This window comes from Notolepis coatsorum (genome assembly GCF_963971535.1).
Source record: "Notolepis coatsorum genome assembly, chromosome: 4".
In the NCBI taxonomy this organism is placed as follows: domain Eukaryota; kingdom Metazoa; phylum Chordata; class Actinopteri; order Aulopiformes; family Paralepididae; genus Notolepis; species Notolepis coatsorum.
The window spans coordinates 123194801-123260419 of NC_140168.1; the positions used below are offsets into that span (position 1 = coordinate 123194801).

At 41.7% G+C, this 65619-nt stretch overlaps 2 protein-coding genes across 2 annotated transcripts; one reads left to right on the forward strand and one right to left on the reverse strand.

The window, feature by feature from the left end:
* Window positions 1-1835: 1835 nt before the first annotated feature.
* Window positions 1836-8693, reverse strand: LOC311227021 (ribonuclease kappa-like). Its single transcript, XM_084312523.1, has 4 exons — window positions 8453-8693; window positions 8027-8112; window positions 5734-5863; window positions 1836-3325 (listed from the first exon to the last, which is right to left on the reverse strand). The coding sequence occupies exons 1-4, from the start codon at window positions 8522-8524 to the stop codon at window positions 3308-3310; spliced, it is 306 nt and encodes a 101-aa protein (XP_084168649.1). The 5' UTR covers window positions 8525-8693; the 3' UTR covers window positions 1836-3307.
* A 14150-nt stretch (window positions 8694-22843) lies between these two features.
* On the forward strand, window positions 22844-60554 carry LOC311226677 (BPTF-associated chromatin complex component 1-like; the record flags this gene model as incomplete). Its single annotated transcript, XM_084312092.1, has 6 exons — window positions 22844-22855; window positions 31870-31964; window positions 34309-34410; window positions 50906-51120; window positions 52217-52324; window positions 57486-60554. The coding sequence occupies 6 exons, from the start codon at window positions 22844-22846 to the stop codon at window positions 57548-57550; spliced, it is 597 nt and encodes a 198-aa protein (XP_084168218.1). The 3' UTR covers window positions 57551-60554.
* Between the last annotated feature and the right edge of the window lie 5065 nt (window positions 60555-65619).

Sequence of the window (65619 nt, forward strand, 5' to 3'; positions counted from 1 at the left end):
AGCTAGATACTACATACCCTACCACACGGCCCCTAATGTGTAGCTAGATACTACATACCCTACCACACGACCCCTAATGTGTAGATAGATACTACATACCCTACCACACGGCCCCTAATGTGTAGCTAGATACTACATACCCTACCACATGACCCCTAATGTGTAGCTAGATGCTACATACCCTACCACACGGCCCCTAATGTGTAGATGCTACATACCCTACCACACGGCCCCTAATGTGTAGCTAGATACTACATACCCTACCACATGACCCCTAATGTGTAGCTAGATGCTACATACCCTACCACACGGCCCCTAATGTGTAGATGCTACATACCCTACCACACGGCCCCTAATGTGTAGATGCTACATACCCTACCACACGGCCCCTAATGTGTAGATGCTACATACCCTACCACACGGCCCCTAATGTGTAGATGCTACATACCCTACCACACGGCCCCTAATGTGTAGCTAGATGCTACATACCCTACCACACGGCCCCTAATGTGTAGATGCTACATACCCTACCACACGGCCCCTAATGTGTAGATGCTACATACCCTACCACACGGCCCCTAATGTGTAGATGCTACATACCCTACCACACGGCCCCTAATGTAGATGCTACATACCCTACCACACGGCCCCTAATGTAGATGCTACATACCCTACCACACGGCCCCTAATGTGTAGCTAGATGCTACATACCCTACCACACGGCCCCTAATGTGTAGATGCTACATACCCTACCACATGGCCCCTAATGTGTAGATACTACATACCCTACCACACGGCCCCTAATGTGTAGATACTACATACCCTACCACACGGCCCCTAATGTGTAGATGCTACATACCCTACCACACGGCCCCTAATGTGTAGATGCTACATACCCTACCACATGACCCCTAATGTGTAGATAGATGCTACATACCCTACCACACGGCCCCTAATGTGTAGCTAGATGCTACATACCCTACCACACGGCCCCTAATGTGTAGATGCTACATACCCTACCACACGGTCCCTAATGTGTAGATGCTACATACCCTACCACACGGCCCCTAATGTGTAGATGCTACATACCCTACCACACGGCCCCTAATGTGTAGATACTACATACCCTACCACACGGCTCCTAATGTGTAGCTAGATGCTACATACCCTACCACACGGCCCCTAATGTGTAGATGCTACATACCCTACCACACGGCCCCTAATGTGTAGATGCTACATACCCTACCACACGGCCCCTAATGTGTAGATGCTACATACCCTACCACACGGCCCCTAATGTGTAGATGCTACATACCCTACCACACGGCCCCTAATGTGTAGATGCTACATACCCTACCACACGGCCCCTAATGTGTAGATACTACATACCCTACCACACGGCCCCTAATGTGTAGATACTACATACCCTACCACACGGTCCCTAATGTGTAGCTAGATGCTACATACCCTACCACACGGCCCCTAATGTGTAGATGCTACATACCCTACCACACGACCCCTAATGTGTAGATGCTACATACCCTACCACATGGCCCCAACATGTAGATAGATGCTTATACTGTAAACAATATTTTATGTTAGCGACAGTGTATTGTATACCAATACTTGTACTGTGACCAATATTTTGTTTTTTTGTATACTGCTATGTCAATGATTATACTCGTCTTTGTATATTTCAGAGTGATGGTATATATTGTTAATAAAATGGATACACGTTATGTTGCATCATGGGTTGTTTGTATATATGTGAAGCATATATAATGTATAAATATGTATTTTTACTCATTAAAAAAAGACATACAAACTTCTTACTCAGAATAAATTTTTAAGGCACTATGTAAGTATAGACAAGAGAAAGCTATGAAGTAGTGAACATTATTTACCCGTTTACTGCAGCAGATTGTAAAAAGGCACTGTGATTGGCATTGATTTCTTTGCTCCTTTTTTTGTGCTAGTTTAGTCCATTGAAAGATAGAGAAACACCAAGTGTTCAATGGGCGCACTTGATCAGAATCATAAACATTTTCAAACTTTGTACACAATATAATAGAGGCCTTGCACAGAATGTCTGTGTAGTTGTCGTTCTTCCAACAACTAACTATTGGTAACCACTTTTGAAAGAAAATACCTCATTTCTGTGCAGTAACACTGGGAAAACATGACAGTACTGTTCCACTGTGGCTTGTTTACAAGATACAGTATTATTATTAAATTTCTGTTGCTATATTTCTCATAAATCAACACATAGCACATGTCATCTCTTACATGGAGGACAATGCATTCTAAACATTCTGTGAAAAACCTCTATAGATTAAAGGTTTTGGCAAAACAAGACAATACTGTTTTTCTGTCGTCATTTCTCTCTTCCAATTCTGACAAGACAGGAATGTGAAGGAGCACAATTCATAACAATTCATTCAGAATCTGGAGCAAGAGGTAAAGATAACATGGAGCTCACTTTGCTCTCGCCATTGAATGGGAAGGGTAAGGCATTCGTGGCTGAGAAAGATCTCTGCCATCTCGATCTTAAATACACAAATAGTTGACAAAAATGTGCCACAATTCATTTAGACGAGCGTGACTGTTGGTTTCTGAGGAAGATGGTTTATTGGCATCGGAGGAAGATGGTTTATTGGCATCGGAGGAAGATGGTTTATTGGCATCGGAGGAAGATGGTTTATTGGCATCGGAGGAAGATGGTTTATTGGCACTCTTCTCATTGGCTTCTTCCAGACTGTCTAGCGTCCTCATTTCCTGTTCACTTTTCGATGAGGAGGGTGTGTGTGTGTCTGTTTTAGGGATGCACCGATACTGGTATATTCTAGGCCAAAATAAGGTCATTGGTATCAAGAGAATTTCCCTAATACTAAAACCCTATAATGAAGCATATATATATATATATATATATATATATATATATATATATATATATATATATATATCAAAGCAAAGTGACTTGATATTCTGCATATTTTAACACGTTATATCCATCTAATGTAGAAAATAACGGATTAGGTCTATATCGCCATCCTTTTTGTCCAGTGACCCCAAACCGATGGTTCGAGTCTATACTGTTGAGCACAAAACGGATCGGATCGGTACTCCATCGACAGGCCTCGTTATCAGCATGGAAAAGGTGGCATCGGTTCATCCCTAGTGTGTGTAAGATCTTTGAGGGTAAGGACATTTTTTTTTTTTAAAGGAACATGAAAGAACTTTCTAGACAATCTGAACAGAGCCTCCAGTGTGAGGTGTTGCTGTGTCCCCTTGAGTCCAGCAGGGGGCCCTAGTGCACCAAATACTCCTAGATGAGACAGACAAGACCACAAGCATGGGGGGGAATATATAATTATTTACTTAATCTTAATTACAGTATAATAATAAATCACTTTCATGGATGTTCTTAGAAAAGTAAATGCACTATTGATCCCTGAGTGCATTGTCACATAATAAGATGATAGGTAGGCTACTCTATGTATAATAATAATAAAACTTTATTTGTATAGCACTTTTCATACAGAAATTGCACTTCAAAGTGCTTCACAGCAGTAGAAAATACAGGCATAAGCGAGCATAAAAAAGATAGAGGTAGCACAGTGTTTCACATTATGATCTAGCATCCCAATAGGCCTCTCGGTTTATGGTTTCATTCAGTAATAAAAATAACAAAATATGCATTATGTAAATAAATACACTATGGAACAAACATTTAGAGGTACACCGACTATCTAATCATAATGGGAGCTGATCTGCAGATAGTTTCACGCCATGTGCGTAATAAAATGTTGCTGGTGGCGGTGGGGAAAAGCAATATTTGAGGTCAGTGAAAATTATACTGAAACTGCAAACTGGAATTTCTTTTTATTTAATTTTTTTTAATCCTCTTTTTCTCCGCCTGATTTTCCATGCTTTTTCTCCCCATCCCAATTTAGTCGTTATGCCAATTCCCCCCCTCCCCTACCTGGTCGTTGTGTGCATGTTCCCCCTACCGGTCGGTACAAGGGAACCCTGAAGTCTACCACATGCTTCCTCCGACACATGCGGAGACAGCCAGCGGCTCTCTTCTCACCTGGCAGCGAGGACTCTCATTGGTGAAGTGTAACGCGTGGGAGCTCACGCTGCCTTCACCATTTCCTGCCTTTCGCTGAGCAGGCGCCCAGACCTGACCACAACGCCAGATTACCACCCACGACTTCCCTCCCGCTAACTCAGCCAAACAAGTTAGTATGACGATCGGCCCAAGCCGCAGTGGAAGGTGGAACTTTGACAAAGAAAATAACCTAATATTGTTCCTGTAACAGACCCAGTCGGCTGGACGACCATAAACTGAGAGGTATAGACTCTTTCTCTTAAGGCATTAACTGGGTTAATTAATATAAATGTTATATTGTAACTGTCTAGTTACACATTGGTTCCGAAACATGTATGTTCCAGGCTGCAATTTTGAATCTGAGAGAGCTCTGGTCAGCGAAGCCGGCGCCGTTCGCGAATCGCGACCTCCATGTTTTGGGGCTATTCATCAGAAAACTCGGATCCCGATTCGGCTCCCATCCGTCGGTCAAGAACTGGCGATTTTCAGCCTCTCTCTCTGGAGCTTAACGGAGTTTCGAGTTTGGGATTCACCGTGTTGAATGGGGCGTCTGAACTAAGCGAGGACCTCATGCGCATGCGCGGCGAAGAATGCGGAAGCGCCCTTGCACTCTTCCGCTGTCATTAAGCAACACGCAACATGCTCATCGGGAGCAGTTAGTGTTAAGTGTCTTGCTCAAGGACACTTCGACACGCTGCCGTGAGGAGCCGGAGTCTAACGGGGAACAGTCTGGTAGACGGCCGCTCTAGCTCCTGAGCCACTGTCGCCCCCCAGTGGCTACAGAGTATATATTAGTACTATGCAGCTTGATTTGGCGGATTTTTTATTTAAAAAATGTATTCATGGTCGTAAACAATGAAAATGTGCTTTTAAACATTAAAAGAACAAGCCAACGTTATGGCAAATGCGCTTACCGTCTTCTCCAGAGTCAGACAAGAATATACAGACAAATTTCCTTTCTGTGCGTTCAGTAGAAAGCTATCCGGCTGCAAGCTAGCCTAGCACAGCACAAATGAATGGAAGCTGATACGGACCGGCTAGCCTAGCTGTTGGCTATAAACACCTCTCCTGGAGTTTTAAGATAGGCTAGTGGTCCGTATCCGCTTCCATTCGTTTCATAGCATGCAGCCACTGAACCCACAGATGGGCCTTTCACACCGTGGTGCCGGAGCCGGTTCCCGAACGTCATCTCGAACCGGCCGGCACGTTCACACCGGGAATAATTGGTTCGGAACATGAAAAATCGGTGCTCAGTGTTTTCTTAGAGGGCCGAACTAAAGCCTCCGTCATGTTGTGAACCAATTATTACCCGTGTGAACGCGCCGGCCGGTTCGAGATTACGTTCGGGAACCGGCTCCGGAAACTGGTATCTATCTTCTTGTCTGACTCTGGAGAAGACAGTGAGCACATTTCCCATAATGTCGTTGTGTTCCTTTAATAGCTAATAGCAGTAGCCAGCCATACAACCAGTTAAAAAGAGAAGGACATTAGACACCTAGGGAAGAGAAACAAGAATCTTTGATAGTTATATCCATCCCTAATAAAAATGTTGGGGGAGGGGCTTCCCAGTCTCCTAATATAACAGTAAATCACCACCTCATGGTCAGAATAAAAGCACTGACCTTGCGCTTGTTGAGTTTGACTTGGCAGAAGGAGAAGAGGCCCACCACCAGGTAAGCGCCTGCTGCTATGAAGCAGTTGTAAGACACCTGGTCATACAGGCGGTAGATGTTCCCAAGTGCTTTAATATTACTGTGGAAGGAAGAAAGAGAGAGAGATTAACTGTGCAGTTAAATCAATCATATTCATCTGAAATATATCAGAAGAAACTGGGCCCCCACTCCAGCTGGAGTTAAACAAACGTGAAACAATGGAATATCGTTGAAGTAACTAGATTGTGTGCATGCTGTGATGTGACACACCTAAATGGAACATCAATTACACCTGTATTTACCCTGCAATGACATGTCAAAATGGCAGCTGTGAAAAGGGGCCTTTTTTGGTTGTAAAGCAGCTGTTCAAATCAAATCAAATCAAATTTATTTATAGGGCCCAACAACACACGTTAATGTCCCCATGGGCCGTACAGATCTTCTTTAAACAAGTCAAGAAGAAAACATAACAATAAGTCAAGAACAGAACAAGAACACCATAAGGTGCAAACATTTTTAGATGGATGCAAATAAATGAAAGAATTAGCAGTTACTTATTTATTTTTTAGGTACATTCAAGATATACCACTGTACTGTAGCCATTTGGTTTATACACTACACACCTAATCCCTATTTTACCATTAATATGATAGAATATTATAATACAAGCATGCATAAGTGCTTTGGGAATTTTCTTTAATAAAATAAATATGTGTGTGTGTGTGTGTAGTGTACACTTTAAAGAAGAGATTACAGAATAGATAATAGGGCAGGGCCTTGAAACAAATTCAAAATCAATCAACACATTAAGAGTTATGATCTAAGTATTGCTAACTTTCAAGTATAAATTCAAAATGCACCAAAACTGGAGGAAAAAGGGTTTCATGACAACAGCAGAGGATGGTTCTCCTACAAGCAGGACACTCTAGAGCAGGACTGAACAGCTATGGCTGACATCTGTCCACTCACCTACCACGTGGCATCTGTGTGTGTGTGTGTGTGTGTGTGTGTGTGTGTGTGTGTGTCATCATAGGAGTGTGACATTGCTGAGGCTATTCCTCCACTGAGTCAGATACCCAGAGACAGTCAGAAAATTACCCCTCTCTGTGTGTGTGTGTGTGTGTGTGTGTGTGTGTGTGTGTGTGTGTGTGTGTGTGTGTGTGTGTGTGTGTGTGTGTGTGTGTGTGAGTGAGTGACTGGGTGAGTGAGTGGTAACAGATTTATGGGACATCACTGGTATTACTCATACTGGTATATGTCAAGACACATTTCTTAACACCAATCCAGCAATAACATTAAAGAAAGCCCATGGCTGCTAGTACATCTCAGACCAGGGATAGATTAAAGAAAGCCTGTGGCTGCTACTAGTACATCTCAGACCAGGGCTAGATTAAAGAAAGCCTGTGGCTGCTGCTAGTACATCTCAGACCAGGGTTAGATTAAAGAAAGCCCATGGCTGCTAGTACATCTCAGACCAGGGCTAGATTAAAGAAAGCCTGTGGCTGCTAGTACATCTCAGACCAGGGCTAGATTAAAGAAAGCCTGTGGCTGCTGCTAGTACATCTCAGACCAGGGCTAGATTAAAGAAAGCCTGTGGCTGCTACTAGTACATCTCAGACCAGGGCTAGATTAAAGAAAGCCTGTGGCTGCTACTAGTACATCTCAGACCAGGGTTAGATTAAAGAAAGCCTGTGGCTGCTGCTAGTACATCTCAGACCAGGGCTAGATTAAAGAAAGCCTGTGGCTGCTGCTAGTACATCTCAGACCAGGGCTAGATTAAAGAAAGCCTGTGGCTGCTGCTAGTACATCTCAGACCAGGGCTAGATTAAAGAAAGCCTGTGGCTACTAGTACATCTCAGACCAGGGCTAGTGTGCAACGTTGTATTTTGACGAGAGGACACTGAGGTGGATTGATGCAAAAAGCCCACCTATTCCAGGGTCATGCATTTCTACAAATACTTGGTTTACCAGTTTGATTGAATTGATTGAAAAGTTTATTAACAGATTGCAGAATGGGTACAGTACAGTACAGCTCAATACATACAATTGTTAAGGGGATGCAGACCAGAGAAAGACTTTCGTCTTGTTTACATCAGGGTCCCCCATTTTCAATTCATCATAACATATATGACATACATGACATACAGATAGACAGTACTGCTACATCTATACATTTATGACATATCAGATTTGCAAATACAGTACTGTTTGTACTGTACGGATGATATTCTCAGTGTTGTTGTTGTCTATTGGGGGGACTTACTCCTCTCCCTTGAAGTCTTCTTCAGTCACAGGTACATCCTCGATCAGCACCGCTGAATGTAGTTTGAAGAATATTCCCAGCATTGCCTACACGAGAGAGAGAGAGAGAGAGAGAGAGAGAGAGAGAGAGAGAGAGAGAGAGAGAGAGAGAGAGAGAGAGAGAGGGAGAGATAAAGAAAGAGAAATGCAAGTAACGCTAATAGTTGGCAATACATTGATTAACTACAGCTAGCTATAGGAACTAATTATACTGTAACTGTATAACATTGGTCGTTAGTACACATTATTGAACTCGACTTGTTATGGACAGACATTAGGCAACATCTATTTGCATGTCATTTCGTAGGATAGTATAGGCTACAATTCATAAACAACAGCAACACAATGTTAGTAACAAGACTAAGTTAGTTCGTCGGGCTCAACTTACCAACATTATGACTCCCCACATGCTAATGACAATCCCACAAGTGGCCAATTTAGGACCGCAAATCAATACCATGTTGTTAAACGGTTAAATAACGATTTCTCTGAAGAAAAGAAAAGTCCTGTCAAGCAACTGTCTTAAAATACAGCTTACAAATGTAAAAAAACAAAAACAAAAAAACAAGGTACATTGGTTGAATAAAGCTGTTAGTGTTGGCTTGGTCCAACTTCTGTCACCAGTTGAGTCAGGTGACTGTTTGTGTGAAACCCGGAAGCTGCGGTGAAGGGTGTGTTCAAGACTAAACACGTTGCGTTTGGTTTAGTAAGGGTGTGTTCAAGACTCAACACGTTGCGTTTGGTTTAGTAAGGGTGTGTTCCAGACTCAACACGTTGCGTTTGGTTTAGTAAGGGTCTGTTCAAGACTCAACACGTTGCGTTTGGTTTAGTAAGGGTGTGTTCCAGACTCAACACGTTGCGTTTGGTTTAGTAAGGGTGTGTTCAAGACTAAACACGCTGCGTTTGGTTTAGTAAGGGTGTGTTCAAGACTAAACACGTTGCGTTTGGTTTAGTAAGGGTCTGTTCAAGACTAAACACGTTGCGTTTGGTTTAGTAAGGGTGTGTTCAAGACTAAACACGTTGCGTTTGGTTTAGTAAGGGTGTGTTCAAGACTCAACACGTTGCGTTTGGTTTAGTAAGGGTGTGTTCAAGACTAAACACGTTGCGTTTGGTTTAGTAAGGGTGTGTTCAAGACTAAACATGTTGCGTTTGGTTTAGTAAGGGTCTGTTCAAGACTAAACACGTTGCGTTTGGTTTAGTAAGGGTGTGTTCAAGACTCAACACGTTGTGTTTGGTTTAGTAAGGGTGTGTTCAAGACTAAACACGTTGTGTTTGGTTTAGTAAGGGTGTGTTCAAGACTAAACATGTTGTGTTTGGTTTAGTAAGGGTGTGTTCAAGACTAAACACGTTGCGTTTGGTTTAGTAAGGGTGTGTTCAAGACTCAACACGTTGTGTTTGGTTTAGTAAGGGTGTGTTCAAGACTAAACACGTTGTGTTTGGTTTAGTAAGGGTCTGTTCAAGACTAAACACGTTGCGTTTGGTTTAGTAAGGGTGTGTTCAAGACTAAACACGTTGCGTTTGGTTTAGTAAGGGTGTGTTCAAGACTCAACACGTTGTGTTTGGTTTAGTAAGGGTGTGTTCAAGACTCAACACGTTGCGTTTGGTTTAGTAAGGGTGTGTTCAAGACTCAACACGTTGTGTTTGGTTTAGTAAGGGTGTGTTCAAGACTAAACACATTGCGTTTGGTTTAGTAAGGGTGTGTTCAAGACTAAACACATTGCGTTTGGTTTAGTAAGGGTGTGTTCAAGACTAAACACGTTGTGTTTGGTTTAGTAAGGGTGTGTTCAAGACTAAACACGTTGCGGTTGGTTTAGTAAGGGTCTGTTCAAGACTAAACAGGTTGCGTTTGGTTTAGTAAGGGTCTGTTCAAGACTAAACACGTTGCGTTTGGTTTAGTAAGGGTGTGTTCAAGACTAAACACGTTGTGTTTGGTTTAGTAAGGGTCTGTTCAAGACTAAACACATTACGTTTGGTTTAGTAAGGGTCTGTTCAAGACTAAACACATTGCGTTTGGTTTAGTAAGGGTCTGTTCAAGACTCAACACGTTGCGTTTGGTTTAGTAAGGGTCTGTTCAAGACTAAACACGTTGCGTTTGGTTTAGTAAGGGTCTGTTCAAGACTAAACACGTTGCGTTTGGTTTAGTAAGGGTCTGTTCAAGACTCAACACGTTGCGTTTGGTTTAGTAAGGGTCTGTTCAAGACTAAACACATTGTGTTTGGTTTAGTAAGGGTGTGTTCAAGACTAAACACGTTGCGTTTGGTTTAGTAAGGGTGTGTTCAAGACTAAACATGTTGCGTTTGGTTTAGTAAGGGTGTGTTCAAGACTAAACATGTTGTGTTTGGTTTAGTAAGGGTGTGTTCAAGACTAAACACATTACGTTTGGTTTAGTAAGGGTCTGTTCAAGACTAAACACGTTGCGTTTGGTTTAGTAAGGGTGTGTTCAAGACTAAACATGTTGTGTTTGGTTTAGTAAGGGTGTGTTCAAGACTAAACACATTACGTTTGGTTTAGTAAGGGTCTGTTCAAGACTAAACACGTTGCGTTTGGTTTAGTAAGGGTCTGTTCAAGACTAAACACGTTGTGTTTGGTTTAGTAAGGGTGTGTTCAAGACTAAACACATTGCGTTTGGTTTAGTAAGGGTCTGTTCAAGACTAAACACGTTGTGTTTGGTTTAGTAAGGGTCTGTTCAAGACTAAACACATTGCGTTTGGTTTAGTAAGGGTCTGTTCAAGACTAAACACGTTGTGTTTGGTTTAGTAAGGGTGTGTTCAAGACTCAACACGTTGCGTTTGGTTTAGTAAGGGTGTGTTCAAGACTCAACACGTTGCGTTTGGTTTAGTAAGGGTGTGTTCAAGACTCAACATGTTGCGTTTGGTTTAGTAAGGGTGTGTTCAAGACTAAACACGTTGCGTTTGGTTTAGTAAGGGTGTGTTCAAGACTAAACACATTGCGTTTGGTTTAGTAAGGGTCTGTTCAAGACTAAACACGTTGCGTTTGGTTTAGTAAGGGTGTGTTCAAGACTAAACACATTGCGTTTGGTTTAGTAAGGGTCTGTTCAAGACTAAACACGTTGCGTTTGGTTTAGTAAGGGTGTGTTCAAGACTAAACATGTTGCGTTTGGTTTAGTAAGGGTGTGTTCAAGACTCAACATGTTGCGGTTGGTTTAGTAAGGGTCTGTTCAAGACTAAACACGTTGCGTTTGGTTTAGTAAGGGTGTGTTCAAGACTAAACACGTTGCGTTTGGTTTAGTAAGGGTCTGTTCAAGACTAAACACGTTGCGTTTGGTTTAGTAAGGGTGTGTTCAAGACTAAACACGTTGTGTTTGGTTTAGTAAGGGTCTGTTCAAGACTAAACACATTGCGTTTGGTTTAGTAAGGGTCTGTTCAAGACTAAACACGTTGCGTTTGGTTTAGTAAGGGTGTGTTCAAGACTCAACACGTTGCGTTTGGTTTAGTAAGGGTCTGTTCAAGACTAAACACGTTGCGTTTGGTTTAGTAAGGGTCTGTTCAAGACTCAACACGTTGTGTTTGGTTTAGTAAGGGTGTGTTCAAGACTAAACACGTTGTGTTTGGTTTAGTAAGGGTGTGTTCAAGACTAAACACGTTGCGTTTGGTTTAGTAAGGGTGTGTTCAAGACTCAACACGTTGCGTTTGGTTTAGTAAGGGTGTGTTCAAGACTAAACACATTGCGTTTGGTTTAGTAAGGGTGTGTTCAAGACTAAACACATTGCGTTTGGTTTAGTAAGGGTGTGTTCAAGACTAAACACGTTGCGTTTGGTTTAGTAAGGGTCTGTTCAAGACTAAACACGTTGTGTTTGGTTTAGTAAGGGTGTGTTCAAGACTAAACACGTTGCGTTTGGTTTAGTAAGGGTGTGTTCAAGACTAAACACGTTGCGGTTGGTTTAGTAAGGGTGTGTTCAAGACTAAACATGTTGCGTTTGGTTTAGTAAGGGTCTGTTCAAGACTAAACACATTACGTTTGGTTTAGTAAGGGTGTGTTCAAGACTAAACACGTTGCGGTTGGTTTAGTAAGGGTGTGTTCAAGACTAAACACATTGTGTTTGGTTTAGTAAGGGTCTGTTCAAGACTAAACACGTTGCGTTTGGTTTAGTAAGGGTCTGTTCAAGACTAAACACGTTGCGTTTGGTTTAGTAAGGGTGTGTTCAAGACTAAACACGTTGCGTTTGGTTTAGTAAGGGTGTGTTCAAGACTCAACACGTTGCGTTTGGTTTAGTAAGAATGTGTTCAAGACTAAACACGTTGCGTTTGGTTTAGTAAGAGTGTGTTCAAGACTCAACACGTTGCGTTTGGTTTAGTAAGGGTCTGTTTAAGACTAAACACGTTGCGTTTGGTTTAGTAAGGGTGTGTTCAAGACTCAACACGTTGCGTTTGGTTTAGTAAGGGTGTGTTCAAGACTAAACATGTTGCGTTTGGTTTAGTAAGGGTGTGTTCAAGACTAAACACGTTGCGTTTGGTTTAGTAAGGGTCTGTTCAAGACTCAACACGTTGCGTTTGGTTTAGTAAGGGTCTGTTCAAGACTAAACACGTTGCGTTTGGTTTAGTAAGGGTGTGTTCAAGACTAAACACGTTGCGTTTGGTTTAGTAAGGGTCTGTTCAAGACTAAACACGTTGCGTTTGGTTTAGTAAGGGTGTGTTCAAGACTCAACATGTTGCGTTTGGTTTAGTAAGGGTGTGTTCAAGACTCAACACGTTGCGTTTGGTTTAGTAAGGGTGTGTTCAAGACTAAACACATTGCGTTTGGTTTAGTAAGGGTCTGTTCAAGACTAAACATGTTGTGTTTGGTTTAGTAAGGGTCTGTTCAAGACTAAACACATTGCGTTTGGTTTAGTAAGGGTCTGTTCAAGACTAAACACGTTGCGTTTGGTTTAGTAAGGGTCTGTTCAAGACTAAACACGTTGCGTTTGGTTTAGTAAGGGTCTGTTCAAGACTCAACACGTTGCGTTTGGTTTAGTAAGGGTCTGTTCAAGACTAAACACGTTGCGTTTGGTTTAGTAAGGGTCTGTTCAAGACTAAACACGTTGCGTTTGGTTTAGTAAGGGTGTGTTCAAGACTAAACACATTGCGTTTGGTTTAGTAAGGGTCTGTTCAAGACTAAACATGTTGCGTTTGGTTTAGTAAGGGTGTGTTCAAGACTAAACACATTGCGTTTGGTTTAGTAAGGGTGTGTTCAAGACTCAACATGTTGCGTTTGGTTTAGTAAGGGTGTGTTCAAGACTAAACACATTGCGTTTGGTTTAGTAAGGGTCTGTTCAAGACTAAACACGTTGCGTTTGGTTTAGTAAGGGTCTGTTCAAGACTAAACACGTTGCGTTTGGTTTAGTAAGGGTGTGTTCAAGACTAAACACGTTGCGTTTGGTTTAGTAAGGGTGTGTTCAAGACTCAACATGTTGCGGTTGGTTTAATAAGGGTGTGTTCAAGACTCAACATGTTGCGGTTGGTTTAGTAAGGGTGTGTTCAAGACTCAACACGTTGCGTTTGGTTTAGTAAGGGTCTGTTCAAGACTAAACACGTTGCGTTTGGTTTAGTAAGGGTCTGTTCAAGACTAAACACGTTGCGTTTGGTTTAGTAAGGGTCTGTTCAAGACTAAACACGTTGCGTTTGGTTTAGTAAGGGTGTGTTCAAGACTCAACATGTTGCGGTTGGTTTAGTAAGGGTGTGTTCAAGACTAAACACGTTGCGTTTGGTTTAATAAGGGTGTGTTCAAGGCTAAACACGTTGCGTTTGGTTTAGTAAGGGTTATGGTGGCTATATTATTATTATATGGTTTCATCAAAATACAAATAAAGAGGTGGCGCACCAATTCGAGTTTCCATATAATGAGTTTCTTTTATTTAATTGTATAGTTTGGAGTGAGTCTGATCTGAACCATCTTAACGATGCAATTTATCAACACATGTAGAAATGTTATTGCAACCATGTACGTTGTTCTATACAATGTAGCAACAAATCAAACGCAAATAAAATAAAATGTGTTACAATTCAAAAACGACAATGAACATGCTACAAGGTGGCTCGTCCTCCGGTATTTGGACCAATCAACGTGCAGGGGATATCCGCGGCACGTCTTGACTTCCGACTTGTGTAATGATCTGGTTGTTTCTTTCTTCTCAGGGAGTTAATTCTTTCTCTTTGCCTTCATTTCTAGGCCTGGGTGAGAAGAACCATAGATATATATAGATATCTATGAGAAGAACCACCAAGAGAGAGCTAGTGCTGTTGTGCAGTTCCTGCTTGCCGCGGGGCTGTATAACAGAATATAGGGAGGGCTGGAAATCTATAGTGCTTCCTCTGTCCTGTGGAGGGCGGCAATACGCCTAGACGACGCGTAGTCCGCCGGACATTTACAAGAAGAAGAAGAAGAAAGAAGAAGAAGAAGAAGAAATTGCTGCAATGTTGTTATAATACCGGGCGAATTGTAGATCATTTTACAGCAATGTAACTTTTTTTTTTTTTAAACATTTACATTTAGTCTGCACGAACACTAATCGTGTGATACCGTCGACAGTGTGCACATATCTTTTGTGTTATCAGCGGTATTCAACAGAGCTTGCTAGCTAACTAACGCTAGCTAACATCTTTCATTTGGAAGGGCAGGGCAGTATATATATATGTGCAACAGTAAAAAAATAAAATAAAAATAGGGTGGCATAAAAAGGGCACTTTCTAATGAGAAATGAAAAAGGCAGGTGCCCGGGCACCCCTTCACCCCTATGTATGCACGTGCCTGTTATGTAGACAGTATTACTGTATTGCTGAATGCAGAGTTTTCCCTCCCTTGGTTGAATGGTAAAAATACACGAGGCTCCAAAATAAAAGCCCCTTCAAAACAGAACTTTGCCTCTGCATCATTCCAGTAGAAAATTAGGGAAACCTTTTGAATGCCAATAAGAAAACGGTGCGGTCAGAGAATAGTTGTATTGTAGGCCTAATGTTTATTACAAATGTAGTGAGCTCTAGTTAAACGGAGAGCTGCTGACTACACTAATGCCGGACTTGATTATGCTTTTACTGAGACATGTTTCGTGGGCTTGTATTTTTTTATTTATCCAGGAATGTCCCATTGAGATACAAGATCTCTTCTTCCAGGGAGTCCTGACCAACACGGCACACAACAAGATTCAACATAAAACAGGGCATTAAACAAAAAACATACAATTCAAATATAAATACAGAAGGCCACTTGTGCAGTGGCAAGGAGCATAATCAGATCAGCAATAGCATCAGGTAAAACAGTTACATGTTTCATAAAGGGCTAATCGTAGCATACCTTTAAAAGCATTCACAGTAGGAAGTGCCTCTAGACAAAGTTTTACTTGCAGCGTATTCCATAAAAAGGGAGCATAGTGGGAGAATGCAGCTTTACCAAGCTCTGACTGCATCAAAGGAACATTTAAAAGCATCCCATTTGCTGCTCGTCTGGTATTAAAAAAGCAAGTATAAAAGGACAGAAGTCTGGAGATATATAAGGGCAGCTTACCTAGCAATGACTTAAGGATAAAAATCAACATGTGTGATTGTCTTCTTTGGTACAGAGAGGACCATCCTAAGGACTGATACAAAGTGCAGTGGTGGGTGCGAGAGCCTGCACCCGTTACAAAACGTATGGCAGCATGGTACGCAGAATTCAGTTTTTTAAGCAGGGAGGAAGGAGCATGCATATAGATCACATCGCCATTGTCTAATACAGGCAGAAAGGAACTCTGCACAATTCTCTTCCTGGCTTCAGACGGGAAACATTTCTTTAACCAGAAGAAAAAGCCCAGTTTAGGTCTAAGTTTTCTCAGTAGGTTCCCAATATGAACATCAAAGGCCATCTTTTCATCAATCCATATGCCCAGATAATTATAGGATGCTACTTTGTCAAGGCATGTCCCTTCCAGTGTCAGAATCGGAGGGACAGCTGCAGGGGAGGAAACTAACTTTTTGGCTTACCAGCCAACTGGCGAGTATCTGATTTTTTTTACCAGCCAAACAGATTTTTTACCAGACAAAAAAAATCGCTAATTGTGATAATTACTTCTTTGTACGTCTTCGTCTAAATTGATTTTCAATCATAGTAAATTAATCACAGTCTCTACTCTTCAAAATATTACATCATTAAATCACATATTAACATGAAAGAGGGAACTATTCTGGACTGGGTTGGGCTGAACTGGGCAGTGAAAGATGCTGGGTTGGGCTGGTCTAGGTTATACTGAATGATGAATTGAAAATGAATTGAAAATGGGGGACCCTGGTGTAAACAAGACGAAAGTCTTTCTCTGGTCTGCATCCCCTTAACAATTGCATGCATTGAGCCGTACTGTACTGTACCCATTCTGCAATCTGTTAAATAAAGTTTTCATTCATTCATTCATCACAGCTCAACTACTAGGAATGTGTGTCTGACTCTTAAGTGCAGGAAATATTCATCAGAAAGGGGGGACATGATGGAGGGAATGGAAAGAGCAGGTTTGACAGGAGCAGGGTTGAAGGGCATTGGAGTGTGGAGGAAGTGGACAAGGCATTAAGCAAACAGGACTGAAATGGGGGACCCTGATGTAAACAAGACGAAAGTCCTTCTCTGGTCTGCATCCCCTTAACAATTGTGTGTATTGAGCTGTACTGTATTGTACCCATTCTGCAATCTGTTAATAAAGTTTTCAATCAATCAATACTGGGTTGGGCTGGTTTAGGTTGGACTGAGTTGGGCAGTGAAAGAACCAAGCATTTCACTGTAATGTAATAGCTAAATAAAACAACTTGAACTTGACTTGTTACATTTGCACTCTGGTTGTATGCCAAATGTATTCTGGTTGTACTGTACTTGTGCTGTAAGATGACAATACATTGGAACCGAATCGACAACGCTAGGGGTTCAGCAGGTGTATTCTGAATGCCAAGTATGACAACATCACCGTTGTGAAGGGCATATGGGCGAGTCACAGTGGTGATATGGGGGGAAACCCGGTAATAATAAAATGTCACTCGGCTGCATTTAAGCAAAGCCGCTCAGTATAGTCGTCCACTATGTTGAATGCGCGTTATGGTAGCTTGTTACATGCTAGGTAGCTAGCCGGCTAATGTTGTTGACTTGTCATTCTCATCCGACTCGAAGGAGACGCGTCGCATGCTGTTGTTCGCCCCCATGTCAGACCGCACTGATATCCGAAAGCGACGACTCTACATGCAATTATTTTCATCCACTGGTGTGTTTTTGTCTAAATTTGTCTACGTTGTCAAGCCGGCTGCCGGTGGCAGGAGTCTGTAGGTCCGCGCGGCGCGCGCAGTGATCTGTCCACTTCCCCTAGATGGGCGGCATCTTCTAGAAAATGAGTGTTCATTGGAGGAGCTTAGAGCGCATCTGTACAACGATGATGTTCATTGGTTATGGTCGGATTATTATGAGGCGCAAATGGGAGGAATCAAGGGGGGAGTCAGAGTTCGGCTTGTGCCAGTGAGCGAATCAGCAGATTGCAGAATGATTTTTTTGTTTTGTTTTGTAATTACTAGTACTCGCCAGACTGGCGAGTGCTCTTCATGAATTACTCGCCAAACGTAAAAAAATACTCGCAATTGGCGAGTAAAGTGGCCTAATTTCCTCCCCTGGACAGCTGTATTTGCTCTAGGGGGCGAAATAAACTTTTTGACTCACCGGCCAGTGGCGGGTAGATGATTTTTTTTTTTTTAATAAAATATATTATATAATCATACTTGTAGTTGTATTATCTGCGAGACATCGCCACCTCGCTGTCTGCAAACAGCTCCACTGTCTGTGTGTATACGCGAGTGGCCTCCAGCTCCAGCAAGGATTCTCCGGCGCTGCAGCTGTGCCCTAAACTCTACATTCAGCATGAAAGGATTCTCCTGCGCTGCAGCTGACCCTATTCAGCAGCCCTCATGCGATGTAAGCCAGGGGCTCGAATACGCATGTTGTAGGACATAGGTGTCAAACTCACGGCCCGCGGGCCAAATCCGGCCCGCCACGTCATTTGATGTGGCCCACCAAGAGCTCAGGTTAAAAAAAAAAAAAAATTTACATTAATATTGGGTTAAAAAATAGCAGTGTTAAAATAATTGTGGGTTAATGCGTTAATAAAGCTTTAACTTTGACAGCCTTAGTTATTACACATTCTTACACATACATGTATGTTGAACATCTGAGGTAACAAAGGAAAAAAGCCAAAAGCACTTACTCCTCAGACATTCTTTGACAATTTTACAGCCCAAAATACAAAAAATATCCAGGCGGAATAGGTAACAAAGGGTTGAAGAAATATTGTCTGAACTGTCAGATGCAAACTGGCTGTGTGACATAACCGAGCATCTCGCTCAATTGAATAAGAAGCTGTAGGGACGCAAACAAGTCCCACCCAAAACTTGACCAATATAGTTGTGAACTGAGACAACCCTTATTTTGTTATTTTTGAGTACAGTTACAGTTGTGTGTTCATGCAGACACATAATAGCAATTTCATTACGAATTGAAAATGGGGGACCCTGATGTAAACAAGTCGAAAGTCTTTCTCTGGTCTGCATCCCCTTAACAATTGTGTGTATTGAGCTGTACTGTACTGTACCCATTCTGCAATCTGTTAATTAAACTATCTTCCATTAGTTGGACGTATGGCCTCTGCAAGGTTGTGTGCAGCCATTTGTTTTTGTAACATCTGCTACATCTGTCCCACGTGTTCTTTGCAGCTCACAGTTGTTAGTTCTGCCCCTCTTGACTGTGACAAAAAGGTTTTGAACAAACTTAATGTCATAGCTTGTATTTGATGATATTCTTCTTTGTTATTTACTTGAATGGTTTGATCATTGATTGGTGGAGTAATATGGGGTTCTGATAAACTAAAATTATTTGTTAAAATAACATAAGCTAACATATATTTGTACATTTATGCAAATGAATATGCAATATGTATAACTTGAATAAGTAATAAATACAGAAACACCATGTTTAACAATATGTAAATGTGTAGCTACATTTATTTTACATTACATTAACATTTATACGGTCTTTGGCCCTTTGAGGGCAACCATAATGCTGATGTGGCCCTCTGTGAAAATGAGTTTGACACCCCTGTTGTAGGACATTGATGTTAGGAGCTATCTGTAGCTACTGCTGGATGGCGTTGGGACAACGCCTCTGAACTATTTAGTTTACTGGGACATTTCGTAGTGACTAGTGAGCTAACGTGGGCTAACATGAGCTACCTAGCCAACGGAGGTATTATGCACTGGACACTTGCTGGAGCAGTTGTTGATGTCGGGAGCTATCAGTAGCTAGCCGGCTGGATAACGTTACACAATGCCTCATGTATTAAACTAAAAGTGAATAGTTGACTGGGTCATTTTGTAACAGTAGCTAACATTAGCTCAAGGAGGTCCCTCTGACTAGACTAACGTCACGGTGACTGTCCTCTGTTTACATGCAGCATACAGAAACAGGTGCGGGAGGGGTAGGAGGAGCAGTGCGCGGTGCGCTGCATGTCTGTGCTGAGACAGCGAGTGAGAACTCTGCTCGGAATTGGATCATGATTTTCGGTTTTCACATGACTATTTGATTGCCCGCCACACGGCGGGCAGACCTCTCAGTGGGAGTCGCCAAACGTAAAAACTGATCGCCAATGGCGCTTGGCGGGCTCTAGTTTCGCCCCCTGCTCTAGAGCGAGAGAAGGTCATGTACTTGGTCTTTTTTGCATTAAGGACCAGTCTTAGCCTTAGCAAGGAGTCTTGCAGTGTATTGAAAGCATCCTGTAGAAGCTCTATGGCCTGAGTTAAAGAGGAAGCCACTGTGTAAACAACTGTATCATCGGCGTATAAATGAAAACGTGCTGTGTTTATCCCATTTCCTAGTTCATTTATAAAGATGGAGAATAAGACGGGGGGCCAAAATAGAACCTTGTGGAACACCTTTGTTTACAGTAAGAGCAGCTGAGGTATAATCTTCTACTGAAACACACTGAGTTCTTTCAGATAGATAGTTTTTAAACCAGCTCAAAGCCATTTTACCAAGACCTATGCAGCCAAGCCTCTGCAGTAGCAGCAATGCATGATTCACAGAATCAAAAGCTTTTGATCAACAAACAATGCTGCACAGTGTTTTTTCTTGTCCAGTGCTTCAATGATGTCATTTGAGACTAGCATAGTTGCTGAAGTAGTACTATGGCCTGATCTGAAGCCTGACTGAGGCCCTGTTTAGACGGAAACGCTAGCAGGTGAATCCGCAAAAATATTTTTTCGGATGTGCCTTTTGTTTATACGGCAACAGCGTTTTTACGGGGAGAATCCGCAAAAAAGTGAGACTACCTTCCTGGGTGGAATTCCTAGAAACGATAAACCTTTAAGTTTGCGCTATCATCTAAACTGTCAAACCGCATAAAACTATGACGAAAGGGTTGTCAAGGCTCTCGTCGCGTACTGCTTACATCACAGGCATGCGCCAGACGCCAGTAGCCTAGAAGCGTAAACAAAGCATGTCTGATTTCTATCCATGGCGATCACCTGAAGGCTACATTGGCAGTACTTTTAAATACACAAGAATATGTCCCGCGGCTATCGCAACTATTAGTGACTGGAGCCACTGTCTGTGAGTGACTCTGCTTTGGTCCAATCACCCACAGTCTGCGAATCAGAGGCAGAGTAGGGCGGGTCTTCACAGCACGTCTGGTTGTCTCAACGACCTGAGGCGATCTGATTGGCCACTGACGTTTCTGGTCATGTGACATCTGCGCCAATCGTGTGACAGCGGGGCTCCGTCGTCTCGAGTCTTTACAGCCTCGTCTGCACGCAGAATTCCATCCCAAAACACTAGTCTAAACGCAAAATTAAAAGTGAGACCGCAAGACGACTTTTGCGGTTTCTGTTCAGACTCTGTCTAAACATGGCGTGAGACTCGTTAAGAATATTTTTTTTATCCACTTTTTCTCCCATTTTCTATATTTTCTCCCATCCCAATTTCGTATCATCCAATTCAACCCTCCCCTGTCACGAACGCTGTTTCTTGCCTCCCACAAGCCGGCTGCAATGTGGACTAAGTCATACATAGCACAAGTCCCCTCCGGTACTTGAGGTAACAGCAGTCGCATCTTTTCACCTGCGCAGCTCGATCTCTCGGTGGCGAGGAGTAACGCGTGGGAGGCTCACGCTGCCCCCGACACTTCCTGATTCTACTGCGCAGGCGCACCAACCGACCTGTAGGAGTCGCTGTCCACAACGCCCGATCCCCACCCATCAGTTTCCCACCCCCTAATACGGCCAATGTGTATTAGGGATGGGTACCTTTCACATTTGAACCGATACCGGTCGATACCGGTACCCAACGGTACCTTTTTTCGGTACTTAAAAAAAAAAAAAAAATAAATAAAAAAAAATAAAAAAAAAAATTTTTTATTCATTTTTTTTTTACTTTTTTTTTACTTTTTTTTTTTCATGTCAACGTTCACACGCACAATATATGCTTACCTAGGATTTGACTTGATTCAACAACAAAGCAGTCGGAGCAATGACAAGCCGAAAACTGTCAATTTAATTTACCTACCTCAGTCGTAAAAAAAAATCCAAACTTCAAATAACTACAATTTCGACAGTTTTCGGCTTGTCATTGCTCCGACTGCTTTGTTGTTGAATCAAGTCAAATCCTAGGTAAGCATATATTGTGCGTGTGAACGTTGACATGAAAAAAAAAAGTAAAAAAAAAGTAAAAAAAAAAATGAATAACAAATATTTTTTTTTATTTTTTTTTATTTTTTTTTCGGTTTCTCACTTGATTCGATACTCGGTAGTACCGACGTGTTTCGGTTCGGTACCTCAAAAGTACCGAATTCGGTACCCATCCCTAATGTGTATTAGTACGGACGACCAGCTAAACTGAAAGCAAATGTGGAGTGCTGGGCTCGAACAGGCAAGCCCAGCGTCTCCAGATTTCGTGGCGAGCGCCTTGCCCACTACGCCACGTAGCCGCCACTCGTTAAGAATATTATGGTGAGGGGCGTAGTGGGCAAGGCACTCGCCACGAAATGCTGGAGACGCTGGGCTCGTCAGTTCGAGCCCAGCGCTCCACATTTGCTTTCAGTTTAGCTGGTCGTCCGTACTAATACACATTGGCCGTATTAGGGGGTGGGAAACTGATGGGTGGGGATCGGGCGTTGTGGACAGCGACTCCTACAGGTCGGTTGGTGCGCCTGCGCAGTAGAATCAGGAAGTGTCGGGGGCAGCGTGAGCCTCCCACGCGTTACTCCTCGCCACTGAGAGATCGAGCTGCGCAGGTGAAAAGATGTGACTGCTGTTACCTCAAGTACCGGAGGGGACTTGTGCTATGTATGACTTAGTCCACATTGCAGCCGGCTTGTGGGAGGCAAGAAACGGCGTCCGTGACAGGGGAGGGTTGAATTGGATGATACGAAAATTGGGATGGGAGAAAATATAGAAAATGGGAGAAAAAGTGGATACAAAAAAATATATTATGGTCAGTTAGAAACTTTTTCTGTTGTTCGTTTACAAGAGATTCAAAGACTTTGGCCATTACAGACAGTCTGGAAATAGGGCGATAATTATTTAGGTCAGAGGGGTCTCCGCCCTTTAACAAGGGGAGAACCATGGCCGACTTCCATGAGCTAGGTAATTCACCAGCACAAAGACTGAGATTCAAAATAGAGGTTATGGGTTCTGCAATCAGACCTGCAGCAACTTTGAAGAAGAACGGCTCTATCTTGTCTGGGCCTGAAGATTTCTTTACATCTAGGCTCATTAAAGCTTTGTGAACCTGAGAGGTCAAGATGGGGGCAAAGGTGAACAGTTGATCAGGGTCAAGTGGCGGAGGACCTGGCTCTCCTTCTGCAGCGATCATCCCTGAGTTGCTAGAATCAAAGATTGAGCCAGCAGAAATAAAAAGATTATTAAAGCTGTCTGCAATATCCATTTTGCCCTTGATTTCACTCTGATTTACCCTTAACACATTAACTGCCACGCTTATATCCATCAATGTATGATCACTGCCACCAGTCTAAGGCCCCGTTTAGACGAGCGTTTTGTGAACAGAAACCGCAAAAGTCATCTTGCGGTTTCACTTTTAATTTTACGTTTAGACGAGCGTTTTGGAGTGGAATTCTCCGTGCAGACGACGCTGTAACGACGGAGACCCGCTGTCACACGATTGGCGCATATGTCACATGACTAGGGATGGGTATCGTTAGGATTTTATCGATACTACTACTCCTATCGATACTGCTTAACGGTTCGGTACTTTATCGATACTCTTATCGGTTCTTTTTGATAATTTTTTTATGATTTTTATATTTGCAGTTGAGAGCATTGGTAATCTCCCTACAGTAAAGATTAGAAATGATTGAATTATTGTAAATGTGTGTGGAGTGGTGGGAATAGCTGCTTCAATAATAACTTATAACAACAGACAAGTTAGACAACTATGTATACAAAAAAAACGATATACACTGAATGATTAGTTGTTACCTAAAGTCCTTGGACTCCACTGTAGAGAACGGGTGCAGGCCTTTGACAACAAACTTTGTCACAGCTAGGCCTGCCACGATAACACATTTTGCTGGGCGATTAATTGCCCCCGAAAATATCGCGATAAGCGATATTATTGCGACCGGTTAGAGAATTTTTTTTGAGAAATTTATTTCCCAAAACTTTTATTTTGAAGCCCACCGCTCCGTCTTTTCCGGTTTAGACTTTTATTTTGAAGCCCACCGACCGGACCGGAAGTATTGTTGCGATTATCCTAAGCAGAACATATGAGCCGACAACATGTCTCGTCCGGTTGTTTTTGAGCTAATAACAAATGTTGAGATTGTTGGTGAACAACTAACTTTAGGTTAGTTTTAACGTTAGCTACTAACGTTAGATGCAGCTACTACAGGCAATCAACGATGAGGAGGAAGCGTCAAAGCAGTATATAATAGAATAGCTGTGGTGCGTAGGCACTGCAGCACGACTCGAAACTACCGGAGTGTTATAATAAATTAATTCGTGTTTAACTTGTCCCCGTGTCCAGTCCTTTGACCAGCCCCACCCGTTCATTGTAAACAATGATGCATGTAATTGTATTAACGTTATTCTGTGTTGTACTTGTAGCTATGCTATACGTTGTATTTCGTTTGTTAGCTAATGTTGTTAGCATGGAATGAGAATCAAAGCTCTATCTTTCATCTTTATTTAGCAGTCCAGTTTCTCCGGGCAGTAGCGAGTAACTACTTGGGTCTAAAAATAGCTAACGTTACACTACAAATAATGCTACTTGGTTAAAAGGAGCCACACTATTGAGAAATGTAGTTAAGCTGTGGCGTTGCCCCACGGGGCTCCCGTGCTGTACTCTAGTAACGTCAGCGACCCGCCTCCCAACACGGACAGTGACTGACAAGCGGCACTGGTTCCGCCTCATTAAAACAAACGCGCAAATAGCAATTAATCGCGCCCGTCAAAATCATTGCATTCATTTTAATTATCGCAGCAATTAATCGATTTATTGCTTATTGCGGCAGGCCTAGTCACAGCCCTGTGACACTCGTTCACCCTATCCTCTGTCATCTTTCCTCTAGCTGCTAGGGAGAAAGGACTTTGGGTGGTGGAGGTAGAGGGAGGATGTGTGGTGGGCTCACTGGCCTGGGACACATTGGTGGCTGACCTCAGCTTGACTATCTATAAAAAGTTTTTAGATTGTAGTATTTGTAGCTAAACAATTATTTTGTTTATTAGCCTATTTGTAATAATTCGTTATTAGCCTAGGAAACTCCGTATCTTGGCTTACCGGCTGCAGTGGACGTGGATGCAGATGAACCACTGCGCGCAAGGCAGTCGAATACGGCGCATTTCTGCACACTAATATAGTGTTTTGCAAACAAATGTTTTGATAGATTGCTCGTATTGCCACCCTTACTGGCAAATGTTTTGTTGCACTTAAGTTGTGAACGCTTCGCTCTATCCGCCATCACGACTCAGTCCATGCAGAGCTGTCTGTGTCTGTGTGCAGCGCGCGTCGGCACGGAGACAGCGCTGAGATGCTTCCAGCTGCAGCACATCAGGTGTGCGGGGCTTGTATGTGCGGGGCTTGTAAGCGCTGCTGTCTGACGTGCTGCAGCTGCATACTATTGACAGCGCTTTCATTAAGGAGTACCCGTATGTATGTGTAGCGCGACTCGCGAGGAGTGTGTAATAATGACTCGCTGCTTCTCGTGCAGAGACAGAGAGAGGAGAGATCGTTCGCAACTTTTAAATAATAATAATAATAATAATAATTTCTCTAGAGTATCGATAGCAGTACCGAGGACGTCGGAGCTTATAAATACTCCGGTATTTTCTAATATAGTACCGGTTCCCGTTTAAAACCGGGGTCCGGGGGGCATCCCTACACATGACGTGCTGTGAAGACCCGCCCTACTCTGCCTCTGATTCGCAGACTGTGGATGGGGAATGTGATTGCACCAAAGCAGAGTCACTCACAGACAGTGGGTCCACTCACGGCGGCGGGACAGATTCTTGTGTATTTAACCCTTTCACTGCCACACGACAGCCGGTTGTGTGATAGTAAAGGGGTAACCTTCTGTCGTGTGGCAGCGAAAGGGTTAAAAGTACTGCCAATGTAGCCTTCAGGTGATCTCCGTTGATATAAGTCAGACATACTTGCTTTGTTTACGTCTCGGCTACTGGCGCATACCTGCTACCTGTGACGTAAGCAGTACGCGCGACCAGAGCCGTGACAAACCTTTCGTCATCGTTTTAACAGATTTATACGGTTTGACAGTTTAGACGAAAGCGCAAAGCTTTTGCGTTTCTAGGAATTCCACCCTGGAAGGTAGTCTCACTTTTTTTGCGGTTTCACCCCGTAAAAACGCCGTTTCCGTATAAACGAAAGGCACATCCGTAAAAATATTTTTGCGGATTCACCTGCTAGCGTTTCCGTCTAAACGGGGCCTAAACCTATGGAGATGTTCACCTTCTTTGCAGCGCTATAACTTTTTTAATTGTATTGCTAAATTGACATTACTATGGCCCATTCAACATCGATTATCTATCGTTCAGGATGTAGGAATGTTTTACTTTTTCATTCATAGATTCATACGAAAATACCGTCTAGAATATAAATGTTTTTATCGTTTTCTGCAGTAATTCCTAGAACGCTAGTTATAGGCATAAACGCATATATAGATTATCAACTGCCGTTTATTGGCGATACACGCTATATTAAAAATTTCAACTGTACATGATCCTAAATGTTATGACTGATCATGCGCGGATGAACGGGGGGGGGGGGGGTTCGTTTATAATTCCGTGATCGTCAGTAAATGCTTTATGTAGTATGGGTGATATATTGATCAGAGCAGTTTGCATGAATAATAATAAACACTCGGGCGGCTACGTGGCGTAGTGGGCAAGGCGCTCGCCACGAATGCAGAGACGCTGGGCTTGCCTGTTCGAGCCCAGCGCTCCACATTGCTTTCAGTTTAGCTGGTCGTTCATACTAATACACATTGGCCGTATTAGGGGGTGGGAAACTGATGGGTGGGGATCGGGCGTTGTGGACAGCGACTCCTACAGGTCGGTAGAATCGGGAAGTGTCGGGGGCAGCGTGAGCCTCCCACGCGTTACTCCTCGCCACTGAGAGATCGAGCTGCGCAGGTGAAAAGATGCGACTGCTGTTACCTCAAGTACCGGAGGGGACTTGTGCTATGTATGACTTAGTCCACATTGCAGCCGGCTTGTGGGAGGCAAGAAACAGCGTTCGTGACAGGGGAGGGTTGAATTGGATGATACGAAATTGGGATGGGAGAAAATATAGAAAATGGGAGAAAAAGTGGATAAAAAAAAAGATAATAATAAACACTACAAAGAGTGACACGTTCAGCCGAACGCACAATTGGAGGGGGGCTCCCCACCCTCCAGAACATTTACAACAAGCGTTGCAAGGGCAAGGCTAAGAGAATCATTAAAGACTCCAGTCACCCGAACAACTGCCTCTTTGAACTGCTGCGGTCAGGCAAGCGATACCGGAGTCTCAAGGCGAGCACAGAAAGACTCAGAAGAAGCTTCTATCCCCAGGCCATCAGGCTGCTAATCGAACAATGAACACTACACAACAACAACCACCAAACGCACATAGCACACACATCCACACGCACACACTCACTTTAAACAAACACACTGTAGCACCCACTCCACACACTTTATAGCACACACCCACTTTAAACAAACACACTGTAGCACCCACTCCCCACACTTTATATTTATTGATGAAGGATTGCACTACAACTCGTACACCTTACTGTAAATTGTACCTAAATTGTACCTCATCCCATTTCTGCTTTGCACTATATAGTACTGTACATTAGTACACTGCATAGTATTGTATATTATATGGTAACTCAGAACATTGTACATATGTCTATACCGAACACTGTGACCTCATTTTCTTCTTCTAAATTACATGCTATACTATGTTATTTGATACTATCTTGTCTAGCACAGTCTCTGGAGCGTAACAGTAAGAAGCATTTTGTATGAAAGTATTCTGTACTTCTGTATGACAACTATTAAAGAAACTTGAAACTTGAAACACTCACGCTGAAAATGACGTCAGCGTCCTCTTACCGTTCGCCGATGAGACTGGAGGAAAAAGATCCCACTTATTTGACGTGATCTCCTAGATCCTTTTCCGGTTTGTATAATCATAATAAACGCCCAAATCATATAGATTATTGCGTTATGGCAGCGATCGCTACACACGGACGTGTGTCTACAGTCCCGCAACAATATGCGAGTGGCGGACGCATTTGCCAGATGCACGGAGATCCACCAGGCAGCAGTATTGAACCGTTGCAGAGTTGTGCAGGCTCCCACTGTATCAGACCAGGCTCCGTGAGGACATTCTGAATACCATGGCGAAAAAATTAAATATGATCTCAATAACGTCGTACGCCGTGGTATGGCAGAATTAGCATGAACTTGAATCACGTTGTATGACGTTTTTGGCGCAGGATGTGTTAAGAGATCAGGAAGGCTGTTTGGAGTGATTTAAGGAGGATTTAACAAGTTTCCAAAACTTTGCAGGGTTATTCAAATTGTCATGCATTGCATTAACACATCCCACGCCGGAAACGGCTTACGACGTGTTTCAAGTTCATGCAAATTCTGCCAATCCACGGCGTACGACGTTATTGAGATCATATTTAATTTTTTCGCCATGTTATTCATAATTCCCTCATAGAGCCTTGTCTGATGCAGTGGGAGCATGCACAACTCTGCAACGCTTCAATACTGCCCCCTGGTGGATGATCGCGAGTTGCCAAACCGGAAATGGACGAGTCGATCTCGGTGCATCTTGGAAATGCGTCCGGCACTCGCATATTGTCGCGGGACTCAAGACACACACAGTGTATATGGATCGCTGCCATAACTCAAATAATCGACATGATTTGGGCTGTTATTATTAATTATTATTATACAAACCGGAAATGGATCGACTCGATCGCCGTCAAATAAGTGGGATCTTTTTGCTCCAGTCTCACCGGCCAACGGTAAGAGGACACTGACGTCATTTTCAGCGCGTTTGTTTATTATTATCCATCCATGCAAACTGCTCCGATCAATATATCACCCATATTACATAAAGCATTTACCGACGATCACGGATTTATAAACGACCCCCCCGTTCACCCGCGCATGATCAGTCATAACGTTTAGGATCATGTACAGTTGAAATTTTTAATATAGCGTGTATCGCCAACAAACGGCATTTGATAATCTATATATGCGTTTATGCCTATAGCTCACGTTCTAGGAATTACTGTAGAAAACAATAAAAACATTTATATTCTAGACGGTATTTTCGTATAAACCTATGAATGAAAAAGTAAAACGTTCCTACATCCTGAATGATAGATAATCGATGTTGAATGGGCCATAGTAATGTCAATTTAGCAATACAATTTAAAAAGTTATAGCCCTGCAAAGAAGGTAAACATCTCCATAGGCTTAGACTGGTGGCAGTGATCAAACATTGATGGATATAAGCGTGGCAGGGAATGTGTTAAGATAGTAGGCACATTTAGAGTTTTTAATCAGCTTAGTGCATTTGTTTCTCAGGTCGCTTTCACATATAGTTTTGGTGGACTCTGTGCGGTTCTGGTGGTGAAGTTGCAACATTGTTGCATTCTTCATTTGGGTCGCCTGCGTTCACAATCACATAGCAATCTGTCAGGCGCACCAAACTATCTGAACAATGTCACGCGGTCGAAAAGGGCGCTCGTCTATTGACAGTGGAAATGTGTGTGTGGCTGCGAGCCCGTGTGTGCGCGCGCGTGTGTGTCTGTGTGTGGACTGCGAGCTCTGTCTGACTCCAGATCAGCGGAGGCGAGTTGTTCTATTGAAGCAGATTACCACCATCCTCTCGCTAAACAACTTGTACACCACGTTGTTATATATATATAATAATAACTATATAATAAGCCATGTTTTTTCTTCCTTCTTCCCAAGATGCACAGTTATATAGATATATAGATAGATGGAGAGATAGATGCAGTGTGCTTGTTTTGCATTGAATGCTGCGAGCAGTGGTAATTCATAAGCACTTCCTATATTTGGTTCGTGTTTGGTTTGATGAAGCGAACCGAGACCTACGTTTTCAGGCGGACCAGAGTTCGCCTGTTTGGTCCAGCGGACCGAGTTCGACCGCATTCACACAAACCCGAAAAACCGGACTATCGAATTCTGGTCCGATAATCCGGACCAAACAGCCCCTGTGTGAAAGCGACCTTAGTGTCCTATACAGATTCCAATCTAATGGAATATTCGATTTCTTTGCTTTAGCCCAGGCAGTGTCTCTCTGTCGAATAAGAGAGGACTGTAGAATCATTAAACCAGGGGTTGTCTTTACCGCTTATCCTAGATGTCCTAAAAGGAGCATGCTTGTCACATATAGCCAAGAAGGTGGATTTAAAATAATTCCATGCTAACTCAACATCGGTCATAAGTGAAACAATGTGTAAATCACTATTAAAAACATCATGTAGAAACGCTTGCTCATCGAAATGTTTGAATCGCCTCTTGTGAATGAAACAATCCATGGGTAGGGGAATGGCTGCTAAATATAGGAGGAAGCTCGGTAGCCTGGGCCTAAAGGTTAGAGAGAAGAAGATTACTTTATTGTCAATGTACACAAGTTAACACAAGGCAATTCAAATGTTGTCTTTTCTCATATCCCTCCTAGTTACCACACAATGCATATGCATTTCATCAGAGAGGTCAGATCGCAGAGTTGCCCGCAGTGCAGCACCCCTGGAGCATTTCTTTTGGGTTCAGCACTTTGGCAGAATGGTGTGCACTGTGCACCGTAGATTTAATACCAGCCACCCTTCAGTCACCAGCTCACAGCTGGAATACACCCTCCTGTCGGTGGCGGGGATCGAACCAGCGACCTTTGGTTACTGGCCGGCCTCTTTACCTCTAGGCCATCCTGAGGTGTGGCTTGTGACCAGAAGGTTGCCGGTTCAATATTGACCGTTAAAATGCCCTTGAGCAAGGCACTGACTCAACCCTCAGTTGCGGAAGTGGAGCTGCTCAGTGGTCAGCAGTAGAAGGACTGAACTGGGCAGCTCCTGGAGTCAATATACAGTATGTAGCCTTGAGAGTGTTTCTGAAACTGCATAACTTGGCTCATCAATTCCTCAATGAGTTCACAAAGGTTAAACCACGGAAACTGTAAAAGAAGGTAGGGTCATTACGTCACTGTGTAGCGCGTGGACGTGCATTGGTGCCAAGTGTGGAAACTTTCAGTTCGGCCAACATGTTTAGTTTAGTTTAGTTTAGTTTATTCGGATCCCCATTAGCCATTGCCACAGGCATAGGCTACTATTACTGGGGTCCACACAAATCAATACAATACAATAAAATCAATACAATACAATTAATACAATACAATAAAACAATACAATACACCTCAATAACACCTAAAATATTATATAATAAAATATCTAAGTTCACCAATCACACATACCCATCTACTCAATCATGTTTCAAGGCATATATGTTCACTTAAAGCATAACAATACATCTCAATACAATATACAAATATATTAAAAATCTAAGTTCAACAATCACACATACCCATCTTCTCAATCACCCACTATGTTTACTTAACTGACAGTACCACTCTTTCTTATATGATTTTTAAGGTGTTTTTTAAATGTCTGTTTGTCTTCAACCCTAGTTAGTGCAGGTGGTAAGGATTAAGGAATTCCATGCAGTCATGGCTCTATACATCACAGTCCTTTTCATTGCATTTGTTCTTGGCATCTTTACAGTACATCTTTCCATTGACACATGCCTGGTGGAGTAACTGTGTCTGTTGATTGTGAATTGTATCATCATATAGACAAGCAGGTTTTTTGTTCTTATATATATTTCTAAAAAACATTATGATATTTACATTTAGTCTTTGTTCTACCATTAACCATGGAGTTGAATGGGATTGCATCTCCTCATTTAAACGGGTGATTACCTCGGATTTCAGAATCTTCTGCATTATTAACTAGCTCACGTTTGATATATTGGTTGATGTATATTTCTCAAATAGCTCATATATTTTGCTTCTACGTGCATCTCCCCATAGGCTTCAATAGAATTGGCACCAAGCGGAGCACAGAACAGCGGGTGTCCTGACATAATGACTCGTCCTCCTTTTATAGTTTCCTTGGGTTAAACAAAGTCTAAGATCAACAGCTCTGGGTGGATTTTCATCTTGTATTATTAATTTATTTTAAAGTTTGTTTTGTCTTTATTTGATCAGGTCGGGGAGATATTCTCCGCCGCCGGAGCCGCCTTCACCAAACTAGGAGAGCTCACCATGCAGCTCCACCCGGTCGCTGACTCCAGCCCCGCAGGGTAGGTCACATGAAGCGCACCCCACGGCAGAGTTGTTTCTCCACAACTAAACTATGCAAGGGATAGGCTTCACGCCAGGCAGCCGGGCGATACAGACAAACAAACAAACAAACATGATAATTAGAAGGAAATATTTAGATATCGATGTTTATAGTATAACACAATCAATATCTGCTTAGCTATAGAAAATTACATGTTCGATAATCCACTCGATATTCATGGGTAGTGTGATATCTATCAGGACATTCGCAAATATTTCCGAATTGGTCACTGGAAATTTCACTTGACAATAAAAACCTGAGACGACAACATTGCGGACTATATTTCACAATATGGAACAAACAAACAAAAAAAATATGCTTGCGATACAATTCCACTGAAAAAAACAACCAGTAATAATTACTATATTGCCCAGCCTCAAAGCCTCAAAGAGTAACTTCACTCTTCACACACAGACACACGACCTGAACGTCTCCTGGGCTTGTGTCACTGGTTATCCTCTCCTCTTTCTCATGAAACCCCCTTGCGTCTTGGCTCTTGCCTGGAAGAGCGGCAACAGAGTAAGTTCATGCGCCTTGACCAACAACAACTCTGACGTATTTCATATATTGAATAGTATATATTTTTTTTACCCGGATTCATGAAAGCCGGTAAAGAGTCTTTAACCCTTTCACTGCCGCACTACCAAAACTGTTAACCCTTTCACTGCGACGACACACAGAAGGTTAACCCTTTCACTGCCACACGACAGCCAGTTAACCCGGCGACCGTTGGTTGTGTGATAGTAAAGGGTTAACCTTCTGTTGTGTGGCAGTGAAAGGGTTAACAATTTGCAGTGTTTTATTTAGCCTCATATTGGTCTATTTTAGTGCACCGCACCCCTACTCTCAAGCCGAAACAATAGGAACAATCTGGATTGAAAGGAACACGCCGACATTATGGGAAATGCGAGGTGTTTTTGGCCAACAACAGCTAGGCTAGCTGGTCCGTATCCGCTTCTATTCATTTGTGCTAGGCTAGTCTAGCTTGCAGCCAGATGGCTTTCTACTGAACGCACAGATAGGAAATTGGTCTCTATCTTCTTGTCTTGTCTCTGGAGAAGACGGTAAGCTAATTTCCCATAAAGTTGGCGTGTTCCTTAACATGGAGGGAGGGGAGGGTGGGTGCATCAAACAAACAAAGATAAAATGAGAAGCCTTCTAGAGCAGCAGTTCTCAACGCGGGGACCCCCAGGGGTCCTCGTTAGGTTCCAGGAGTTGATTTAACCTATAATAATCAATTACGCACGTGACTAGATCTCTATGGTTTGATACACATTTATTGGTAAGGTATTAGGAATCGATTACAATGGAGATCGATGAGCTACGGAGGGGTCTGTTGTCTGGCAGCCACCTGGGATAGACTGACTTTATGTTGCTGTCCCAAAGGAGTATGTCTAGAACAAAGGGTCGTGGGGGAGGGGTGTAGGGAGACCAGGGGAGAGACATGGGAGGGGAGAGGGGGATACAACCTCTCTGACATAAACCTCGGCATTATCATAAGGTTTCGCTTTCTCCACTGTTATCTCCTCAACGGACTTAATCATCCAAACAATCCAACTCCGATGGGAGTTCCCCGAGACGGGATCTTAAATCAAACAGGGGTCCACGCAGACATTATGTGTATCAATTCGGGGGTCCCTGGACCCTGACAGACAAAGAAGAGAGTGTGACTTGTAGGGCTGTCTTAAATACTTCGAAGCTTCGTTCGATGGGCATGGGATTCGAATATGAAAATAAAATTTGAATATATAAAAATAATATATGTATTTTTTTTTTTGTTGTGCAAAATCGACTCTGCCTCTCTTTGTTAACTACAACAAGCAATGACGTTTGTTATTTAAGATGAGGTCGGACTCGGCACTGACAGATGTGTTCATTGTGCTGCTTTTATAAAGCCTCAAATGACGGCTTACAATATTTCATGAAAGCAAAGAGTTTTGTTTGTCTAAGATTTAAAAAGGTTTAAACTTTACAGCACTGACAAAGTTGAACAAAGTGCTGTACAAGTCCCACAACATAAATCTTTATTTTTTATAATTTTTTATTTATCTCGAAGCTTTGAATTAAAATCGAATCTCGGCCCCCGAAGCTTCAAATTCCAAAAAAGAAATGGAAGGTCAGCCCTGGTGACTTGCGCCCCGGGGGCCGGTCAGCCCTGGTGACTTGTGCCCCGGGGGCCGGTCAGCCCTGGTGACTTGTGCCCCGGGGGCCGGTCAGCCCTGGTGACTTGTGCCCCGGGGGCCGGTCAGCCCTGGTGACTTGTGCCCCGGGGGTCTGAGCCACTGTGTGCTCTGTCGTTGCAGAGCCAAGTGGACGGAGACAGAGATCGCCATGCTGCGGTCGGCGGTGGTGAGGTTTGGTGACGACCTGAACGCTATCAGCTCTGTCATCAAGGACCGCACCATGTAAGATGATACTCTCACGCCACCACGCCCCTTTTTCATCTTTCTCTCTAACCCCCCCCCATCTCTCTCCTCCTTCCTTCTCGCCTCATGTCTCTCCGTCTCGCTCCCTCCATAGTGCTCGTCCTTTTCTCAAACGTAGACATGGGACAAACGGTGACATAAGCCCTGTCCAAACATATCGTCAACCGAGGCCTTTTGGGTGGTGATGATACACCAGACAACATGTTGGGTAATGATGATGATGTACTTGTAGGGCAACATTGGCCAAGTAATGACTCTCGACACTCAAGAAACATTTAATCAAGAATAAGATTCGGACGAACTAGCCTTAGCTGTTGGGCCAAAAACACCTCTCCCGGATCTTTTGTGCTAAGCTAGGCGAGCTCGCAGCCGGATTACTTTCTACTGAACACACACAGAGAGGAAATTGGTATCTATCTTCTTGTCCGACTCTCGCACATTTCCCATAACGTTGGCGTGTTCCCTTTTAAACAGTAGTATGGAGGCGGCGTTTCAGTGTCACGACTCTTCAAAGCACACAGACTCGGGATACAGGTGCCCGGGTTGTACGTAAACGGACCTACTTGTCTGCAGGTGAGCAGACAATGCAACGTTTCAGGAGAGTGGGGGGGGGGTGAGAGTTTCTGGGCACAGCATACAGACTCTCAAGCGAAGTGGAAGGCTGTGAGGCTCCAAGGTCCTCGCCGCTAAACCAGACTCTCCTTTCCTCAAATGTTCCATTGAACGCTCGCCTGTAAAGCCAGTCTATTAGTGTACCGTGCTGCGCCGCCCCCTGCTCCATGATTCAGCAGGCTTTCAAATGTCGTGACACCGAGACGCCTCGTCCAGCCTGCTTCTAGACCAGGGGTTCTCAAACGCCATTTTATTCAGGATTTCTTTTGGCGACCCCACACTTAAAGGGGAACTCCAACATTTTGGGAAATTAGCTTATTTAACATCTTCCCTGGAGTTAGACAAGAAGATACATACCTTTTTTGTCTCTGTGCGTGCATTTTAGCTTTGGGAATAGACGCTCCGTTAGCATAGCTTAGCTTCATCACTGGAAGTGAGGCAGATCCGTAGCCTTACAGTGCCTTACAGTGTATTGTAAGGTCTGACATTGACCAAATTTGATATGCATGACCTTGGTGGGCTCTAGGTGAACTCCTGAAAAGGGGGTCAATGTCAGACCTTGCAATCAAAAGTTAGGGGGCGCACTGAAATTATGGCAAGGGTTATTAGCCCCCTAACTTTTGATTGCAAAGTCTGACATTGACCCCCTTTTCAGGAGTTGACCTAGAGCCCACCAAGGTCATGCATATCAAGTTTGGTCAATGTCAGACCTTGCAATACACTGTAAGGCTACGGATCTGCCTCACTTCCAGTGATGAAGCTAAGCTATGCTAACGGAGCGTCTATTCCCAAAGCTAAATGCACGCACAGAGACAAAAAAGGTATGTATCTTCTTGTCTAACTCCAGGGAAGATGTTAAATAAGCTAATTTCCCAAAATGTTGGAGTTCCCCTTTAACACATTGACTGCCACGCTGTTTTTCCATCTTTAATATCTGGCGCCAGCGTTTCAGACCGTTTCAACGTCGTATTGTATATTCCATATTATAGCTATGGAGACATACTATGGCTCATTTGAAATGCTTATATTTATACTCTCAACAGGGAACAAACCGTTTGTTTGTACAAACTTCCGTTCCTGCGCAACCCCAGCCTAAATAGTGGCCATTTCCCAAAAATGCGTGCACATTTTTCTAGAATGCGAGATATCGTGTCTTTTGTGAATCATGCGCCTGTCTTGGCCCGGCGGTGAGATTTTGAGTTTGACAAGACCCGCCATGTATTTGTAATCCATAAACGTACCTAGTCCATGTTGTGCGTTGGTGAATTTGCAAGAAGGAAGGGCGGCGATATAAAGAGCCAGATTTAGCCTCAGTCGCTCGCCAGCTCTGCGGCCCCGCCTCTGCATTCGATCCCTCGTCGTGTACGAGGCGTCTTTGTCCTGGCAGACGTTGTAAACAAACCCGGTGTGCCCGGAGGTCTGACGATGTCGTTCGGTCCATCAAAAAATATGGAAATATCCAGTAATTCGACATGTCCAGTTGCTCTTGTCTTGTGTACAAAGGGTCGGCGTGAATAGACTGGACATGACGTAATGCAAATAATAGTTGATCTTGAAGTATTCGAACGAAGCTTCGAATGTCTATAAAAAAAATGTACTTCATAAAATATATATATATATATATAAAAACTAAAAGGAGAATACCTTCAAGGGAAAGAAGGGACCGCACACTCCTCAGGACTGGTTTTTGCTTTTTTATTGTTGCACAACGCGTTTCGCTATCTGCTTCCTCAGGTGCTATGCAGCAGGTGTCAATGATCATCATTATGTACATTGTACAGCATACTCCACCCCACATCGTAACACATCAAGCCCATTGGCTACTCGATTATCACATTTAATTTTATCATTTTGCAGGATGTAATGCATATAACTCTTATGTATAAAAATGATGCATAGAGACCACATATATACACCGACTCATTTTTGAAAATTATATATAAAAACACAATATGAGAGAAGACGTGACTAATCGTAACACATCAAGCCCATTGGCTACTCAATTATCACATTTAATTTTACAATGTGGTAACCATCCATGTGGTCGATGTACCCATTGTTCAAACACCATGAAAACAAAGGTTTTCTACCATCCACAGTCTGGACAGGAATATAAAATAAGGGACCTTATTAATTGCAACACCACTCATGTGATATACATGCTGAAATGCCCCTGTGGTAAGGTCTATGTTGGACAAACAAAAATAAATTTGAAGGTGCGAATAGCAGAACACAAGGCAGCCATTAGGAACAACAATATGGATTATGCCATTGCGAGACACTATAAGGAGAGAGATCATGGATCCACAGCCTCTCTAAAGTTCATTGGAATCGAAAGAGTCACCCTACCACCCAGGGGCGGTGATATAATAAAACTTCTCTTACAAAGGGAAGTGTACTGGATTTTTACTCTGAATTCTGTAGAACCCCATGGTCTAAATTAATCCCTCGAGCTGAATCCATTTTTGTAACTACTATCCGTTCTGTGTAACCTATATGGGTGTGGTTTTAAGTCTGTTTTAAACTGTTTATCAGATCTAATGACCTAGGTATTTGTCACTTCTCTCATATTGTGTTATTATTAGGGCTGTCTTAAATGCTTCGAAGCTTCGAACGTTCGATTCGATGGCACAAGCTTCGAACATTAAAAAAAAAATCGAAGTTAAAAAAAAATCAAAAATCAACAAGATTTTTTCAAAAGAAAAATGTTTTACTTCGATTTGTGTGTGTGTGTGTGTGAACTACCCATCCCAGTTAGGACAGCCGAATCCCGTCCAATCTTTCGCCGTCGACTAAAGACTCACTTCTTCAACCATTATCTGAAATGATAAAAAAATAAAAATAAAAAAAATCTAACCGTGACTAACCTTACTGTCATGCACTTGTCCTAATAAACGAACCTACACTGTAACACGCAACACTTTGATGAACATTGTTACTCAGCTAATAGAGTTGTACCCTTCTTGCTGTCTTGTCGTACAGAACTTTGGATAAAAGCGTCAGCTAAATGACTAAATGTAAGTGTGTGTGTGTGTGTGTGTGTAGGTGTGTGTGTGTGTGTGTGTGTGTGTGTGTGTGTGCGCGCACCTTGTAGAATTCCACACATAAGAAAGAAAGATACTGGGATGAATAAACAAAATAGGAAATAAAATGTAGAAATGCATGCAATACATAAATAAATATGAATCTCCATATATGAAATATAACATTTAGATAAGGTGCTACTGAGATGTTTTGGTGAGTTTTTTTTTGTTTTTTTGTGGAAGTTGCCCTTCTTAAAAATGCATGAACATTCACTGATAATTGGTCTGTAGTGGAGTCTACAAGGTCTACATTGCCGGACCATGTAGAATCCGGACCTTGTAGACTGACATAATTCTGTGCATAGTTTAGTCTACACAGGCCATATTTCAAATAATCAAAATCTTACTTCATTCATCTTAAACATTCTTGATTTGGGGGATTGGTAGTTCCCATGAAATCTGAAGTTGTTCAAACGACAACAGCGATCCACCTTGAATTAAATCACACAGCCGAGTGAAACCTTGTTGGATGCGTCAGTCACGAAAGGGGCTACTTAATTAATTAATCCAACCCACTTTATTTATAGAGCACATTTAAAAACAACAACGTTTACGAAAGTGCTGTACAAGTCCCACAACATAAGATAAAAAAAAAAATATATATATAATTTTTTTTTCTTCGAAGCTTCGAATTAAAATCGAAGCTCGGCCCCGAAGCTTCGATTGCCAAAAAAAGCTTCGAAGGTCAGCCCTAGTTATTATATATAATTTTCAAAAATGAGTCTATGTGTATATATGTGGTCTCTAGGCATAATTTCTATACATAAGAGTTATATGCATTACATCCTGCAAAATGATCAAATTAAATGTGATAATTGAGTAGCCAATGGGCTTGATGTGTTACGATGTGGGGTGGAGTATTCTGTACATAATGATGATCATTGACACCTGCTGCATAGCACCTGAGGAAGCAGATAGCGAAACGCGTTGTGCAACAATAAAAAAGCAAAAACCAGTCCCGAGGAGTGTGCGGTCCCTTCTTTCCCTTGAAGGTATTCTCCTTTTAGTTTTTATATATCTCTCTTGCGCTGACCTGCACCTCCAGTCGGGGTCCAACCAGATGTGCACGAGTCTTATTTAGTTTAATATATATATATATATATATTTTTTTATCAAACTAAATCCTCAATTTGAATAAAGTGATTAATCTGATTTAAATTCGTATTTTTCTTTTATTAAATCAACTTTATTTAATGAATATAACTCAGTTTCGTCAACATAAATAATCCAATAAGGGCACGGTTGGTATGAAAGTGATGGTGACATCTTATAGTATAATATTATAATATTAGTGTAGCCTAATCTTTAACTGCAACTGTGAAGAAACCCCCCATTGGTTTAAACGGATTGAATAGACACAAAAAATTAAGATTTAAATTATTACAAATAAAAAATTCAAATGTTGATTTAGAATTCAAATGTCAACATTATGATCGAAGCTTTGAAGCATTCGGTACAGCCCTAGCATTAAGGAATATAAAAAAAATCAAACATTGAACTTGATCATGCATATTTATTAGAAGATTTTATTACAGCACTATGTTATCAATACACATTTATAAAACGAGGCATATTTAGCCAAAATATGTAAACTGTCACCTACTCACGACCCGACTTTGGGTCGCGACCCGTAGTTTGAGAACCGCTGTTCTAGACGGCCTGGCTTTAGCCTCTCCAAGGCAATGCAACATGGTCCGAGTGTGAGACTGATCTGTCTCGTCCAGCCTGCTTCTAGGCAGCCTGGCTTCAGCCTCTCCAAGGTAATGCAACAGATTGTCTGACGGTCCCTTGTTGTGCAAATTAATTCTGTTCAGATGATTTTGCCACGTCTCTCACTTAACTTATTGAGCGCCACGCTCTTTTCCCCATCTTTACTCAATGGTGCCAGCGTTATTGACCATTTTAGCGATGTTTGCAGACCCATCGTGTGTTCTGTATTATAGCTATGGAGACAATAGTAGGGCTCATTTGACAAGCATTGTTCATAGTCCATCACTGACTAACCAGTTCATTTCTACATACTGTACTTTGTGTACTATTACATGCTAAACATCGCTCCTTTCCAAAATAATCCAGTATTTTTTCATAGATCGCGAGATATGACACGTTATATGCAATATGCCCAATCGTTCGGGTTGCTCGCCTGAAACCCCAAATACTTCCAAATCAAAGGTATATACCATGTACATATGTGTCAAAATCATCAAGGGGGGTGGGGGTTAACTCAAAACTGTGATCGTTACCAAAAGCATGTTTCGGGTCCGGTAAAATATGACACTGATTGGTACAAAAACATGTTTCAGGTTTGGTAAAATAGACATAGAATAGACCTTACCTTAGCCAGAAGGTACTCAAAAAAAGAATAATCCCCAGTGATCCCATCGTCATCGCGATTACTCGTGCATATGTGTATACGGGAAAACGATATGTTTGAGGCGAGAAAATCTCTGAGCGATTGCTTTGCAAGAACTCCTCCCCCTCAGCTGTTATCAGGACAGACAGTTTAGTGTGGGGAGTGTCTGTCCTGATTCCTATCCCAGTTTAAAAGGTAGGCGATACTGCCACCTGGCGAGATTCGATTGTCATTGCAATTCCAAGGTAGGGAGCTCCGGCTGAGTGTTTAGAATGGGGATCAAAGGGAAAAGATCAAAGGATCAAAACCCAGGAAAAGTCGGGTTTGGCACTCAACCGCTGGCGGCGAAACCCGACTTTTCTCGGGTTTGGCGCAGAAAGTGTTAAAGGGTCACTTCACCGAAAATAACGATGCTGATTTATTTTGTACATAATCTCACACACATCCAAAAGCTCTAAAACATTTAGTTTGACAGTTTGAGAGTAAATGAGTTGGTGTTGTCATCGAGGACGTTGAATCCTTGTGTTGCGTTAATTACAGCTCAATGAAATGATAAGGTAGCCGTCCCCATAAGACGAGGTGTTGCTATTTGACATCAAAGTGTATCATTCTTTAGTGTGCATCACAAACTGGCTAATTGTACACAAATAGACTGGTTAACACACTGATCACAACTTGATTATTATTAACTATTAATTATGTCCCCAACGGAAAACGTTGTTACCATCAGCAATAAAAAAATATATACGCGTTTTATCTAATAAGATACCGTTTTCAGTCTGTTCACCTTAGGGCTGCCCTCGACTAGTTGAATAGTCGACTAATCAATCAAAAGGAGCCGTAGTCGACTGCCAACCTCTTAGTCGAATGCAAAAAAAAAAAAAAAGTACTATATATATATATATATTTTAATCATTCTTTCCAAAAGCAAAAAGGCCTAGAACCTACCAGTCGACTATCGGCAACATTTTGGCCAATCAAAGTCGACTATACGAATCCTTAGTCGAGGACAGGCCTAGTTCACCTCATTCTTATTGCAGTAAAATGGCATTGTCAAACAACAACAAAAGTAAATATATAAATAGCCATACTTGTCGTCACTGTATCAATACAATATCAGCATGCAAAATATTGCGATATATTGCTGTATCATCTCCCCCACCCTTAATATATATACCATCTCCATCGTCTGAACATGTTTGTTTATTTATGGATCCCCATTAGTCTCTACACCCATGGGTAAAATACTATTCTTCCTGGGGTCCTAACACACAACCTACAACATTACAGTGCATTACATTACAGTAACAAAAAAACATAAACATCTTAGCCTAAGCACATTCTCAACATCTTTAAAATCTCACAAAAAACACACACACAAAAGCTCCAAATACAATACTAACAATACTAACTAAATAAATCAGTAACTCGACTATTTCATTATTCATAACAGCATCCTTCTACTTTTTCTTAAAAGTAAATGTGTTGCTGATCATCTTTATCTTCACAGGTATACAATTCCAGTATGCAGCAGCTCTATACATTACGGTTCTCTTAAGTGCATTTGTACTTGGTAGAGGTAGAGTAAAATGAAGACGTCACCCACGGCGTGTCTGGTGACATAGCCATGTCTAGTATTTGTGGGTTGTAGTTCTGACCACAAAGACTTAGGTTTACCAATTTTATAAATATTAAACAAAAATGTTGCGCATGTATCAATGCCCTTAACACATTCCTGGCCAACCACGTATATATATGTTATTGGGAGCCAGCTGTTGACTCGTTTTTTCTTTTATTCGATTTTAATACCCTATTCAATGTCAGGGAGCTGTATTTTGCCTGGAAAAGGCATATTGGGACTCCGAAGGTGCAGTACCGGCCATATCCTGCTAGTGGCGCTCTATCGAGAATGCAGTAACCCCTGTTCCAGACCGGTTGCCACACTGAAAACTAGGGTTAATTTATACCCTAGTTACAGTACAGCAACCAAATTAAACTGTATCAAGTCAACTGACGATGTGAATAGTATGAAAATATTTTTCAAAAAAAAAAAAAATCTCCTGCGAAATAAGCTTTGACCTGCACCTCAAAGAATCGGAATCGAGAATCGTTTAGAACAGGAATCGAAAGGTAGAATCTGAACCGGAACCGGAATCGTTCAAATCCAAACGATGCCCAACTCTACTGAAAACGCTCCGGGCGCTCTTTTCTACTAACCTGAACCTAGGGCTTCACCCGATCGCATTGAATAGTTTTCGGGATCCCCGATTCATTATTCTGTGGTGGGTAGGGATGGGTACCTTTCACATTTGAACCGATACGGTACCGGTACCTGTGAATCGATACCAGTACCCAACGGTACCTTTTTTCGGTACTTTAGTCTAAAAAAAAATAATTTACCTACCTCAGTTGTGAGAAAAAAAATTCCAAACTTCAAATAACTACAATTTCGACAGTTTTCGGCTTGCCATTGCTCCAACTGCTTTGTTGTTGAATCAAGTCAAATCCTAGGTAAGCATATATTGTGCGTGTGAACGTGTGATACGTGAATCTGTATCTCACTTGAATCGATACTCGGTAGTACCGACGTGTTTCGGTTCGGTACCTCAAAAGTACCGAATTCGGTACCCATCCCTAGTGGTGGGTTATGTCGTGGGCCAAATGGACATATGATCTACCAGATGACAATCAAATAATTTGAATATTCTTTTTGGAATCCCACCGGCGGCCACAGGTAAGGACAATTTAATGTCAATTTCAGCTTGATTGTGCAAGGATTTCATAGCCATCCCCCTGATCGGCGTATGTTGTGGTAATAACGAATGCCGTTATTGGCAATCATTAATCAGAAACGACCCCCCCCCCCTTTCATGCATTCATGATGAAACATAATACCCATCAGGCTGTACGTTAACTTTTTTTGCACATAGCACTGGTGCTACAGAGGTTGATAGTTTTGTAGCACAGGCCAAAATCTTGTAGCACGAGTATAAAACGTCTCTAAAATCTCTAAACAACCACAAGTAGTGCAGTTCATTACTTAAATAGGTATGTGACTGGCAAGGGACATGCATCTTGCATACAGGGCACACAAAATCCAAACTTTAAACAAGAAATGCTTTCAGACAAATTCTTTCTTTATTTGCTCCAAAAAACCGAAGTATGTTGTGAAGTGTATAGATGTAGCAGTACTGTCTATCTGTATGTTGTGTATGTTATGATGAATTGAAAATGGGGGACCCTGATGTAAACGAGACGAAAGTCTTTCTCTGGTCTGCATCCCCTTAACAATTGTGTGTATTGAGCCGTACTGTATTGTATTGTAGTATTGTAGTATTGTGAGAGGTGCATGCTGGGAAAACCAAGATGGCGGCGCATGCACCAGCAAGGATTCTCTGTAAATTTGTTTGTTTAAACTAACCAAAATAACTGAGCAAAAGTGCTAGAAAACTACTGAAACAGAGAAGATAAGAAGGCAAAATAACAATAATGGCGGCCAAACAAAGGAAACTCGAGGATGACATGGAGGAGATTAAGATGTCTCTACACTCCCTGTCTGAGGAAATCAAAAAGGTGTCCAAGCAGGAACTATTTACAGAGTTAATGAGCGAAATGAAACGACTGAAAAACCTCTTAAAAGAAAAAGACGAGAAAATCGACTGTCTGGAAAAAAGAATCGATGAGTTGGAACAGTACACTAGACGACGTGATCATAAGTGGACTGGAGACCACTCATCGAACATATGCAGGTGTGACGACCGGAGAGAGAGCAGAGGTGCCAACGCCCCGCAAGGGGAAATCGACACGTTGGAACAACAAATCATAACATTCTTTAAAAGCAAGGAAATGGATCTCAAGAGCGAAAGCATATCAGCATGCCACACACTCCCCAGAAAGGACCACCAGCATTCTAAGCCGGCCATCGTGATCCGCTTCGTGTCCCGAAAGGACAAGACGGCATTACTGAGAGAGTGGCGGAATCTGCAGGGGACAGGTGTGTACCTAACGAGCATCTCACCAGGAGGAACGCGGACATTGCAAGGCAGGCTTGCATCCTCCGAAAAGAGAAAAAGATCCAATCGACATGGACGAGGAATTGTACAATCATGATCCGGCTAAACGGGAAGACACGTGAAGAAGCCAGGGTTGTCACAATTCGAGAGGTGAAGGATCTGGAGCCATTCAGATGACTAACCCATCATGACGGAAGAACAAGGACATGACCGAGTTGGACTGCACACCGATAGAGATGAGTACCAATCGCTCTCAAAAGCTGAATACACAGAACACAAATTACATGATTTTGAATATGATGTTGACCCAGAAAATCATCTATGTAATGCAATCAATCCAATCTGGGAATACTACACAGAGGAACAATTTAACAACAATGCAGCTGTGTTTGTCGACGGTGACTTGAAATGCAAAGCAGTTGAATATATATATATATTCCATGAAATATGACCGAATCAACAGACGAATATTTATGTGACGATAAAATACAAGACTTTGAATGCGATATCGACCCAGAAAGACATGTGTTTAATTCCATTGAAGCCAATTGTAATTATTATACTGAGGAACAATTTAGTGAATGTATAGTATTAGATAACACATTTTCGTTAATACATTTCAACTGTAGAAGCCTCTACAAAAACTTTGATAAGATTAATGATTATTTGAATACTCTTAAAGGCAAGTTTAAGCTGATAGCCTTATCGGAGACATGGTTGGAGGATGAAAGGGGTGTTGATTTCCACATTGACGGGTATGAACTATATCATATAAACAGAACAAGTAAGAAAGCAGGAGGTGTGGCACTTTTTGTGGATGGAGATTTTAAATGTAAACCAGTTGAATATATGACAATGGCTATTGATGACATAATGGAATGTTTAACGGTGGAAATCGAAATGGAAAAAATAAGCAATATAATTGTTACTTGTATATACAGGAGACCTGGGTCAAAGAGAGAAACATTTACAGATACATTGGATGATTTGTTGAGTAGGGTAAACGGAAATAAGACATTTATTATTTGTGGAGATTATAATATTGACCTACTAAAGGTTTCTAAGCACAAGGCTTCAGCAGATTTTCTTGAATTATTGTATGGAAGAGGGTTATATCCACTGATCAGCAAGCCAAGTAGAATAACAGAAACCTCTGCTACATTAATAGATACTATTTTTATTAATAGCTTTAAGGATAACATCATAAGTGGATTAGTCATAAATGATATAAGTGACCACTTACCTGTTTTTGTTACTTTTGATTGTCAATTGAAGAGAACAAAGGAGGAGAATGGGTACAGATATAAAAGGTTAAGAAGGGATGATGCTGTAAACATGTTCAGGAATGATCTTCTGAATGAGGAATGGAAGGGGGTCTATGTAGAAGACGTCAATGCTGCTTACAATACTTTTTTGGATATCTATCGGACACTTTACGATAGGCACTGCCCAATGGTTCAACATAAACAAAGAAGTAATGACAATAGAAAACCATGGATAACAAAGGGGTTAGAGAATGCATGTAAAAAGAAAAACAAACTTTATAGAGATTTTATCAAATGTAGAAAAAAGGCTGCTGAAACGAAATACAAAGTGTATAAGAATAAGTTAGTATTCATTATGAGACGGGCCAAGAAAGATTATTACAATAGATTGTTAGGCGAAAATAAAAATAATATAAAGGGCACATGGGACATTCTAAATAAGGTAATGGGAAATAAATCAGCGTCCATAAAAATGCCTAGCCATTTCATTAGTAATAGTAAGACTATAAAAAACATGAATGAGGTGGTTAATGAATTCAACTCTTTTTTTGTGAATGTGGGGCCAAATTTGGCAGATGCCATTCAAAAACACGATGAACCATTACAGGAAGGATGGAGAGGAGATAGTAAAGTACTGCAGTCTATGTTTTTAGGAAATGTCAGTGAAGCAGAAATCATGTCCATTGTATTAAAGTCAAAGAATAAGACATCCATTGACAGTGATGGGATAGATATGATTATAGTGAAGAAGACAATTGATTGTATAATCAAACCTCTCTGTTATATTTGTAATCTTTCTTTTCAGACAGGTATTTTTCCAGACAGGATGAAGGTAGCAAAAGTGATCCCACTTTACAAAGTAGGAGATAAGCACAGCTTCACTAACTATAGACCAGTGTCATTGCTCTCACAGTTCTCGAAAGTGCTTGAAAAACTGTTTTCGCATAAGTTAGATGGTTTTGTGGAAAAGAACAAACTGCTGAGCGAAAGCCAGTATGGCTTTAGGCAAAACGGATCAACAGCGACTGCCTTAATGAATATTATTGAAGAAATAACAACAGCAACAGATAAAAGGAAATTAACAATAGGGGTGTTTATTGATTTAAAAAAGGCATTTGATACCTTAGATCATAATATTCTAATTTCTAAATTACGTTCATATGGTGTGAGAGGAATGGTTCTTGAATGGTTGAGTAGTTATCTCCACAATAGGCAACAATATGTGCAGTTGGCAGATGTTAAATCTGAGCTCATGAAGATTGAATGTGGGGTACCGCAAGGTTCGGTTTTGGGGCCCAAACTCGTTCTTTTATATATTAATGATATTTGTGATGTTTCAAAACTATTAGTTTGTCTTGTTTGCTGATGATAAAAAAAAATTTTGTTCTGGAAATAATTTAAAGGAACTAGCTGAATATATTGTGTATGAAATGACAAAGTTAAAGAAATGGTTTGATGTAAATAAGCTATCACTGAATCTGAAAAAAACTAAATTCATGATTTTTGGCAATCGAAAACTAGATTAAAATATAGTACTGACCATAGATGGAGTTGATATAGAGAGAGTTAATGAATTTCGTTTTCTTGGTGTGATTATGGATGATAAATTAACATGGAAATCGCACATAGCACACGTTAAAAAAAAGATGTCCAAGAGTATTTTTGTTATGAATAACGTAAAGGATGTGTTAAGAGTATGAGGCAATGAGAACACTCTACTGCTCACTCATCTCACCTTATATCAGTTATTGTGTTGAAGTATGGGGGAATACTTATGGGACAAATATAAAACCATTATATATACTACAGAAGAGGGCTGTAAGAATCACACATAATGTGAGTTATCGAGAACACACAAATATATTATTTATTAAATCTAGAATAATTAAACTTGAAGACATGGTTAAGTTTCAAACAATGTTAATTATGTTTAGGGCAAGAAATAATACACTGCCAGAAAAACTACAAAATCTTTTTCATTTAGAAAGTGAGTTTAGTAGGAGAAAATACAATTTTAAACATCAGTTTGCACGTACCACACTTAAACAGATGTATCCTTCAGTTATTGGTGTAAAGTTGTGGAATTCTCTCCATAGCGAGCTTAAGGGATGTAACAGTGTTTATCAATTCAATTTTAGTCAGTATGAAAATCAAAATGTGATCTGAATAGTGAGATCTTTTCTTTTTTTTTCTCTTCTCTTTCTTTTCTTTATTCTTTATCATTATTATTATTTAAATTTTTCTTGTTTAACTGTGGATTGTGTTTCTTTTATAATGGTATAAATGATTATTTTTGTAAATAAGGTACGCCGACCATTAAGAAAATACATGTTAGTTTAGGAATAAGGGGCAGGTAACTATAAGATTTATTCTTCTTCCTGCTCCTTTTGTCCATGGAATGACTATTTATGATTTTTTTTTTTAATGAAGAAACTATGATTGTATTTAGGGCTGTCTTAAATGCTTCGAAGCTTCGAACGTTCGATTCGATGGCACAAGCTTCGAACATTAAAAAAAAAATCGAAGTTTAAAAAAAAAAAAAAAAATATATAAAAAAATTTTTAATTTTTTTTTTTTACTTCGATTTGTGTGTGTGTGTGTGTGTGTGAACTACCCATCCCAGTTAGGACAGCCGAATCCCGTCCAATCTTTCGCCGCCGACTAAAGACTCACTTCTTCAACCATTATCTGAAATGATAAAAAAAAAGAAAAAAAAAATCTAACCGTGACTAACCTTACTGTCATGCACTTGTCCTAATAAACTAACCTACACTGTAACACGCAACACTTTGATGAACATTGTTACTCAGCTGATAGAGTTGTACCCTTCTTGCTGTCTTGTCGTACAGAACTTGTAAGTCGCTTTGGATAAAAGCGTCAGCTAAATGACTAAATGTAAGTGTGTGTGTGTGTGTGTGTGTGTGTGTGTGCGCGCACCTTGTAGAATTCCACACATAAGAAAGAAAGATACTGGGATGAATAAACAAAATGGGAAATAAAATGTAGAAATGCATGCAATACATAAATAAATATGAATCTCCATATATGAAATATAACATTTAGATAAGGTGCTACTGAGATGTTTTGGTGAGTTCTTTGTTTTTTTGTGGAAGTTGCCCTTCTTAAAAATGCATGAACATTCACTGATAATTGGTCTGTAGTGGAGTCTACAAGGTCTACATTGCCGGACCTTGTAGACTGACATAATTCTGTGCATAGTTTAGTCTACACAGGCCATATTTCAAATAATCAAAATCTTACTTCATTCATCTTAAACATTATTGATTTGGGGGATTGGTAGTTCCCATGAAATCTGAAGTTGTTCAAACGACAACAGCGATCCACCTTGAATTAAATCACACAGCCGAGTGAAACCTTGTTGGATGCGTCAGTCACGAAAGGGGCTACTTAATTAATTAATCCAACCCACTTTATTTATAGAGCACATTTAAAAACAACAACGTTTACGAAAGTGCTGTACAAGTCCCACAACATAAGATAAATTTTTTTTTTTTTTTTTCTATTTTTTTCCCGAAGCTTCGAATTAAAATCGAAGCTTGGCCCCGAAGCTTCGATTGCCAAAAAAAGCTTCGAAGGTCAGCCCTAATTGTATTATTCCATGTGGCAAATAAAAACTCTGAACTGAACTGAACTGAACCCATTCTGCAATCTGTTAATAAAGTTTTCAATCAATCAAGTTAACTTTGAACCTCGGTTGTCAAGCCGCGTCAATGTTGTGTATGCATCTGGGTGGCATCACAACGGTGTTCACTGTGCCTTTAAGACAGCACGGTGGCCTTACGACAGTGCTGTGAAGTACCGTCAAGTGTTGTGGTAACGTCAGTTGGGTTGGTGTGCTGTTGTGCACAGCTAGCCCCTTTCGTGACTGCGATGTGCAAGCCAGGGGCTTTTGAGCATAAAATAAAATGTCTAACCTTACGTCGTAGTCCGGTGCGTTTTTGGAAACATTATAGACTATAGTCATAACAGATACAGTGCTTTGAGCACACGCGCACACGGGGCTAACCGCTAACGTTAGCTAGCAAGCAGCTATATAGCTAAAACGCTAACTAGAAGCTAACCACTGTATACAGTTCCAATAGACTAACATACACCTCTGTGATTTAAATGTGTCCTTGCCTTAGACTCGAGGGTTGTACTAGGGTTGGATGCCGTTCCCCGTTGGTCAGTCTGTCTGTTTTCCATCTTCTGCTGTGTTTAATGTTATCTGTTTGCGAGTGCTTCCTTGACTGATGACTAGTACCGCGGGACTTTTATTCAACATTCTATATTTCCGCGGGTTGGCCAGTACTGCGGGAACTTTTATTAAACATTCTATGTCCGCTGGTCTTGTGCAGTGCTCTCGTGGCACTGTCAACTCACCAAGTGGATAGCGTGGCGCCGTGGCCCATTCAACTTAATACCGTCACACTTTTCTTTTTCTTTTTTTGCCACACGGGCCATAGCACCAGTGCTACTGAAGTCAATCCATTCATCGCACAGACTGACGTCAGTGTAGCACGTGCGACATACATATCGCACTGTACAGCCCATATGCATTTGATTTTTTAATTGTAGCGTGTGTAGGGACAAAACGCCAATGGATTTGGTACAATACACGTTGCGGCTTATAAATAGCCTCAGGACGGGCGCCCCAGTGGCGAACCACATAGCGCGCTCAGCCGCGACACGGCCGACCCGGGTTCGACTCCCGAACCAGTCGTTATTTGCCGAATGTCTTCCCCCCACTCTGTCTCCCATTCCTCCTCTGTCTCTCTCTACTGGACTGCCCAGTAGCAATAAAGCGATAAAACGCCAAAAAATAAATCTTAAAAAAAAATAGCCTCAGGAATTAGCCCCGATCATTCCGAAATAACACTCATATTCACCACGGTATAAAACGGGAACGTATGGATGGGAAATTTATAAATTGTTTGCATCTTGAACGGAAGGTTCTTACTGTCAAATGACTATGATATTCTATCCATAGCTATAATATAAAATATAGATTTAGCTCTACAAACAACGTGACGCACAGTGAAAGTCTGTAATGGAAAGCTGGCCTAGCTATAGCTAGATGGGGAATTCCAATGTCCGTGAATGTGTTAACAAGTGGAAGTTGATGACATCATCTCCCTGGTCTCCCAGTGCGCAGATCAAGACCACAGTGAAGAGGAAGCTGTACGACGAGAGCGGCATGCCCATCTCCTCCGACACGCCCAAGAAGACCGCCAAGAAGGCCGCCGTCGCCATGACCACCCAGGGCGCCACGACTGTCCTATCCGTGCCGACGGCTCAGGTTGTCGTGACGACGGGACTCCAGGGCTCCGTTCAGCCCCCCATGAAGAAGCAGAAGACGGCGGGTGAGTGGAATGTTCCGGGAGAGGGAGGAGTGACACGGGGGGGGCGGGGGGCTGAAGCCCCTGCAAGAATATTTCCAAACCTGAAATAATGAACAGTAACAGTAATGATAGTAGCAGGGTTTGCACAAGGTCCTTGAAGTGCTTTATTTTTTACCAAAAAAAGTCAAGGCCTGGAATTCCTTGAAAACAGCCAATTCTTTAACAACGTGCTTAAAAAGTCCTTGAAGTTCCAATAATGATCCTGTGATTGCTGTTTGGAAGCTGACCGCTGGAGTGTCGTGTGTCACGGTGGCGATCTCCTCATAATCCTGCGTAATGGGACACAGTAGCAACACATCCTGAAAAGATCCGCCAGTGAAACGATATGTAGTACTCTCTCTCTCTCTCTCACTCACTCACTCACTCACTCACTCACTCACTCACTCACTCACTCACTCACTCACTCACACGCTAGGCTAGTGTAGCACAAATTAATGAAAACGGATACGGATCTGCTTCCCTGGCTTAAAACTCTGGGAGAGGTGTTTTTGGCCAACGGCTAGGCTAGCTGGTCCGTATCCGCTTCCATTCATTTGTGCTAAGCTAGGCTAGCTTACAGCGGGATAGATTTCTACTGAACGCACGGAGAGGAAATTGGTCTCTATCTTCTTGTCTGACTCTGGAGAAGACAGTCGGTGCGTTTTCCCATAATGTTGGCATGTTCCTTTTAAGCAGGTTATCTTGGGCCAGCTGCTTTACAGCTGGGTCGTCCACATTTTGTGCTCTAGAAATGAGACCGTGGCCTTTTCTGGATTTCGTGGCACTGGTCGTAGTGGTCGTACACAACTAGAGGAGCTCTTATGGGTGATTTCACTGTTTCATGCATCTCTGTTGGGAGGGTTTTCTCTGCTTCAGGCGAACTCTGTGATTCAACTTTGCCAAAGAAGCCATATTTCTTTCATGAAAATAGTTACATGGTGCGGTTTTACACTAATAGAACTAACCCCATTAACTAAAATTGGATTAAATCGAATAACTAACCCCATTAACTAAAATTGGATTAAATCGAATAACCCTGCAACTTTCCTTGTTCTTCTCTGTGTGTGCATGCTTGCAGACGTGACGCTGAGTGCCCTGAATGACTCTGACGTCAACAGTGACCTGGTGGACATAGAGGGGCTGGGAGAAGGCTCCAACTCCAAGAAACTCAACAACTTTGACCAAGGTGGTAAAGCACACTTTCACCTACAGTACATGTCCTTGCTGTCAGGTTAAAAGCATTTCACCAAAACAATAATTTATTTCACAGGATTTTACGAGTAAAGATGATTAAATGTATTTCTATATTTGTAGATAATGTATTTTGGAGAGAGATGGGGAGAGCGATAGATGGGGAGAGAGAGAGAGAGAGAGATGGGGGGAGAGGGAGAGAGAGAGAGCGCACAGTGGTTCTTAAACTTTTAATGTCAAGAACCCACAAATTGATACGTAATAGGCCATGGACCCCCCTTTCATAAGGTATTATTGCCTTGTCTCCACTAGCCAGGGTTTAGCCGTCCTGTGGCCCGTCTGGCACACAGGGAGTGTCTCCATTGTCTTCAGAACCTTTGCCAAACCTGGCTGGACCCCGGCTGAGACGGCCACCTCTCACAACCTGGCCAGACCTGGCTGCGACTGCTGTGTCATCACGGTTCAGCTTGTGTAGTGTGTACAGTTGGTTGTGTGAATGGTGAAAGGTTACCTAGCAACTGGTTTACAAGAAATGCAATGGAGACACAAACCCAACCATACCATACCAGACCAGACCAGACCATGGCTAGCCCCAGCCAAGCTGAACATGGCTAATGGAGACTAGATGTGATTTAGTTGAGAATTCCATAACTGTCGGTGGCTAGGAGATGACAGAGGAGAGTGAAACCAGAATAGCCATTCTTATGCATTATTTCATTGTACTAACTGAAACTATCTTAATCTTTTTATGCTCCTTCTTTGTTATCTGTTTTACGTAGAGCACTTTGAATTGTCTCGGGTGTAAATAAACTTGCCCTGCCTATTAGTGAAACAGAAATGTTCCTGGGTACCTCCTGGAAGCCGCTCAGGGACCCCCGGGTGTACCCAGACCCCACGTTGAGAACCACTGAGGGCTAGCCAATAGGTGACGTAGGTCTTGGGTTGGATTTGAACCCACAACACCTACAGTACATGGTATGCACCATAACCCACTGATCATCCGGGATACACCAAAGCAGCCCGGTGTACGTACATGTACTGTTAAAATACACCAAAGCAGCCCGCTGTATGTACACTACAGTACATGTACTGTTAAAATACACCAAAGCAGCCTGCTGTATGTACACTACAGTACATGTACTGTTAAAATACACCAAAGCAGCCCGCTGTATGTACACTACAGTACATGTACTGTTAAAATACACCAAAGCAGCCCGCTGTATGTACACTACAGTACATGTACTGTTAAAATACACCAAAGCAGCCTGCTGTATGTACACTACAGTACATGTACTGTTAAAATACACCAAAGCAGCCTGCTGTATGTACACTACAGTACATGTACTGTTAAAATACACCAAAGCAGCCCGGTGTATGTACACTACAGTACATGTACTGTTAAAATACACCAAAGCAGCCTGCTGTATGTACACTACAGTACATGTACTGTTAAAATACACCAAAGCAGCCTGCTGTATGTACATGTACTGTTAAAATACACCAAAGCAGCCTGCTGTATGTACACTACAGTACATGTACTGTTAAAATACACCAAAGCAGCCCGCTGTATGTACACTACAGTACATGTACTGTTAAAATACACCAAAGCAGCCTGCTGTATGTACACTACAGTACATGTACTGTTAAAATACACCAAAGCAGCCCGCTGTATGTACACTACAGTACATGTACTGTTAAAATACACCAAAGCAGCCCGCTGTATGTACACTACAGTACATGTACTGTTAAAATACACCAAAGCAGCCTGCTGTATGTACACTACAGTACATGTACTGTTAAAATACACCAAAGCAGCCTGCTGTATGTACACTACAGTACATGTACTGTTAAAATACACCAAAGCAGCCCGGTGTATGTACACTACAGTACATGTACTGTTAAAATACACCAAAGCAGCCTGCTGTATGTACACTACAGTACATGTACTGTTAAAATACACCAAAGCAGCCTGCTGTATGTACATGTACTGTTAAAATACACCAAAGCAGCCTGCTGTATGTACACTACAGTACATGTACTGTTAAAATACACCAAAGCAGCCCGCTGTATGTACACTACAGTACATGTACTGTTAAAATACACCAAAGCAGCCTGCTGTATGTACACTACAGTACATGTACTGTTAAAATACACCAAAGCAGCCCGCTGTATGTACACTACAGTACATGTACTGTTAAAATACACCAAAGCAGCCCGCTGTATGTACACTACAGTACATGTACTGTTAAAATACACCAAAGCAGCCTGCTGTATGTACACTACAGTACATGTACTGTTAAAATACACCAAAGCAGCCCGCTGTATGTACACTACAGTACATGTACTGTTAAAATACACCAAAGCAGCCCGCTGTATGTACACTACAGTACATGTACTGTTAAAATACACCAAAGCAGCCCGCTGTATGTACACTACAGTACATGTACTGTTAAAATACACCAAAGCAGCCCACTGTATGTACACTACAGTACATGCACTGTTAAAATACACCAAAGCAGCCCGCTGTACGTACACTACAGTACATGTACTGTTAAAATACACCAAAGCAGCCCGGTGTATGTACACTACAGTACATGTACTGTTAAAATACACCAAAGCAGCCCGCTGTATGTACACTACAGTACATGTACTGTTAAAATACACCAAAGCAGCCCGCTGTATGTACACTACAGTACATGTACTGTTAAAATACACCAAAGCAGCCTGCTGTATGTACACTACAGTACATGTACTGTTAAAATACACCAAAGCAGCCCGCTGTATGTACACTACAGTACATGTACTGTTAAAATACACCAAAGCAGCCCGCTGTATGTACACTACAGTACATGTACTGTTAAAATACACCAAAGCAGCCTGCTGTATGTACACTACAGTACATGTACTGTTAAAATACACCAAAGCAGCCCGCTGTATGTACACTACAGTACATGTACTGTTAAAATACACCAAAGCAGCCCGCTGTATGTACACTACAGTACATGTACTGTTAAAATACACCAAAGCAGCCTGCTGTATGTACACTACAGTACATGTACTGTTAAAATACACCAAAGCAGCCCGCTGTATGTACACTACAGTACATGTACTGTTAAAATACACCAAAGCAGCCCGCTGTATGTACACTACAGTACATGTACTGTTAAAATACACCAAAGCAGCCCAATGTATGTACACTACAGTACATGTACTGTTAAAATACACCAAAGCAGCCTGCTGTATGTACACTACAGTACATGTACTGTTAAAATACACCAAAGCAGCCCGCTGTATGTACACTACAGTACATGTACTGTTAAAATACACCAAAGCAGCCTGCTGTATGTACACTACAGTACATGTACTGTTAAAATACACCAAAGCAGCCCGCTGTATGTACACTACAGTACATGTACTGTTAAAATACACCAAAGCAGCCCGCTGTATGTACACTACAGTACATGTACTGTTAAAATACACCAAAGCAGCCCGCTGTATGTACACTACAGTACATGTACTGTTAAAATACACCAAAGCAGCCTGCTGTATGTACACTACAGTACATGTACTGTTAAAATACACCAAAGCAGCCCACTGTATGTACACTACAGTACATGTACTGTTAAAATACACCAAAGCAGCCCGCTGTATGTACACTACAGTACATGTACTGTTAAAATACACCAAAGCAGCCCGGTGTATGTACACTACAGTACATGTACTGTTAAAATACACCAAAGCAGCCCGCTGTATGTACACTACAGTACATGTACTGTTAAAATACACCAAAGCAGCCTGCTGTATGTACACTACAGTACATGTACTGTTAAAATACACCAAAGCAGCCTGCTGTATGTACACTACAGTACATGTACTGTTAAAATACACCAAAGCAGCCCGCTGTATGTACACTACAGTACATGTACTGTTAAAATACACCAAAGCAGCCCGGTGTATGTACACTACAGTACATGTACTGTTAAAATACACCAAAGCAGCCTGCTGTATGTACACTACAGTACATGTACTGTTAAAATACACCAAAGCAGCCCGGTGTACGTACATGTACTGTTAAAATACACCAAAGCAGCCCGCTGTACGTACACTACAGTACATGTACTGTTAAAATACACCAAAGCAGCCCGGTGTACGTACATGTACTGTTAAAATACACCAAAGCAGCCCGCTGTATGTACACTACAGTACATGACTTGTACTGTTAAAATACACCAAAGCAGCCCGGTGTACGTACATGTACTGTTAAAATACACCAAAGCAGCCCATACATTTCCAATAATGTTGGCATGTTCCTTTTTTAACGCTCACCATCCGCTCAAACCCTATGGATAGAAATGCTTCACTGCAGTAAGACGGTTAATCTCGCCTTGCCGGACCTGCGCAGGGTACCGTTGTGTCAGAATCCATTATCATCGCACTTGTTGATTTGTATTTGTATTCCCAATCACCGTTGTCTCGCCCAAAACGCACCTAGCAAAATAGTCAGGGGAGAGATGTTGCCTCATCGGCATTTCCGTCATAGGAGGAGAGTGTGGCTACTGGCTAGCTACAATACTTGTTGTTGTTGTTGATCCTGTTGGTGTTTTGAAATCCGTAAAACAACAAAACGAGCGGAAGGGGAGAATTCCGTCTTGAGACGGTGGGGCAGACGGGACGCTTGTATGAACTGAAGGTGGACTAATTGCCTTTGTGGTTTATCTTGCCCTCCAAGGGGACGAGTGGGAATTCCAGGCCAGCACAGCCACCTGCTTTCTGCACAACACTTTGTTTGATTCTGGCAATTACCTGTTTGGCCACAGTTTTGCCTTTCCTGCCATATTTCCTGCCTTATTAGTCAACTCTTAACAGTGTTCACAGGCGGTCCTGCGTGACCGCATGCTTTGTGTTTCATGCGAAAATATATAGTGATGGACACGGCGTTGTATTTATATTCTACCTGCATCTCTTGGAAACTTGGAAATCACGTAATTTAATGGGGAAATAGGGCTGCTCTGCTGTGTATATATACACACACGTGATATGTAAATCATCATACTGTGTTTATAATGAAAAGGTTTATTTCATGTTTATAATTGTTGTTTTGAGTCTGTAAATTCTATCATATTCTCTTATTTTAATAGTTTTTTCCCTCTTTGCAGACAGCCTGAACCTCGATTCCAGTCTCATCATGAACTCCAGTGACCTTCCGCTGCTCTCCCGTTGACCTCTCACCTTTCCGCCCTCCCTCATTGGCCAAGAGCAGATGCCCCCCCCCCCCCCCTCAACACATTCGGCCTCTGTCACTGAATGGGATACAGACTCTTCCTGATGGGTTGAATTTATCAAGGCTTTTGGATTGTTTTTTAAGAGTTATTCTTTTTTTTGTAAGTTATTTCTCACCACGGTTGTAGTGTTTAACTCTCAATCCTTTCCCTCTGTTCCATTTTTTTTTTTTTTACATTATCCTGATCACACATCTGTTCATTGACTTGGCCCGGAAAGGCCCCTGGTAAAGAAGCCACAAAGAAAGGGAAGGTAGCATTTTGAACACAGCCTGAGATGCTCTTCTCCCCCCTGTGTTGCTTGTTTATTTGAGAGAGAACGCCAGGAGCAGCAACACGAGGAAGCAGAGAAAATACTTTTGGAAACGCGAGTTTTTTATTTATTTTTTTTTACGGCTGCATCTCGAAGATAAAACGCTCAAGAGTTTCACTTCCTGTTTTTTTTTCTCTTTTTTTCCCCGGCCTTCCAGATGCAGCCGTTTTTGCATATTGCTGTTGTTGGAAGCGAAACCTCGTAACTCGCCGGTTTTAGCGTGTCTTAATGTTATTCAATCTGACTTGACAGGGTCCTGTAGGTGTTAAATAAGTTACACAACCCTAAATCCCACGAAATCCCCGCTCAGAACCCGATTTGTAATTGAAAAGAAGTAATAATAATTAAGTAGTCTGAAAATGAGGATGTTTTTCTTATTAATATCTAAACTTTTTATTTATATTTATTTAGATACAATGTTTTGATCCAACACACGTTGATTGTGTTCAGTATGTAAATAATACTTTTGTACTTTTTTTTTTCACAGTATGGAAATTCATAGTAGGCCTTCTGTCATACAGTATGTAGCCATGAGGCTCAGTAGAGGCCAGCATAGGATACACACCATCACTAGGCTCTTGTCTGAGTGTTGAGCGTAAGAATTACGTAGACGGTGTGAATGATCATTTATATATTTGTATGTAAGTTGCTTTTGAATCGTCTATAAATTCCCTCCTTCCTCTGATCTTGCCGAGCAAAGGTCTAGGGCAAGCGGGTTAGAAGGGAGGGAAAGGGTATATAGATATATCCAAACAAAAGCCAGTTTGTCTCCTAATTCTTTTGTTTATTTGTAATGTGCGTTTTGAGAACGAGTTGAGAGATATCCAACAATATGTATACACTGTTGTAGTACGGTGCTGGTCCAAATAACAAATAGTTAACCATCATGGAGATATGCTATTGAAATCACAAAGTTCAATAGTTACGTTTAAGGGTTAACTATGAATCTAATGATTTAAAAATGTAATGGACACTTCACATGTTTCCGCAACATTACTATACGGCATAAAAGCAGCTGAAAACTCACTATACCTGCACATCCTGATTTCTACATTCATTTGTGTGAAACTGGAGGCTTAAGATGGCTGATGTTTTTCCCGCCAAAAGTGGCCCTTCTTATCTTACATGCCGCCGTGTGGCTCACTGGACTAATGCACACAGATGTGGTTCAACTGATCTTTCTGCAGCATTTGTTTTGAATTCTATCGGGAAACTATTCACACCACTTCCCACTGTAGTAAGATTTATTATTTTTCTTCAATACAACTAGTCGTGAGGCCAGTCAGAAAATGTACCCCTCCTCCATAACAAATGTTAAAAATGTAAATTGTCCCACATGCCTTTAAAGGTTCTACAACCCCCTTGTAAACAGGGTCATTACATTTGAATTGGTGTAGTTTTGTATAAAGGCCTTGCTCTTTTAAGTGGCAGTGGAATGATATATGACCATGCTGAATGGGTGTTGAATAAAGTCGGCTGTTAGTTTTTACTAAACACAATCTTATCTCGGTCGTGTTGTGTTTTCCGGCGAGTGTAGCTTATTTTACGAGGCACTTTGGCTTAATTTCTTTATATAAATTCTGCCGTTTAGAGACAGCATCCTGTACATCTCAGAGATCAGCTCAGGAAAAACAACCCATTATATTTTTGCATTCACTCATTTTATTTCACCACAAAAAGTACATTATCTATATACAGCAACAAGACGAAGACGATATGAAAACACAAATTAAAACCTCTCCTAAGGCTAAAGTGGAGAAGGTTAAGTATAAACCTGATGATCTGGGCGGCTACGATTGAGCCTAATAGCATAGATATGTCAGATTTACCTACATAATGTGGGATTGTTTGGTTTGGTTTATTTGAAAGTTAAAAATAAATGCAAACAAACACATTTAGTCCCCAACTGAGACATTGTAAATAAGAAAGGAACCACAGTTCTGGGGTAACACTTGTAATAATGTACTGTACAATATTTAATCAATTAAAACCATTCTGAGGTATATACTTGGGCAAGTGTTTAATTTCAAAAGGTTATGTCCATTTCGGAAAACAATTGTTACCTGGTAATTCAGTTGAGTCCATCCTCAGAAATGTAATTCTTTATTTAAATTTTTTTAAAGCAAAGTTCTGAGGAGAGAGCTGACTTCAATCATGTTCCATAGTCAGTTTATCTTATTTTAAAACAATAATTTAGTAAGTAAGTGCCAATACAAGGCTGGGCAATATACCAATATTCATTGTTCATTGTGTGTATGTGTGATTGTATTGTGGATCAAATATATATATATATTTTTGAACATGAATCGTGACACTCTTGTTATCGACATTCATGATAAAAATAATTTTCTACAGTACAGATTTCTGCATTTCTTTTATTTTACTACGCAGACCAACACGATGACCATTATATGGATTAGTTAACCTATACCATACCTAAGCACATAATCATGATATACAGTATATTAATATAGTAAAGAAACTCCTTTTGAATAGTTATGTATCTGCCCTAGAGACCCAGGCCTACGTAGAGTCACTTTCTTTTTATTCAGATGACATAATCTAATTTCATAAGGAAACTTTCCAAAATACATAAGAGGTAGTTAGTCACTCCTGAGCGAGGATGGGGATGAAGAGAGTGTGTGCCTGACTGGAGCAGCACAAACCATACTGGCAGCCAAAAGAGAGACCAGCTACCAGTAATGATGTGCTGCTACAGCCTGGCAAACTGACTGGACACACACACCAGTAATGATGTGTTGCTACCATGTGACATGATGAAAACGGGTGATCTCACCCCAACTAACACCAGCGCGCGTCCTGTCCTAGTGAGAACGAGAGATGACAAGAGCGCAGGGACACTTGATGAGAGGACAACCAGCTCCCACTCACAGCACTTCTGTGCCTCTTTTAGAGCTCAAACACTGACACACAGCCAGGAGAAAGAGCACAAAGTGTGACACCGCTTTGGAAAGCGAGAGAACGATAAGAGAGGGAGATGAAAGGAGACGCCAGACTCGCTAACCGGTGATATTTTGCGTCTGTGCCGCAGCCTGGCACCCTGGAATCAGAGACTGACAGCGAAACACATCACACAAGCTGGAGGCGTTTTAGCCCTTTCACTGCCACACTACAGAAGGTTAACCTTTCACTACAGACGGTTAACCTTTCACTACCACACTACAGACGGTCTGTAGTGTGGTAAAAGGTTAACCTTCTCTAACCCCTTTGTCAAGTGGCAGTGAAAGGGTTAACCTTATGTAGTGTGTCAGTGAAAGGGTTAACCTTATGTAGTGTGGTAGTGAAAGTGTTAACCCTTTGCCGTGTGGCAGTGAAAGGGTTAACCTTCTGTAGTGTCACAGTGAAAGGGTTAACCCTTTGGTAGTGAAAGGGTTAATAGAATCTGTACACAAGGTTAACCCAAATCAATACAGACCATCAGAACACACCCATATATAAATCATACTCTCACGAGGAATAGAAAACGAGACAAACCTGCAGCAAAGATTAAACAAACAGAAATGAACTTGCCATGCCAATCCGTTTGCTGACTATTACATTAGAGGACATGAAGGTAGTGTGTGTTTTCCTCACTGTAGTTAGTTATATATTTCATAATTTGTTAACAAAAATGGGATCCCCGTCACCCTTTCACACCCTCCCACCTCCCGATATCACTCACGGCAAGAGGCCGGCACAATGGACAGAGAGAGGGAGGCTAACTGGCAGACGGTTGGCACTGCCAGGCAGATTGGCAAGGGGATGCACCGCTGCGCTGGCACTGGTGGGAGACATACTGCTATGGGCGCATAAAAAAACCGACCTAACGTCGGTTTTGGTGATTATATATTGGTGGCGTATTCCTTTCTTTCTTTCTTTTTGTCACTTGAATCAAAGGTGTACAGGTTTACATTACAAAACTCGTACTTTCTCGTTTAAGAAAATGGAAGGGTGTCATTTTTCGCATTTTGGAGCCGTTGTTTCTTTTAAACTCCTACTACTGGGATTTTGTTCAGAATTGTTCTTTCCCCTTAGAAATAACTTGAATGTCTTAAACATAACCCTAAGTTTGACTGTCTTCATCTCATTTCTGTGCAAATTCTAACCGGTACACTTATCAGTAGAATATAAGATTTGTTTGTGTTCAGTGATGTCTATCTCTTGGTCAGCGTGCACACACACATTCATTAACGGCTGGAACGCCACTAGAATATGACCAAATAAAACAATTGTGACCATAAAGCATTCAAATCTAATTAATACAGCCAGGAAAACATGTGATGAGGATAAAGATTATTTGAATGCCTGGCACACTGACTGTACTGGATTAAATATCACATACACACACACACACACAGAGGAATGCTGTGAACTCTGACCTATGAGAGAGACAATCAACAGTAACTAGAACAGGTTTTACACTTGGGAACTGCGTATCCCGAGTCCCTGCGAAGCGGAACGGGTACCACTCTCATTAAGGTGTGGCACCATCATCACGGTTGCCATGGCATCAGAATGTCGGTGGGATTCCGAGGGATCGCGGGGGCAGCACATAATGATTTGGAGTGTTCTGTTCAGATATCTGCAAAACATGATGTGCTGCTAGAGCGCCCCCTGGACACGTGGCATTTAACCACGAAGGGCTTCAGTCGGCCTTCTGGGGACAAGATGGGGGGGGTTGAAGTGTGGCAAGAGGGGATGCTCCTCGCCGTACACCAGTGTGGAACTGCAGAGAAATAATGGAGGAAAAACACATTAGTTCAAATGGGGAGGCGAAGAAAATCAAAATTCAGATGTAGATTTTCTTCCCAATGATATCGGTTGCACAACATAAGTAATACTTTACTTGATTTACACGAACCTGTAAGTGTGGCCCTTTTTATTTATATGTAAATGACAAGAGGCAAAGAGAAATGTGATGTTTAGCAGTTCACAGCAACATACAGTGTCACACGAACCAGTTGTCTTCGGTAACTTCTCCATAAAAAAAAGAAGAAAAATATCAAATATAGAGGGAAAAAATCCATAAAAATAAATAAATAACCCACAGGTTGAACTTTTAAATTGCATGTATTAATTCACATCAAATCACAATAAAGCACTTCTGTAAAACCGGAGGGGAATCTTGACACAAACAAAATGGACGAAGGGCGAGTGGACAAAATGGAGGAAGAGGAAGGAAAAAAGGAGGGAAGAGGAGTCACCACAGTGCACTTTGCTGAAGAGCACACTAGGTGCTAATCCTTATCTCCTCCAATACTTCCTAGAGGAAAAAACTGCAAAAGCCTCCAGAAAATTATCCACTTGCATTTTATACTTAATAGTAGTTTGTTCTGGTTTAGCTTAATATTTTCTCAGGGTTCGACTCACTCTCCCCTTGTGCCTTTTGCACATATTGTATTTATTACATTTTTATCAATATGCAATAGTGGTGAATTGGCTAATGCTTACTAATGCTATTTTGACTCATATTTATTTTTAAATGTATATTAAATTTAGACTTATTCTTATCCAGTACACACACCAGCTCAGTTTGCGCTCAAAACAAAAACAAGTAAACCGAATCCAATCTCAGGAAACTATGCATAATTCTTAATTATAAACACTAAATATCACCAATTTTTTTTTACAGTGATTAAACAGTGTGCCAGCTGCTCGAGACATGCTGAGCTGAGCATATGGAGTGCATTACTGTGCAAAATGAACATGCTGACCACATCTCAAAACCCAAAGAAATAAATTAGGCTAAATCAAATGGCAGCAGGCAGCCATAAAGAGACACGTTATATGGACAGGGAATATAGAAGTGGTCTAATTTCTGTTTTCTGTAGAGGAGAAAAAAGGAGGTGGTTGGGAAGTAGGAGGCACGGGGATAATTAAGATATGGTGATATTTAAGAAAGAATACATATTAAGTGGGAATGTTTTGGACCTAAATGTGAGGAGTGAGAGCAGAGACTGATTCGAGGAGTACAAACAAACCTCCTTACATCTCACTCTCCACAAGACGAGATTATTACACTTGAGACAGAGCTGTGTGTGTGGTGTGTGTGTGTGTGTGTGAGAGAGTTAGTGTGTGTGTGAGAGAGTGTGTGTGTGTCAGAAAGAGAGTTAGTGTGTGTGAGAGAGAGAAAGAGTGTGTGTGTGTGTGTGTGTGTGTGTGAGAGTGTGTGTGGGTGTGTGAGAGAGTGTGTGTGTGTGATCAAAGAGGGAAAAGGAATGAGAGACACAGAGAGTGTGTGTGTGTGTATAAGTGTGTGTGTGTGTGTGAGTGTGATCAAAGAGAGGAAAAAAGAAAGAGAGAGAGAGAGAGAGAGAGAGAGAGAGAGAGGGAGGAGCCATGAGGCCTCCACAGCTCCAATGACCTTGACGGTGACATTCATTACGGAGCGATGCACCTGAGCTCCATCTTCTGCACACGTCGTACACACACACCTGATGAGAGGGATGATGGAGGAAGAGGGGTGGGGGGGGGGGGCAGAAGCTAAATAAGAAGGGAGAAGAAAATGAGGGAAAGAAAAAGAAGATGGGGAGGCCAGTCCGTATGAGAGAGCAGTGTGAAGGGGGGGGGGGGGGGGGGGGGGGGGGGGGGGGGGGGGGGGGGGGGGGGGGGGGGGGGGTAGTCCTTGGCAGTTCAACTAGTGCTGATGTGGCCCTAGGAAGAAATACTGAAAGCTAAGGTCCACACACTACTATACTAGCCCTGTATTACAATAGTCACACCACTAATATCTGTCTTATTAGTGGTGGTGGTGGTGGGGGAGAATACCATATTCGTATTATAATCGTGATTCTACCATTTGCAGTTCTGCGTCAGTGAACAAAACGTTTAATTTTTTTTAGCAGTGCAGTTTTCTAGGGTTTGAATGTGTTTTATTCTTCCTGCAACTGTGAGCTCATTTAAACCCTCTACCAGTTAACTGAGGCACATCCTATTGCCTCAGTTTTATTCAAACCATTAGGCCCCAAGTGTGACAGCAATAGGCTACTTGCAGTTATTCCGCAGTGAATTTGGTGCAAAGGCGAGTCAATTCCAGTAAAAACCATTTGATTATCGGACAGTAGACCTAATGATCGTGATGGAATTAAATTGTGGTTCTCTACCGGCTAACACCTAATTACTGATTACCTGGGGTTGTCGCACAAAGCCTAATGTGATATGTGCAAGAAGAGAAAGCAAAATACAACCACTAGAGGATCAAAATGAATAACAGGCTGATTTCATTCCATTTTAATTAAGTTAATGTTGTTTTTTAATATCTGACATTGATTTTCTCTATATTCCAGTCATATCTGGAGGTACACCTGAGTTAACGGCAAGGCCCACCGATTTGGAATAGGATAATAAAATGTGCATAATCTTCTATAGAATACAAAAGGCCCATTTCAAAGCATTGCACCCCACAATATTGTTTAACACTATCCATGATTCACAATATGAAGCAGAAGCACCAACATGCAGTCATACCGATGAGCTCCACCAAGGTGCAATTAGGAAGTCACTATACCATAATCTGTTTTTTTTTGTTCCAGCAACACAAGTGAATCTGTGTTCAGATATCTGTTTAACAGGTGTGTGTGTATGAGAGAGAGAGAGAGAGAGAGAGAGAGAGGGGGAGGGGGAGGGAGAGAGAGAGAGAGAGAGAGACACCAAGCTCTCACAGAAACAGTGATATGTTGCCCCCTCCTCTTCCTGTGG

Excerpts from the sequence above, each read along its gene's own strand:
- LOC311227021 (XM_084312523.1), bottom strand. The coding sequence starts at position 8,524 with ATGGTATTGATTTGCGGTCCTAAATTGGCCACTTGTGGGATTGTCATT. Across the intron at positions 8,113-8,452 it reads TGTGGGGAGTCATAATGTTG|GCAATGCTGGGAATATTCTT; the intron begins GTAAGTTGAGCC and ends TCTCTCGTGTAG. Across the intron at positions 5,864-8,026 it reads GAAGACTTCAAGGGAGAGGA|TAATATTAAAGCACTTGGGA; the intron begins GTAAGTCCCCCC and ends TTCCTTCCACAG.